General features: G+C 36.4%; 1 protein-coding gene and 1 pseudogene across 1 annotated transcript; one reads left to right on the top strand and one right to left on the bottom strand.

Annotated features, from left to right (window-relative positions):
- Nucleotides 1–27,666: 27,666 nt before the first annotated feature.
- LOC116105901 lies at nt 27,667–35,643 on the bottom strand (annotated as a pseudogene).
- Nucleotides 35,644–54,222: 18,579 nt separating this feature from the next.
- On the top strand, nt 54,223–56,780 carry LOC116106216 (vacuolar-processing enzyme-like). The gene is made up of 9 exons (XM_031392564.1): nt 54,223–54,384; nt 54,470–54,634; nt 54,702–54,858; nt 54,956–55,038; nt 55,131–55,330; nt 55,884–55,932; nt 56,035–56,259; nt 56,344–56,550; nt 56,640–56,780. The coding sequence occupies exons 1-9, from the start codon at nt 54,223–54,225 to the stop codon at nt 56,778–56,780; spliced, it is 1,389 nt and encodes a 462-aa protein (XP_031248424.1).
- The last annotated feature ends 15,309 nt before the right edge of the window (nt 56,781–72,089 follow it).

Raw genomic sequence — 72,089 nt, 5'->3', positions numbered from 1 at the left:
TCTTCAGCAAATTTCAGCTTCTTTTCACATTATCAAATGTGAAAATCTGAGTAGAATAAAGTCTGAATCTGGCAATACAGTAAACACAAGAGTTGTAGCCCTTCGAGTAACCTTTTTGATGGTCCAAGAATCATCCAAATCCAAGGTCTATAGCTCAAGTTATTGTTAAAATATTGAAACCTGTTCTAGATCAGAACTCTCATATTGCGTGGCCAGATCTCTCAGATCGCACACATCAAAGCTCTCAAATCACGTGGCCAGATTGCTCAGATCATACACATTAGATCTCCCAGATCGCGTGACTAGATCGCTTAGATCGTGTGCATCAGATCACTCAGACCGGGCGCATAAGATCTCCTAGATTGCTCAGATCTCACGCATCAGATCTCTCAGATCGTAAAGCCAGATACCTTAGATCACGCGCATCAGATCTCTCAAATCGCGCGCATCAAAGCTCTTAGGTCACACACATCAGATCTCTCAGATTGATTAGATTGCACGATCAGATCTCTCAGATTGGTGGCTAGATCGCTCATATCTCGTGCATCAGAGCTCTTAGATCACGCGCATCAGATCTCTCAGATTGGGTGCTCAGATCTCTCATATCAGATCAAGCTCCTAAGCTCTATAGCTCCTAAGTTATCGAGCTCTCAAGCTCTTTAGCTCCCAAACTATCGAGCTCTCAGATCACACGTTCAAGATCATTCACATCAAGCCTCCGAGCAGCTAATTCGTGCTTCTGAGCACCCAGATCGTGCTTCCAAGCAACCAGATCGCGTGCTTCCAATCTCCTAGATCATGTTTCCGAGCGCTCAGATCGCCAAGGTCGTTCAAACCTTATGTTCTCATATCAAGCTTCACGCTTTTTGATCGAACCCCTTGTGTTCTCAAATCAAGCCCTGTACTTTCTAATCAAACTCTTTGTGTTCTCAAATCAAGTTCCATACTTTCTGATCGAACTCTTTGTGCTATATGCTTTCTGATCGAACTTCTTCTATTCTCAGATCAAGCCAACGCTTTTTGAGCAAACTTCTTCTATTCTCAAATCCAACCCCGCGCTTTCTAATCGAACTCTTTGTGTTCTCAGATCAAGTTCCACCCTTTCTAATCGAACTGCTTATACTCACTAATCAAGCTCCTTATACTCTTTGATCGAGCTCATAAGCTCGCTCATTTGCTTGAGGTCGTGTGTATCAGATCGTTCTGATCGCTTAGATCGTGAGCACATCTCAAGCTCCTTAAGATCTCAAATCACGCGCTCCAGATCAAGCTCCTCATCTTGAGATCGCACGCTTCTGATCGTTCAGATTGCACATTTCAAACTCTCAGATCGAGCCCCTATCAAATCATGATCGGCTCCTAGCTCTCAAATCTCAATCAACTCTTAGTTTTGAGATAGCGAACAACCTCAGATTGTGTTCTCAACTCTCAGTTCTTAGGTCGCGATTAGCTATCAGCGTAAAAAAAAAAAGTGTAGAAAACTTAAAATAGCACCGAAATAGTGAATTTTGGGCCCAAAAATGAACCCAATGGGTTTCTCAATTCCCACGACATAGAGCTAGAAATGAGCTTTCCATTGATATCTTATGGGCTTTAAAACTGCTTCTAAATAAAAAGTTATGGCTATTTTAAGTTGACATGTTCGTTTAGGACCTCTAAACCGTGCGTTTGGGCTTTTGACGTCAACTCTCTCCAGGAATTCATTTACTAGACATTTTATGTCAGTTATCAGATTGTGATTAGCTTCAGATCGCTCCAAGCTTTCAGATCGCAATCCTAGCTCTCAGCACCTGATCACATTAGGCATAATTCGAGCTCTTCAGTTCGAGATTGCAGCCTATAGTGCAACAACCATTCAGATCAGAGACATGAGTTTTTGAAGCGCGATTACGTACTCAAAAAATTGGGGGGCTTCTATTATGGGTAAAATTACATTGACCTCAACACCACCAATCATAATGAGTTGCCAGTCCCATCAATCAAAGTTTAGCAAGAGTTAAAAGAAAAAATAATCTTAACTATCAAGACCAAACTGACTAAAGAGCATTTATAGCAACCATATCTCATTTTAAGATAAGGATTAAGGAGTGATCCCCACTTGTCAAGACAATTTACAAAAATACTCATTATATTGATCTCAAAGGTATAAATGGGCATCTCTTTTCATGAAAAAGAGAGGCTACACATATGAGAGTTGGGCAAACATTCAAGCTTCAACCATTATTTTTTCTCTGCAAACAAAATATTACTCAATTTTTGTATGTCTTACTAGCGATATCAGAAAAATAGCCAGAGAATAATAAAATAACAGTGGATGTAGGATTCGCTTTAAGCATTCAAACCACTATAAAAATCTCTCTTGTCAATCTTTTATTTATGTTTCTTCAAACATATATCACTATTATATCATAATTAACTCCTATAATCAATATACATATAATTTCTAAGATTTTTTTAGTATTTTATTTGTACGGGATCGTTGTTATCAAAATCACACATCAACAGATATTTTAATACATATAAACTCGTTAAGCATATATTTTTAATGTTAAAAACATTTGTAGATAGATAAATAAACAATTAATTTTTTATCTATTTTATTAAGATGATTTTATCTAGTGCAATAAATGAAGGTGCCATACTTAATGTCAGACCTGCACATGTGTCATAAGAGTTTCAGTGGGATATTTGATGGTTTTCTTTCACTTTATTATTTATTATTTAGTCAGAAAACTTCAATCAAACAACCACCAAGCTTTAATTCTAGAGCCTCTTGTTTTACACGTAGCGTTGGACCGCTCCTCCTTTCAAGCATTTGTATGTATTTTCTCAACATCTATTTAATGTTCTGAGTAGAGGAGTGGTAGAAATTTTCTTCTTTTACACATTATTTTTTTTTTTCACTCTTTCACTTATCATTTACAAGAGTCAAGAGACAAAAGAAAAGAACCAATAAATGCTTCCCTTTTTTTTTTTTTTGTCTGGATTTATACGTATCTTCGCATAGCACTAAATGGCTTGACACGTGACACAAATCCATATTTCATGATTTGATGCACAATAATAAGGAAAGAGAAGTTTTTGTATAAGAGGCAGAGTATTGTTAATAAAAAAATAGATTGATTTTCTCTCCCATTTTTACTCATTTTCTAATCTGCCAAAGACGCTCAACTTTCTTTCTTTTTGACAGATATCTCCTATGAAGATCTAATCATCTTCAATTAAGATATTGAAGAGTGGTATGAGATGTTTTATTCTAAATTATCCAATGCAACTAAGCATAAGAAAATATTACGGGAAACTTCAGTTAGGAGTACAGTTACACAAAGAAATTAATAATGGAAACTATTTAATGCAAATTGATTGGACAATATCGCATGTTTACCTTATTACCTGCTTTAATTTGTTTAATTTATCTTTAATTTTAAATCAATCCAATTATATCATGACACATAAATTTGTATAAACGAGGTTGTATAAAAAATTTGTACGTATTCTTCAATTAGTATTGATGTTGTGTGTGATTTTTCCTTCAAGTTCGGAGAATTGTGATGTTATAGCTCAATCCAAAACCAGCTCGACTCAACCGATTGTCTGACCCAGCATAAGCTCGTTGAGTTGTAGCTCGACCTAGCATAAGCTAGTCGTGACCAATCCTTACAGTTGTTCAACCAGCTCACAGATAATTCCAGATCCCGGATATCTCAAAAGGGATCAGATCAACAACAATCTTGGCACAATCTCAAAACTCAATCGTAAAAATATCGGAGTTGCATTTCAAACTTAATTGTAATCCCTTTATTTTCACTCTTTCCTTTGTACAAAATCTGTATATAAACCCCGTTCAACGAGGAGAAAGGGGTTAGCAAATTATTCTAGGATTGTTATTGCAAGCTCTCACAATAAATACAAGAACAGTGGACGTAGACTCAAGAGTGCAACTCGCTAACCAACTTTAAAAACTGTCATGTCATTTTCTTTATTGCATTTATTGTTTATCCATTGTTGGTTACCCGTAATCACGCACACATCAATTTTGATCCCATCAAGGTCGATCAAATCGCTTTGGTTGGTGTATTTTTGCATCAACATTTTGGCGCTACAAGGAGGGCCCTCCACCAAATTTCATAATTTCTGGCAACCAACCCCAGCAAACAAACCACTTCAGGCTCACGATGGTTCGAACCAGATCAAAGACCACTATCGAGAGCCACGACAATGTGGAGGCCATCCACCAAGTGGTGCATCAAGACGTCACCAGGCGTCAACCACAAATGTCGCCGACGTAGCAGGCCACAAACTAATTGGGGGCAGGGACGTCAAATCCCAAGAATGGCCAGTTGGTGGAGATGATCAAAATGATGGTCGCACAAGCTGTGCAATAGAATGTGGTCAAGCTAAGAAATTAGCAACCAACCCCTTAGGACATTGACCGACCGCGCTTTATAGACGTCACTCCGACAGGGTGGCACTCAGTTGGCAACAAATCTGGTTCATCGATGTTGAGGTACGGCTAACGACCTTGGCACCGCTAAGAGCATTCTACACAAGAAAGAGAGTCCTACAGGCAAACTAACTCTAGGAGGTGACCGGGCAAATAACCCATAAGAGAAGACGAAGATAATGGTCTCTAGAGGGATACCCGACCTACTCGACAGTATCCCCAACGGCAGTGTGTTGATTTTAACCCACGCCCAAGATAGGCTTAGTCCTCGCAAGACAAGTCATGTGTGCCAATCTGGCAATGACCGACGTTCTGGTTATAACCAACATCGCAAGCAACGCATTGATGAGCATGATAGCACCTACCAACCCAGTCATCATGACCCAACCTCGCCCATTAATGCGCATAATGGAGGGGGCTTACAAGCAATATATTTGCAAACTCACCTGCTCAAGATAAGGCTGAACAAAGCCAGCCAGGGCAATCCTCACAATGAAGACTTAGATCGGGTGAAGAAAATGCTCGATAATCTAAGAGCCTGCCAGAACAATGCGACGGAGGAGATAATGAGCTCTCCCTTCACAGAGGAGGTCCGCCAAGCCCCACTTCCCCAGGGATTCAAGGCGACAAAAAGTAAGTTCGATGGGAAAGGAGATCCTAGAGACCACCTCGATACTTTCAACGACCTAATGGAGCTGCACTAGGTGTGTGACTTGGCAAAGTGTCGTTGCTTCGCTAGGAGATGCCAAGAGGTGGTACAAAAGACTCAAGGCGTACTCTAATAGTTCTTGATAACAATTCTTCTTCCTGTACCTACAGTAATTCCAAGTAAGGAGACAGTTTGCAATGCCGCTCATCTACTTGAGTAACATTCATCAGGAAAGAGATGAAACACTAACCTCGTATTTAACGAGGTTCTAGAACGAGCAAGCAATGGTCACGAATGCATCTAAAGAGTCAATCTAGACTTTACTAATTGCAAGCATCAGGCCACAAATGGAGTTGTGGAAAGAGCTCCAAAGTGAAGATCATGTGAGCTTGGCAAAGTTTTATCAAATGGATGCTAAGCATCAGTGAGTGGAAAGCTCGCTAGTTGCCCTGGCCAGAAGCTCGCCAAGAAGAGCCCCGGACAGGCAATATGATCGCCCAACAAACAAGCGGAGGGGCCAAGACTGCAATGATAGGGACCGAAATAGGTCCCAAAAAAGACAGGGAACAAATAACTACGGGGACAGGCAACCTTTCCCGTTGTATACAGAATGCACCCTCCTCACGCAAGACATAGCTCAAATATTTGAAGTCTCCCATAAGGCTAAGAGACTATCTGCTCCAAAAAGAATGAAGGGGGCTCCAAGCAGAAGAGTCCGATAGAAATATTGTTGATACCACCAAGACATCGGGCATAACACCAATGAGTGTTGGGCTTTAAAGGACGCCATCAAAAATCTGATTTGAAGGGGTCACTTAAAAGAATTTGTTAAGGAGGCCCCAGCTCGCGAAAGTACTGGCAAGCAAAATAACCAAATCTAGGAAGCCCCAACCAACACCAACAACAACAACAAAATCCTGGTAGGCATGATCTGCGGGGGTCCTAACATTATAGGGAGCTTAAGGCGCTCTCGCGAGCAATATGCTCGAGAGGCTAGAATAGACTCGGTCTCTCCAGTAATGAGTTGTGAACAGAAGCCGTCGGAACAGCCCAAGCAAGAGAGCGAGGTGATAGGATTCACAGTGGAAGAGTGTGAAGAATCTCCTTACCATAATCATGATGCAATTATAATCGTAACTAGGATCGACAATGCTAGAGAACTAAGGATGATGGTCAATAATGGCAGTGCAGCGAACATCATCTTCTTAGGAGCTTTCTGAGAAATGAGGTTCATAGAGAGAGACTTGAGGGCGTGCCCATCGTCGCTCTATGGATTAATCGGGGATAGCCTGGTCCCCAAGGGAACGATCAACCTGCCCATGACCTTGGGGGCAGAACCTAAAATCAGGACAGCGATGGCAAAATTCCTAGTGGTGGACTGCCCAACCACATATAATGTCATTTCGGAAGACCGATCCTAGATGATCTGAGTGCAATCACTTCAGTGCGCTGTCAAGCAATGAGATTCTCGACTTGAGGTGGGGTCGTGACAATCAGAAGCTATAAGAAAGAATCTCGGGAATGTTACAACCGGACCATTAATGCTGCACTAAAATGGTCATTCCCGAGAACCATGGTTATTGTAGAGTCCGAGCCAAACCTCAAACCTCAGGATACCATAGATCCTTGCATCCATAAAGAAGAGCCCGTGGGAGGGCCAACAATAGAGCTACGAGAAATATCTATCAGCAAGAAAGACCCAACTTGCGTGTTAAAAATTGATAGCAATCTAAACAAAGAAATGGCCGATAGTTTGGTGGGGTTTCTAAAGAAAAACCTTGACGTATTCGCATGGGTACACGCAGATATGGTGGAAATCAACCCCGAGGTAATGTGCCATAAATTGAATGTCAACCCAATAGCTCGACCAATCAGGCAAAAGAGAAGGTCTATGGATGCAGAATGCTCTAAAGCACTTAAAGATGAAGTTGACAAACTCCTGAACATTAACTTTATCAGGGAAGTGAAATACCTGGACTGGCTCGCCAACCCAGTCTTGGTAAAAAAGTGGAATAGCAAGTGGCAGACTTGCGTCGACTTTGCAGATTTGAATAAAGCTTGTCCAAAAGACAGTTTTTCGCCGCCTTGGATCGACCACTTAGTAGATATGACAATAGGGAATGCACTACTCAGCTTCACGGATGCATACTTGGGATTCAACCAAATCCAGATGTATCAGCCCGATGAAAAACACACCTCATTTATTACTAACCAAGGTATTTACTATTACAGGGTTATGCCGTTTGTCTTGAAGAATGTTGGGTCGACCTACCAGCGTTTGGTGAATAAGATGTTCATCGAGCAAATCAAAAAAACAATGGAGGTGTATATTGACAACATGCTCGTCAAATCAAAGGTTGTTGAAAGCCACGTTGAACACCTAAGGGAAATGTTCGACATCCTCAGAAAATACAGAATGAGGCTCAACCCTCTAAAGTGCGTTTTTAGAGTAAGCTCAAGAACATTTCTAGGTTTCCTGGTCAATCAGCGAGGTGTTGAAGCCAACCTGGAAAAGATTCAGGCTCTCTTGGACATGAAAAGCCCAACCAACATAAAGTAGGTTTGGAGCTTAACAAGGCGTGTGGCCGCTCTTAGCAAATTTGTTTCCGAGCCACAGACAGGTGTTTACCATTCTTCGAGACCCTAAAGGGAAGAAAAGGTTTCAAGTGGACAGAGGAGTGGGAGAAAGCATTCCAAGAATTGAAGAAGCATTTGGGGCAGCCTTCTTTGCTATCAAAGCCTATCCAAGGCAAGCCGCTACTTTTATACTTATCGGTATCTAAGTTTGCAATCAGCGCAGCTTTGGTATGCAAAGAAGTGGAGTGCAATGGCCGGTGTATTATGTGAGCAAGAGGTCCGTCAATGCTGAGACCAGATACCCTGAGATAGAGAAGCTTGCCTATGCACTTGTCATCACCGCTCGGAAGCTGCAGCCCTATTTTCAGGCGCACTCCATACATGTGTTGACGAACTTTCTGTTAAAAAAATAATGTAGAAGCCCGAGGCTTTGAGTAGATTGATCCAGTGGACGATGGAAATGAATCAGTATGATATCAAGTACATCCCGAGGACAACAATAAAAGGTCAAGCTTTGGCAGACTTCATCTTAGAATTTTCCTATTAGCCTGAGGGAGAATTAAGCTTGCCAATGGCGAGCACCTCAAAGGTAAGCGAGTATCAGAAACCAAAGCTTGACGATCTATGGTAGTGGACTCCGTATGTAGATGGGTTCTCAAATGAGAAGAAGACATGAGCTGGGCTCTTGCTTGAAAGCCCTCAAGGTAACTCGATTAAAGCCGCAGTCAGATTTGGGTTTGCTACCTCCAACAACGAGGCAGAGTACGAGGCATTGGTCATGAGGATATGCCTCGACAAGAAAATGGGGGCAAAGTCCATCAAGATCTACAACGACTCTCAGCTTGTAGTCCATCAAATTTCTACAAAATATCAAGTGAATAAGGATAAGATGGCATCCTATCTCTGGCAGGTGAAATCTGAGCTCGAGTAGTTTAAGTCTTTCATTATTCTTCAAATCCTGAGAGAGAAGAATTTAGTGGTCGACACTCTAGCTCGCCTAGCTTCGACAATGAGCCAAGAGAAGACTGATTCGATACCTGTTAAATTCCTCCCAAGTCCAAGCATCCTCGCCCCACAAAAACCAATCTTAGTAATAGGGCAAAGATACAACTGGATGGATACAATAATTGCCTACCTAAAAGATGGAATAGGGTCTGAAGGAAGAAGTGAAGCCAAAACACTCCGAGTAAAGTCAGCTCAATACACGCTCATCAACGACAAGCTGTATAAGCACGGGTGCAATTCATCGCTCTTGTGGTGCGTTAACCATGAAGATGTATACTATGTTTTGAGAGAGATCCACAAAGGCATCTGTGGGAACCATGCAGGGGGTAGATCACTAGCATACAAGGTGCTTCGCTAGGGCTATTACTGGCCAGTAGTCTTTGACGATGCAACAAATTATGTGCGCTGGTGCGACAAATGCCAAATATTTTTAGATGTTCTGTGAACTCCACCCCAAGAGTTGACTACTTTGATAAGCCCATGGTCATTTGCAATTTGGGGCATCAGCCTGATAGGCCCTATGCCAAAAGGAAAATGGGCAGTTAAGTTCGCGATGGCTGCAGTGGACTACTTCACAAAATGGGTAGAAGTCAAGCTGTTAGTTGCCATCACATCGAACAAGCTAAAAGATTTCATCTACAAAAAAATCATTTGTAGGTTCAGAATTCCCCATACAATAATAACCAATAATGGGAGACAGTTTGACAGTGAAGATTTCAAAGCTTCTTGCGAATGGCTTGGTATCAAGAAGAGTTTCATCGTTGTTTATCAGCCTCAAGCCAATGGTCAAGTAGAGGCTATGAACAATGTGAGCAAGCACACCATTAAGAAGAAGCTCAATGCCCTAAAGGGAAGATGGCTTAAAAATCGCCCGAGGCCATATGGTCTTATAGAACGACAGTCAGAAGCTTGAGAGGAGAAACCCCATTCTCTCTATCATATGGGTGTGAAGTAATGGAATCATTCGAAGAAGGGATTAGTTCATTCTAGAGGGAGGTCTTCAATGAAGAAGTAAACAAAAATTTTCTCTAATTGAGGCTAGACCTGAGCGAGTCTCAGCTAAGGCTCGCCTCGTACCAACAGCGAGCCAGATGATTTTTCAATTCCAAAGTCAAGGATAGGGACTTTGAAGTGGGTGACGTGGTCCTTAGAAAGGTTGTCCAGGGACACAAAACCCAAACTTGGGGGCACTTGGGCCCAAATAGGAAGATCCATTTAGGATCTCTGAAAAGCTCGCACCAGGAACCTTCCACCTAGAACACCTCAATGGTGAAGCCATATTGCGAGCATGGAAAGTCAAGCATTTGTGAAGACATTACCAATAAGCTGCTCGGGTTCCAATAATGATTTGTTTTCTCTCATATATCTGTTGTAGGGTTGTCTGTGGCCAAAATATTATCAATAAAAAGAGGTACTATTTATGAACTTTACTTTGTTCGTCATTTTTGTTTATTTATATGTTGTTCGTCATTTATTATCTTTTGTTTCAAAAATCGCAACCTGCACGATTGCATCCAAAAACTCAGCGTCAAGAGTTCGAAAAAAAGGCAGCTTAGCTCGATAAGCCACACCAAAATCCAACTCATTAAGGGTGAAATTTCTCAAATCGACGAAGTTACACTTGAAAAAATTGAAGTAAAACACGTCGAAGGAAAATTAGTCATAACCCAATAGCTAAAACTTGAGATGGGCAATCAGTCCAAACTCAAAGTTGTCACACAAGATTTTCTTATATGCATTCGAAAAGTTCCTCAAAAAGTGAGCTACGCTTAACTTGGAGCAAATTCAAATTGTTCATGATAACTCCGATTAGGACGATCAAAGCAACTTTGCAAAAATTAAAAATTGCTTGACAGATATATGTAAAAAATGCCTTTCATTAATTGTAAAGTTTAGTTACAAACTAAACTAGAAAAAAAAAGATACACAAAAACAAAAATTTCTAAGTAGTGGGGGCATCGTTGCCAGCATGATCAAGGAGATCGGTGCCAATTTAGGCAGATGGATCGTCGACGACAAGAGTCTTGGTAGCCTCTCAGGGTTGGGAGCCGAGACGTCCTGTTAGAGTAGGTGCCCTAGAGCCAATCAAATATTGTAGAATTGACTCTTTGTAATAATGTTCATTAATCAATAAAAGACATTTTATTCTATATCATGTAAATCATAATGGTATATATTGATATATATCATTAGGATGGTAGAACCATCACGATGGTATCAAGTGTTTCAAATCTTGATAGTGAGAACCTATGATCACATATAGTGACCATTCTAGAAATGTTCGTAGCCCCAATATTATTTTGACCTAGGACACAAATAATACGGTAAGGTTATCATAGTGTTGAACAACCCTGTCAAAAGACAGTAAGTGATCTCGCTTGTCAAGGTTGTTTGCTGACAACCTGGTGAAGCGCATGGGTGCTTGCTATGGAACAAATCCTCTAACGAATGGTTGTGCATGCGTTCCTTAGATTTGAGATCACCAGAGCGCATTATGCACCGATTGGTGTAGTTTAACAATAGCCCAACGTAGGAGTGTATCAAGACTCTATGGTGGATCGACAGAGGATTCATCACTCATAGGTACGGGAGAAGTTATCTCACAGCGCAATTCAATGAGTGGCAATGACACTGAAGCTGTGGCCACGGTGGGATTAAGTTGTTGCTCAATCTAATTTATTATTCTGGTCATTGATCTAGTAGCTGAATACAAATATATCAAGGATAACTGAGGTTGACACTATTTCTGTGCCTCAGCCTCGATGAGATAATAAAAGATGAAAGGATTTGATTGCACGGTAACCAGATCTGATAGGTAGCTATTTCACTTAATCCAAATCTATTGGGTGGCCATGATGCCTTACTAGGGGCCAATCTTGGTCTATGTGTAGTGAGCCGATTGATTGATGTCAATCGCATTACTACTCACTGCCGATTTGATAAGCAGCTTATAGGTCACACACTTAGAAGACAATTTAAGGATGATAAATTTTGGAAGGGTATAGTTGTCTTTTAGAAAAATGGGCATATTGGTAATTTTGATGTATAATTGAATTTACTGAGGTTGTAGCCTATGTCCAACTTTATTATTGGTGTAATTTAGCAAAATTATAAATTTAATTATTAGAGTTAATATTAATATTTAACTAAATAATTAAATAAGGGTTAATAAGCAATTATACCTAAAGTTTGGGTTGTTGCTAAACTTGAGGGGTGGAAGAGATATTTGCTCCATTATTTAAAGAAAGCAAAAATAGGTTTTCACATATAATTTCATTCCAACCGTGGGAGATAAATTTTGAAGAGAAAAATTTCTCTTTTCTTCTCTACACTCAATCTTCCAAAACACAATCCTTAAAGCCAAGAATCAATTTTAGCAAAATTAATTCTTGGTCATTGACGTACTGTCTTTGTGTGGATGACATGAGTTTGATTCCATTCTTGAATCGGTAGCGAATCACATTCAAAGACACTGACGGAGCTTGCTATCGCAAGTATAATCTAATCCTTGCATGGATTTGTGTTATTTCAGTTTAAGCATGTAATATATATATCAGACCCTGATCTTGGCAAAATCAGAGTAATCGATGGGCAAAAATTTTGTTTTTTCCGCTGCCTTTGTTCATCGATTTACTAACAGTGGTATCAGAGCCTAGGGTCTTGATTGTATATATTTTAACTATGTTTTTTTATTGATTATTGCTAGAAAAATGCATGTTTAGGTTTTTCAATCTGTTAAAATTGCTTAAATTGATTAATATATTAACTGGGTTTACTGAGGAATTCGCATTGGATTGTTTTTGTAATACGTGCACATGTACAGTATTCTGGAAACTACGATTTATGCCACGACATAGTTGTTCTGCGTAGCAGCGTAGAGTTTCGTAAGCCTGGAATACATAAATGCATCATGGCAAAATAAAACTTCGTCACGACGTGATTGCGGGATATGTTGAGTGACTGAGAACACGCGCTTGGGCATTAGCGAAATAAAACTTCGCCATGGAGTGATTAAGTAACGTGACCGCGCAATTGTGTAATTTGAGCTGCAGTGAAATGAAACTTTGCCGCAGCTTGAAAGTATCGTAAAATCGCACAACACACATATGCGCCGCAGTGTAATAAAACTACATCATGTTGTCAAAATGATGAAATAGCATGCCAAATCGAAAAATTTTGTGATCGCACCGTGGCGTAATGAAACTACGCCATGACGCAAATACGTCATCAATGCGTGAGTTGCTAGTTTTGCGCCATGGCGAAATAAAATTTTGCCGTGACGCATATTGGTTCCTGTTGCATGCCACGGTATAATAAAACTATGCGCAACGTGAATGTTGTTGTAACATTTTTTTAGTGCTGGATCAATGCGTAATTCTACAAATTCAAGAGGGTAATTTTATAAATCAACCCACCCAATTCAAAATTGATTATTTTGAATGTATGCAATAATTCTTGTTTGAAAAATTGCGTGGTGCCCAATACGTGAATCTTAGACCTATGGTGAATGTTTTAAAGTATATTTTTTGGTAAGTATGATTTTAATTTTTTAAATAGGGTCTACGTGCCCTGTCTTTCTCCTCCCTTCTTGATGTACATTCTCTTCTCATCTTATTCCCCTCGAATGTAAGTTTCTAAATTTATTGATGTAAAATTAGTGTAGCATTAATTTCACTATAAATTTAGTATGATGTATTTTGTAATGTACTTGAAGACTCAAGATATTTATTACAGGATTCCTAGGTGACCCATTGAATCCTCTACGCTCGAGGAAACCAATTTTAGTTAGGCCATGTATTGGCACGTTTCCTTAAATGCTTAAAATGCATGCTAAGGGTGTATGTCATGGCTATAACATGCTAATAAAGATAAAACTGGTGAGACGTAAAATAAAACCCTCAAATAAAGTATATTAAGTCACGTACGCCTTCCATCATCATGACTTTAATCAAACTACTGTTTGTTGGGACCTTGTTTGCCAAAGCAAAGGGTACACTTTTACCAGTTGGAGGTTAAAGCTCATTGGAGTTTTCCTTAATGGTGATGGGTTGACTTAAAATGACGTGTTTTGCTTGTTTGCCAAAGCGAAGGTTGATAAGCACGTCATAGGCATAGTAGAGAAGTGCACTTGTTGTGTGTACGTGGTGACAGGTAATGTCCACTCTACTAATACTGAGAAGTACACTTGTTGTGTGTACATCTAGCCTATTTTGGCTTGTTCACCAAAGCGAAGGCTTGACATGGGCTAGATGGGATCTCAGTCCACTAGGAAAGCCAACAGGCTTTCTCGAGTTAGTAGTAAGAGCTATTGGCTTGAGGTAAATAGTGGGAGCGTTTTTAATAAAAGACCATATTAGATAATAATGAACATTATAATGACTTTTGAGCAATATTAACCTGCAACAAATAATCGAGAAAGAAAACTGGCTGGATGGATCTAATTTCTCAAACTTTTATCAAAATCTTCGGATTGTACTGAAGTCCGAAAAGAAATTGTATATCTTTGACAAGCCTTATATGGATGAGCCTGATCTTGATGCCACTCAGGAAGTAAAGGATACTACCAAAAGTTCCTTGATGATGCTGATGTTGTTCAATGCCTTATGTTAGCATCGATGACACCTAAGCTGCAAAAGCAGCATGAGAATATGGATGCTACTACCATAATTCTGCACCTCAAAGAGTTTTTCAAAGGAAATGCTTGACATGAGAGGTATAAGGTGTCGAGTGCATTATTTAGTAGTCGTATGATTGAGGGAGCCCAAGTTGGTCCTCATGTGCTCAAAATGATTGAGTACATGGAGAGGCTTGAGACTTTGCGGTTTGGGTTGGATGTAGACTTGTAAGTGGATTTAATTTTGCAGTCTCTACCGAATTCTTTTTCACCATTCATAATGAACTTCCATATGAACATGATGGTGAAATCCCTATCAGAGCTTCTAAACATGCTAAGGACTGCAGAACAGGACATGAAAATGTCCAAGCCTGTTTTACTAGTTACTGCCAGTAAAAGAAAAGGTAAGGGCAAAGGAAAGGCGAAGGCCAATCTCAAGCCCAAGCCCAAGCCCAAAAGACAGGATGCTCTCAAGCCTGAGGGTGGCTGGGAAAGGTGGGAAAGTAGTCTGCTTCTATTGTGGCAAGCTTGGCCACTAGAGGACAGCAAGGCTTTCCTCGCTAACAAGAAGAAGTTAGACGCTTCGACTTTAGGTATGTACATGATTGAGATTAACTTCTCCTTCAACATCTTGGTCATTGACATAGGATGTGGTACTCACATTTGTATTGATTTGTAGGGACTAAGGTAGAGTTGATCGCTCGCCAAGGGAGAAGTAGACCTACGAGTTGGAAATTGAGCACATGTGGCTGCATTGGCTGTAGGAACTTATTATTTATCTTTGCCCACAAGCTTGTTTTTAGAACTTCATGACTATTATTTTGTACCTTCTATTTCCAAAAATATTATTTTAGTATCCACTTTGGATAATATAGGATATCATTTTGAGATTTCTAATGGATGGTTGTCCTTTAGTTTGAATGGTATTCTATTTGGAATTTCCTAATAAAATTACCTCTGGCATTATAGATTGGATTATGTTAATCAAACTTACATTGCAAAACTTCAAAGGGATTGAGTTTTGGACCCTTTTGACTTTCAGTCATTTGAAGTATGTGAGTCATGCCTTTTAGGCAAGATGACCAAGTCGCCTTTCATACGACAAAGTGAAAGGGCTACTGAACTATTAGACATCATACATAGTGATGTATGCAGTCTACTAACAGTTGAAGCCAGCGGTGGATATTCATACTTCGTCACATTTACTGATGATTTCAGTAGATATGGTTATGTCTATCTTATGAGACATAAATTTGAAGCCTTTGATAAATTCAAAGAATTCAGGAATGAAGTACAGAATATGTCCGACAAAAGTATTAAAGCTCTTCAATTTGATTGAGGAGGTGAATCCTTCACCTCATGGTTTTCTGAATACCTGAAGGAATGTGGGATAGTATCATAATTCACCCCTCCGTACACACCCCAACACAATAGAGTGTCTGGAGGAGGAATAAGACCTTACTTGATATGGTTAGCCATGATGAGTTTTAGTGATCTACCTACATCATTCTAGGGTTATGCCTATTAGAGTAGGTGCCCTAGAGCCAATCAATTATTGTAAAATTAACTCTTTGTAATAATGTTCATTGATTAATAAAAGACATTTTATTCTATATCGTGTAAATCATATCTGTATATATTGATATATGTCCTTAGGATGGTAGAACCATGACGAAGGTATCAAGTGTTTCAAATCTTGATAGTGAGAACCCTATGATCACATATGGTGGCCATTCTAAAAATGTTCGTAGCCCTAGTATTATTCTGACCAAGGACACAGATAATATGGTAAGGCTATTATAGTGTTGAACGACCCTATCAAAAGATAGTGACTGATCTCGCTTGTCAAAGTTGTTTGCTGTCAACCTGGTGTATCGCATGGGTGCTTGCTGTAAACAAGTTCACCGGACTGACCCACCAAAGGATTCCATATAGATGGTAACCCCAGTATCTATGGAACAAATCCTCTAACGAATGGTGGTGCATATGATCCTTAGACTTGAGATCACCGAATTGTCTTGTGCACCAATTGGTGTAGTTTGACACTAGCCCAACATAGTTCTATTCAAAACTATCAATACGATAGTGATTGGCTGCATCAAGGAGTGTCAAGACTATGGTGGATCGACAGATGATTCATCACTCCCGGGTATGGGAGAAGTTATCTCACGACACAATTTAGTGAATGGCAATAACACTAAAGTTGTGGCTACAGTGGGATTGAGTTGTTGTTCAATCCAATTTATTATTCCGATCATTAGTCCAATGACTGAATACAAAGATATCGTGGATAACTGAGGTTGACACTATTTCTGTACATCAATCTCGATGAGATAATAGATGATGAAAGGATTTGATTGCATGGTAACCATATCGTTGATAGGTAGCTATTTCGTTGAATCCGAATCTATCCGGTGGCCATGATGCCTTGCTATTGGCCAATCTTGGTGTAAGTAATTGATCTACCATACACAGCGGAAAACAAAAATTCAATTAGTAAATTAATTAACTTTCTTTGCCTAGAACCGAGTATAGATTATACCATTTACATGTTTATAAACAAAAATCTATATAAAGTAAATCCATTCAAGGATTAGAATACTTACGTACTTTTGGAGGCTCCTTTGAATATCTCTGATTTTGGATAGGAACACTATTCACCATCTACTGTTCTCATGATTTTTCGCCAATAGATCCAAAGTAGGATCGCACTCACGGAATTCCACACAAAGATAATCTGCAGAATCCTTGATTATTTTGCTAGAACAATCAAGGGCTTCAAGAATCAAGAAATAAGAACAAGAAAGGTTTTCTTCTTGAGAGAGAGAGAGATAGGGTGGGTAGGGTTTTAATTGAATGAATAATTCCCTTATGTTTTAATTTTAAGTTGCACTTATATAGTGCAACAATTAAAACCCTATTCCACTTAGGAATAGCCATGGGCTTCAACCCTAGTTTACCCTTGCAACCAAACATACCCTTTATGATATTTTAATTAATTATTATTACAATTAAATCAATTAATATTTAATTAATAATAATAATTCATTTAAATATATACATAGATATGTTTAAATATAATCTCACTAATTTAATTTTAATATTAAAATTAAATATAGGCAACAACCTCAGCAAATTTAATTGTACAGTGAGATTACCAAAATACCCTTTCGTCCTGAAAACAAAAATACCCTTCTCACAAATTGATTCTTAAATTATCTTCTAAATGTTTGACCCGTAGGCTCCTTATCATATCAACAATGAGTAGTATCGCGATTAACACCAATTAATCGTCTCACTACACACAGACCAAGATTGGCTCCTAGTAAGGCATCATAGCCACCCGATAGATTCAGATTCAATGAAACTGCAGCCTGTCAACGATATGGTTACCGTGCAATCAAATCCTTTCATCAACTGTTATCTCATCGAGACTGAGGTACAGAAATAGTGTCAACCTCAGATATCCTCAACATGTTTGAATTTAGTTACTGGACCAATGACCAAAATATTAAATTGGATTGAGCATCAACTCAATCCCACTGCAGCCACAAATTTAGTGTCATTTCCATTAACTGAATTACCTAGTGAGATAACTTCTCCCGTACCCAGGAGTGATGAATCATTTGTCAATCCACCATAGTCACGATACACTTCTCAATGTAGTCAATCAATAATCACTACCGTATTGATAGCTCTGAATAGAACTACGTTGGGCTAGTGTCAAACTACACCAATTGGTGCACAAAGTGCTCCGATGATCTCAAGTCTAAGGATCACATGCACCACCATCCGTTAGAGGATTTATTCCATAGACATTGGGGTTACCATCCATATGGAATCCTCTGGTGGGTCTATCCATTGAACTTGCCTCTAGTAAGCACCCATGCGTTGCACCAGGTTGTTAGCAAACAACCTTGACAAGTGAGATCAGTCACTGCCTTTTGACAAGGTCGTTCAACACTATGATAGACTTACCGTATTATCTGTGTCCTTGGTCAGAATAATACTGGGGCTACGGACGTTTCTAGAATGACCACCATATGTGATCATAGGGTTCTCACTATCAAGATTTGAAACACTTGATACCCTCGTCACGGTTTTACTATCCTAAGGACATATATCATTACATACACGATATAGAAGAATATGTCTTTTATTAATAAATAAACATTTATTACATAATCAATTTTACAATAATTGATTGGCTCTAGGGCACCTACTCTAACACTTGGTCTGTGTGTAGTGAGACAATTAATTGGTGTTAATTGCAATACTACTCACTACCGATATTATAAGGAGCCTATGGGTCACACACTTAGAAGATAATTTAAGAATCAATTTGTTCAAGGGGTATTTTTGTCGTTTAGGACGAAAGGGTATTTTGGTAATCTCATAGTGCAATTAAATTTGCTGAGGTTATTGCCTATATTTATGAGATTATATTTAGGGATGGGCACGGGTCGGGTCGGGTCGGGTCGGGTCGGGTCCCGAGGACCCCATTCCCCATCCCCGATATCCACTCCCATGACTGTCTCCGGCCCGTCCCCGCTTGTGGGGACAACTCTCATGACCATCCCCGGCCCGTGGGGATGGAATCACTCCTATCCTAGCCCGCCTCGATGAACAAGGCTTCACGGGGAAATTCACCCAGTAGGGATTTTTCCCCAAACATAATTAAATATATCTATATCTAATCTTAACATAATTTATTAGGTAAATTGATTAATTATTCAATTGTATAAAGGCTTAGGCTTAGGTTTAGGCTTAGTTAGCCCTGTTAATTAATTAACTTTTCATAAAATTAATATAACTAAATTCAATCTTAACATAATTTACTAGGTTAGTTGATTACTTATTTAATTGTATGAAGGCTTAGCCGATTAGGCTTAATCAACCTTGTTAATTAATTAATTTTTCACAAAATAAATATATTTATATCTAATCTTAGCATAATTTATTAGGTAAATCGATTAATTATTCAATTGTATGGGGGCTTAGTCGCTTAGATTTAGTTAGTCCTGTTAATTAATTAATTAATTTTTCACAAAATTAATATAACTAAATTCAACCTTAACATAATTTACTAGGTAAGTTGATGAATTAATTCATAAAACACTATCTCTACTACAACTAATAAAATTAGTCAATTTGTGAAAGGGACAAATCCCATTATCCCAAGTTCACAACATTGACTAAGTTTAACATCATATTTAATTGACCCATTAATTAATTATAAGGATAATTGAATTTGTGTAATTTGTAAGTCGTTAAGCAATTGTGAATATTCTTATATTGGTTTGGTAAATTGTAATAATCTAATCAAATTTATTTTTGGGCCATGTATTATTATTTTGTGAAATGCACAAAGTAATAATACATATATTTAATTATTAGACTCCCCCGTTTAAATTATTTTTTCTATAAATTTAATACAAACATTAGAAAGTATTATAAAAGTAAATATCATAAATTTAGATACATTACTTGAAACTATGATTTATACTCTAACTTTATATACAATCTCGCAAAGAAAAAAAATCTCAATAAAAGAAGGCAGGGCTCCACGAGGGCGGGGTTGACTAGTCGTGTCGGGTCGAGCCAGGGATTGCACGATCCCCTCCCCCGACCCATCCTTAGGGGCGCATATTTTTTTTGAGGACCGTCCCCGACCCTATCCCCGACATGTCTAGGGATTCCCCGCCACATTCGGGCTGAATCCCTGTGGGGCTGGGGCAAACATCCATCCCTAATTATATTTAAAAATATGTACGCATATATTTAAATGAATTATTATTATTATTAAATTTTAATATATTTTATATATATTAATTATTTTAATTATAATAATAATTAATTAATATTTTAAAATACCAAAACAAGGGTGTTTGGTTACAAAGGTGGATTAGGGTTGGAGCCCATGTCTATTCCTTATAGGAATAGGGTTTTAACTCTTGCACTATATAAGTGCAACTTGAGTTATAATATATTGATCATTATTCAATTAAAAGGTTGAGCCACCCTTTACCCACTCTCTCCCTCACGTCCTGTGCAAAAAGATTGAAGAGAAATTTTCTCTTCTTGATTCTTTAAAGCTTTTGATTCTTGAAGCCATCCCATTGTTCTAGCAAAACAAGGGTTGATTCTTCGGATTGTCTTCGTGTGGATCACCGTTCGTGCGATTCTGCATTGAATCGGTAGCGAAGTAAATTCAGAGACACTTGAAGGAGCCTTCAAACATGTGTAAGATTTCTAATCCTTGAATGGATTGATATTTTTTTTTTGCAGAATTTTGTTTTAACATGTAAACTATATAATCTATACCCGAATCTTGGCATAAAAGGAATTGATTCATCCTTTTAAATTTTTGTTTTTTTCCATTGCGTTGGGTAGATCGATTCCTAGCAGTGGTATTAGAGCCTTGAGTACCATTATATTTTTTAATCTGTGTTTGATAACATGTATTTAATTGATAACATGTTAAATTTTAAATCTGTAAAAATTCTATGTTAATGGCATGTTTTGATTACTCAATTGACTCATTATACCTAATAATGTTCAATTTGTTGATGATCTGAAAAATTGGTATAATATGATAAGGAGTTTTTTGTTGAGATCAAAAGTTGAGATTTATTGCAAAATCCTTTGGCGTTCTTTGTTGCTGATTAAACTAATTCTACTACAGATCAATTTGCGCTTGCCACGGCTATATAAACCATCGCCGTGGTGATCGCTCTTTAGCGTGCTCGCTGATTGAAAATCAGTGCACGCCGTGGCGATATAACACATTGCCGCAGTGATCACACTCTTGCATATGAGCAGATTGAAAATCAGCGCACGCCGCAGCGATCGCACTCTTGGGCATAAGCTAATTGCAAATCAGCACACACCGTGGTGATATAAAACATCGACGCGGCGATCACACCTATGCATGCATGTGATCGATAATCAATGCATGCTGCAGTGATATAAACCATCACCACAGCGAGCGTACTGTCAAGTGTGCAAGGGCCTAAGTGAAAAGTTTCAATACTTTTGGAACAGCAGATATGCAATTGTCAGAGGATAATTAATAATTTCACCCACCTAATTCAAAAATGTTTATTTTTTAATGTTTGCAATGTACTTCTTTGAATATTGCATGGTGTCCAGTACATGAGCCTTAGACCTATGGTAAATGTTTTAAAGTATATTTTCTGGTATGTATGATTGTAAATTTTAAATAGGACATGCGTGCTCTGCCTTTCTCCCCCTTCTTGATGTACATTCTCTTTGCATCTCATTCCTCTCGAATGTAACTTGAGATTTCTAAATTTATTGATGTAAAATTAGTACAGTATTAATCTCACTGCAAATTTAGTATGATGTATTTTGTAATGTACTTGAAAATAGAGCAAGGACGAAGTGATCATACTTGAAGACTCAAGATATTTTTTACAGGATCCCTAGGTGACCCACCGATTTCCCTAGGCTTGAGAAAATCGGTTTTAGTTAGGCCATGTACCAGCACGTTTATATTCTACTTCGAATGCATGCTAAGGTTAAATGTTTAATAACATGCCAAATGATGTCATTCTAACAATGATAATTAATTGGTAAGACATAAAATAAAAACCTCTCAAATAAAGGATATTAAGTCATTGAAATGTTTGTAATCAAACCACTGTTTGTTGGAACCTTGTTCGCCAAATCGAAGGGTACACTTCTACTAGTGGGAGGTTAAAGCTCATTGGAGTTTTCCTTAATGGTGATGGGTCGACTTAAAATGGCGTGTTTTGCTTGTTCGCCAAAGTGAAGGTTGATAAGCACGTCATAGGCATAGTAGAGAAGTACACTTATTGTGTGTACATGGCAATATGTAGTGTCCACTCTACTGATATTGAGAATCACACTTGAGGATGATGGTTTCGGCCATTGGATTGTGTGATTGGCTTTTTGGCTTGCTTCATATTTGAGGTTGGTAGTGGGAGCTATCAACTAGTGTGGATTAAGTTTGTTGGCCTACCTAATCAACCCATTTTGGCTTTTTCGCCAAAGCGAAGGTTTGAAATGGGCTAGATGGGATCTCAGTCTGCTACGAAAGCCAACTGGCTTTCCCGAGTTAATAGTGAGGGCTATTGGCTTAAAGAAAATAGTGGGAACGTTTTTTATAAAAGAGCATATTAAATAATAATGAACATTATAATGACTTTTACTTTTCTGCATTTGTAGATTCACCAAAATGAACAATATGAACCTGCAATCATCGAGAAAGAAAATAGCTGGATGGATCTAATTTCTCAGATTGGTATTGAAATCTTCAGATTGAACTAAAGTCCGAAAAGAAATTGTATATCCTTGACAAGTCTTATATGGCTGAGCCTGATCCTGATGCCACTCAAGAAGTAAAAGATACTTACCAAAAGTTCCTTGATGATGTTGATGCTATTCAGTGCCTTATGTTAGCATCGATGACACCTGAACTACAAAAGCAACATGAGAATATGGACTCTGTTGCCATAATTCTGCACCTTAAGGAGCTTTTCAAAGGAAATGCTTGACATGAGAGGTATAAGGTGTCGAGTGCACTAGTTAGCAGTCATATGATTGAGGGAGCCCAAGTTGGTCCTCATGTGCTCAAAATGATTGAGTACATGGAGAGGCTTGAGACTTTGGGGTTTGGGTTAGATGCAGACTTACAAGTGGATTTAATTCTGTAGTCTCTACCTGATTCTTTTTCATCGTTCATAATGAACTTCAATATGAACATGATGGTAAAATCCCTATCAGAGCTTTTGAACATGCTAAGGAATGCGGAGCAGGACATGAAAAGGTCCGAGCCTGTTTTACTTGTTGCTACCGGTAAAGGAAAGGGTAAGGTCAAAGGAAAGTCCAAGGCCAATCCCAAACCCAAGCCCAAATGAAAGGATGCTCTGAAGCTTGAGGGTGGTGTTACGAAAGGTGGTAAAGTAGTCTGCTTCTATTGTGGCAAGCTTGGCCACTGGAGGAAACACTGCAAGGCTTTCCTCACAAACCAAAAGAAGTCAGATGCTTCAACTTCAGGTATGTACATGATTGAGATTAACTTCTCTCCTTAAACATCTTGGGTCATTGACACAAGATGTGGTACTCACATTTGCACTGATGTGCAGGGACTAAGGCAGAGTAGATAGCTCGCCAAGGGAGAAGTGAACCTACGAGTTGGAAATGGGGCACATGTGGCTGCATTGGTTGTAGGGACTTATTATTTATCTTTTCCCATGGGCTTGTTTTTCGAACTTCATGACTTTTATTTTGTACCTTCTATTTCCAAAAATATTATTTCAGTATCCACTTTGGATAATATAGGATATCATTTTGAGATTTCTAATGGATTGTTGTCCTTTAGTTTGAATGGTATTCTATTTGGCATTACAAGGTTATATAATGGGTTATATGTTCTTGATTTAAACAATAAAGATATTCTCAATGTTGAAACCAAGAGAGCTAAACATAACGATCAAAACCAAACATACCTCTGGCATTGTAGATTGGGTCATGTTAATCAGACTCGCATTGCAAAACTTCAAAGGGATGGAATTTTGGACTCTTTTGACTTTCAGTCATTTGAGGTATGTGAGTCATGCCTTTTAGGCAAGATGATCAAGTCGCCTTTCACATGACAAAGTGAAAGGGCTACTAAATTATTAGGCACCATCCATAGTGATGTATGTTAGTAAACGGTCCCATATACGCAGCGGAAACAAAACAAATATAATATAGAGATNCTGTAAAATTAGTATGATGCATTTTGTAATGTACTTGAAGATAGAGCAAGGACGAAGTGATCATACTTGAAGACTCAAGATATTTTTACAGGATCCCTAGGTGACCTACTGATCCCTTTAGGCTCGAGAAAATTGGTTTTAGGTAGGCCATGTAATGGCACATTTATATTCTGCTTCGAATGCATCCTAAGGTTAAATGTTTAATAACATGCCAAATGATGTCATTCTAACAAAGATAATTAATTGGTGAGACATAAAATAAAAACCTCTCAAATAAAGGATATCAAGTCATTGAAATGCCTTTCATCACCATGTCTGTAATCAAACCACTCTTTGTTAGAACCTTGTTCGCCAAATCAAATAGTACACTTCTACTAGTGGGAGGTTAAAGCTCATTGGAGTTTTCCTTAATGGTGATAGGTCGACTTAAAATGATGTGTTTTGCTTGTTCGCCAAAGCGAAGGTTGATAAGCATGTCATAGGCATAGTAGAGAAGTACATTTATTGTGTGTACATGGCAACATGTAGTGTCCACTCTACTGATATTGAGAATCACACTTAAGGACGATGGCTTCGGCCATTGGATTGTGTGATTGGCTTGTTGGCTTGCTTCATATTTGAGGTTGGTAGTGGGAGCTATCAACTAGTATGGATTAAGTTTGTTAGCCTACTTAATCAACCCATTTTGGCTTTTTCACCAAAGCAAAGGTTTGAAATGGGCTAGACGGGATCTCGGTCTAGTAGGAAAGCCAACGGGCTTTCCCGAGTTAATAGTGAGGGCTATTGGCTTGAAGAAAATAGTGGAGCATTTTTTTATAAAAGAGCATATTAAATAATAATGAACATTATAATGACTTTTACTTTTCGACATTTGTAGATTCGCCTAAATGAACAATATGAACCTGCAATCAATAATTGAGAGAGAAAATAGGCTAGATGGATCTAATTTCTCATACTGGTATCAAAATCTTCAGATTGTACTAAAGTCCGAAAATAAATTGTATATCCTTGACAAGCCTTATATGGCTAAGTCTGATCTTGATGCCACTCAAGAAGGAAAGGATACTTACAAAAAGTTTATTGATAATGTTGATGCTATTCAGTGCCTTATGTTAGCATCGATGATACCTGAACTGTAAAAATAGAATGAGAATATGCACTCTGTTGCCATAATTCTGCACCTTAAAGGGTTTTTTGAAGGAAATGTTTGACATGAGAGGTATAAGGTGTCAAATGCACTATTTAAGAGTCACATGACTGAGGGAGCCCAAGTTGGTCCTCATGTGCTTAAAATGATTGAGTACATGGAGAGACTGGAGACTTTGGGGTTTAGGTTTGATGCAGACTTACCAGTGGATTTAATTCTGCAATCTCTACCTGATTCTTTTTCATCATTCATAATGAACTTCAATATGAACATGATGGTCAAATCCTTATCAGAGCTTCTAAACATGCTAAGGACTACGAAGCAAGACATGAAAAGGTCCAAGCCTGTTTTACTGATTGCTACTAGTAAAGGAAAGGATAAGGGCAAGGGAAAGGCCAAGGCCAATCCCAAACCCAAGCCCAAATGAAAGGATGCTCTCGAGCTTGAGAGTGGTGTTGGGAAAGGTGGTAAAGTAGTCTACTTCTATTATGGCAAGCTTGGCCACTGGAGGAAACACTGCAAGGCTTTCCTCACAAACAAGAAGGAATCAGATGCTTCAACTGCAAGTATGTACATGATTGAGATTAACTTCTCCCCTTCAACATCTTGGTCATTAACACAGGATGTGGTACTCACATTTGCACTGATGTGCAGAGACAAAGGCAGAGTAGATTGCTTGCCAAGTGAGAAGTGAACCGACGAGTTGAAATGGAGTACATGTGGTTGCATTGGTCGTAAGGACTTATTATTTATCTTTCCCCACGGGCTTGTTTTTCAAACTTTATGACTGTTATTTTTTACCTTCTATTTCCAAAAATATTATTTCAGTATCCATTTTGGATAATATAGGATATCATTTTAAGATTTCTAATGGATTGTTGTCCTTTTGTTTGAATGGTATTCTATTTGGCATTGCAAAGTTATATAACGGGTTATATGTTCCTGATTTAAACAATAAAGATATTCTCAATGTTGAAACCAAGAGAGCTAAATGATTTTAAGTACCTGTTGAGGGAAATCGCCATTTTCAAGTTGAGAATTGATCAAAAGTCTTGCAGCTTGATGAAGAGGAGTTGGATCTCTCTCCATCTATCACAAAATTTATAATGAATTACAAATACTAAAATAATGTGATTCAATTTCGGAAGACAGTTCATGTAAAATTGAAGTGATTCAAGAAACAGTATACGATTAACGCAAGTGCTAACCTGCCCAGCATGAATTAGACCCATCATAGCCCATGCGGTTTGCACCATGTTTGATCGATTTCCTTCAAGAGGTGTGAATTTTTGCATCATCAAGAACAAGAATAATATTATATTATACTTAATTAAGAGTTAAACAAAATATACCCAAGAAAAAGGAAAGACACCAACATTTAAGTGGTTCAATCTACAAATACGTGAACCTACATTAACCAATATTGTTGATGAATTTTCTACTATGAGGAAACACATAACAAGAAATCAGTTTTCTAATCCTAACCGCATAAGAACACCCGAGCAACAAAGCATAACTCACTACCCTAGAGATAAATTATATATATATACAATCTTATAGTCGTATAAGGAACAACAATAAACTATATCACTCAGTACACCAAAAATAGATCGATCATTTATCTTTTTCTTAACACTTAACAAGAAATAAGTTTGCTGAGTATCAATGTAAGAATGCAATGAGTTGCAAATGTAGAAGGGGAAGCACACTAACATAGTACAAGTTTCTAAGTTATATAAAAATTTGAATATATGTAAGCCCAAGTAAAGGCTAATTATCCCTCACCTCCCTTGAGGTTTGCGTTAATTTCCTAGTGACACCTGACATGTTTATAAGTGCATCCCTAACCTCCCCTTAGATTTCAATAATTCTTAGATCTCCCATTTTCACCGTTCGCTAATAGAGTTAGTTAGGTTCCTTATATCAAAAGTACTACGTTTATAACTAAATCTCACAATCTTCTCTTAAAACCCTAACGAGACANCACCCATGTGTTGCACCAGGTTGTCACCAAACAACCTTGACAAGTGAGATCAGTCACTGCCTTTCGACAGGGTCGTTCAACACTATGATAGCCTTACCGTATTATCTGTGCCCTTACTTCAGAATAATACTGGGGCTACAGACGTTTCTAGAATGGCCACCATATGTGCTCATAGGGTTCTCACTATCAAGATTTGAAACACTTGATACCCTCGTCACGGTTCTACCATTCTAAGGACATATATCAATACATATTGCAATAATAATAATTTACGCGATATAGAATGAGATGCCTTTTATTATTGATTAATGAACATTATTACAAAGAGTCAATTCTACAATAATTGATTGGCTCTAGGGCACCTACTCCAACAAAAACTAGCCCAAGTGAAACCCGGCAAAGTGACCGGGTCTTAGGTTGATCGATTGAACTGGTTTGACCCGTGGATCAAAACAGTGACATCAGCATGTAAAAAGGTTTGACATCCAACTAAAACACCCTTAAAAAATACACATAATTCCTTATAGGTTTAAAATCTTGCAAAAACACCCCAAATTACACTATTGGTCTCGACAACCCAGGCCAAATAAGGCATGTTTCTGGCATCGAAAACACAGCCCATCACATTGAACTTTATTGAAGCAACATTACATATTCTTAAAATTTTGTACAGTTATAAAGTTACAACTATTAATAGTGAATATTAATATCATTATTGTTATATGATCTTGGAAAGTAATGGAAGTTTTGAGCGGTATTCAGCCAGCGCCCATAGTGGGAATGTATTTCTATACATGCCATAGTGTAACATGCAGTTCACCATAAATACTCCAGTTTGTTCCTGCCATATTCAATAAACAATCCATGTTTAATTATTTAGTCTTTAGACCTTTTAACATAAGTTTTACGTAAACATTAAAACTTTAAACAAAGTATAGACAACTGTGGTTACTATTTATGCATTATGCTTTAATTCTAAGTACCTGTTGAGGAAAATCACCATTTTCAAGTTGAGAATTGATCAAAAGTCTTGCAGCTCGATGAATAGGAGTTGGATCTCTCTCCATCTATTGCAAAAATAAGAATGCATTAATAAATTCAAAAATAATATATAGTATTCAATTTTTTAAGATAATTCATACAAAATTGAAGTGATTCAGGAAATTGTTAACTATTTGTTTAGTTAAGAGCTAACCTGCCCAGCGCGAATTAAACTGATCATAGCCCATGCAGTTTGCACCAAGTTTGATGTATTTTCTTCGAGAGGTGTAAATTTCTGCATCATTATGAACAAGAACAATATTTCATTATACTACAATTTAATCTTCAAAAATAATTACCCTAATCTTCAAGAACAATATTTCAACAATGTTGTAATATATGCTTATGTCAATTGCTCCAGTTTAGCTAATTTGTATTTGAATTCTTAAAACATTTTATACGATTCCTCTCATAATTTTATCTTTACTTAGAACAAAGCTCCAATCAAAGATTGGAAACAAAAAACTTTACCAAAAAGTTACTTAGCAGAAACAGATTACCTTGGTTGTACAAGAATGGTAATTCTCTCCCCACCCACCATCATCTACCTGTGATTTTAGCAGAAAATCTGTAGCTTTGCGTATAGCTATACAATTTTTGTAAGTCTTCGCTGCAGCCACTAGGCCCTCAATTGCAAACCATGTACCATAAATGAAACAAATTCCCCAATCTCCATACCTGCAATTAAACATAATTGATTTTTAACAAATTCAGGTCTGATGGACTCATTTGAATCAATAGTATCATATATTCATAAAAGATAGAAATTTGTAACTTGTAATGTAATGACGTACGATTCAAGTAAACAAATATTTTTGAACATCCATTAAGATTTTTCAAAATTATTGTAAATACATGTTTGGGAAAATAAAGATGTTTCCAGCTATAGATTAATTAACTTAGGAAGAAACTAGAATGAAGATGTGTCTAAAAGAAAACTTAACAGATTCAAGGGAGCCTTCTATACACGAATTTCTAACTATTAACTCCCTTATATATCAATCAAAATCTACCACATTATTTGTTTATTATTGTTACAAACTTCCTCTTTAAATTATATACAACTTCATTCTTAAATGAGATATTTTTAAATGACTAATCTAGACATAAATAATTCTAGTGAAGCACACAATGCGGGCTAAAGACAAAACCTTTGACATGTAAAATTTAGATTCAATGAATGTAACAAACCCTAAACTTGGTAGGCTCAAATTAAGTTTACATACCATGAACCATTAGGCATTTGCGATTCTTCAATATAATTGACGGCATTTCTGATGGCATTTTCAATCTCTTTCTTTCTATGCTCTGGGTATAACTTTTTAAACAAAGTTAAGGCCTTGATTGCTGATGCAGTGCACTCGTTGTGCCTGTATCAATTTCTAATTAATCAGTTTTTAAGTAATTTAATTAATTATTGACTGCAGAGGAAAAACTGTTTAGAAATCTTACTCATACTCAATCACGACTTTATCTAGGAATTCCATGGGATTAAGCAGCTGCAGAGAAATTTAATTAATAGAAAACATGAACTTTTAGTTGGAAGATTCTTTTATAAAGTTGAAGTTATTAACTTACCTCCAACCACCATTTGGCTCCCGCTGGCTCCCAGGCTGATATACCACCATTTTCACTCTACACATTTGAGATGCTTGTGTTTGTTAATAACAACATGCATTTCACTTATGTAAAAAAATAAATAAATAAAATAACAAACATATCGCATGTATCATTCATTAAACTTAAAATTAGTAGCATTCGACCACCCCAAAAATGAAATCCTAGCTTCGCCCTTGTCTATTATCATATTATTTATTTGTAAAAAGCCTTAGAAAATAGCTCTGTTTCAAAATTTCAGCACCCATTAGACCAGTATACATTTTCTTAACTAAAAACCCAAGGTGCAACCAATAGATCGAATAGATTTTATTTTGTTTTGAGACTCTATCTGTATCGAGTTTATTTTTCTTTACGACTCTATTTATATCATTCCTTTTGGTGATCGATAGAATCGAAATCTATCAGATAGAGTCCTGAAAAAATGTATAAAAGAAACGGTCTATATTGCTAACCGCTAGAATCAATTTCTATCGGATAGAATCCTAAAACAAAAGTGCAAAACAAACGGTTTCTATCAGGTTGAGAGGTGCCTACTGATTTCCATCGGTTGACCGATAGATACCTATAGGTGGATTACCTATCACTTTGGTTTTTAGGTTAAGAAAGATATTTTGATCCAACGGGTGCTAAATTTTAAAATAGGACTATTTTGTAATATACTTTAGGAAACAAGCTATTTTTAAATTGAATCTCAAAAATACATTTATTTAATATAATTTCCCTTAAAAAAATGACATAACATTTAGAATATAAAAGATAGAATAATAATTAGTTTATGCACATGATATTTCTTTGTAATCTTTTTTTATTGCAATAACACAAAATTAAATTAATTAGCAAGGCAACTTTAATTTAATTAACCGAATTCTTAATTAATTCATATATACCTGCATGGAAAGTATCATATTAACAGCATCATATAACCTTTCAGGTTCCATTTTCTCCCCAACAATTTTTGCCGGCATCACTGACAAATATAGGCAACACTGAGAAACACAAGAGATGTGAGTATAACACTACTAATCTTCAATGCATAACTATATATTTAAGCTTCAATAAAAGTTGTTTAATTAATTAATTACCAGCAAGCTTTCTGCGGTACAATCGGAAACTTGCCATCCATGATCTTGATCAGAGAACGTCCATCCTCCTTTAGAAATATGTCGAAACATTTTTTTAAAGTCGCCAGAAGGGTTATTCAAGATCTACCAAATTGTACAAATGGATGGAACACATGAAGATTATTGAACATGGAAAGAAAAAAAAGAAAAAAGATTATTGAACATGAAGATTATAAAATTAATATAGAAAACCTGGGAATTCTTAATGAAGTCATGTGCTTTCATAATTACTGGTCCGGTTTCATCCATGAGATTACTGGCAAGTAAAGCTTGAATGGCGAGAGCACAATCCCATGTTTGACTACCAAAACTCTGCCAATATAATGAATGGAAATTAACTTTCAGAATCTGAAAAAATATTTATATTCTTCTCTAATTCTTACATGAATTTTCAGTCCGTCTTCTCCAATCCAGAAGTAATCGTGGAGTCTAGGAAGATGCTTCTTAAAATATTCCCCATTGGGATCATCCACCCAACAAGCAAGCATAAACAGTGGCTGTTCAAACCGAGTAACATATTAATTAGTCTAAGTCTCAATATATCAATTTAAAAGAAATTTGTTTTAAGACAAAATTTTATTGCAATTAACAGTAGAGAGGTTCAATGAGGTTATTCACCTATACAATTTCTAAATGAGCTCAAAAACATTATTAAAAATCAAAATGATATAGATTTTAAAAACTATGACAGAATGGAATACCGCCCTACTACCGTGACTTTTTTCTGAAAGAAATTTTTTAAAATGTTTCACATTTTTTAAAGAAATTACTAATATTACTTTTAAAAGAAAAATTTAAGGGTTAAATGGTAAATTTTAAATAGATCAATGGGTACATTCGTAATTACTAGTCACCCAAGGTCAACTTCTCAATTTAACAATTAAAGAAACAAAAGTAAGAAGAGGAGGTGTAAGTGACAATAACCCTAACAAAAACTACTTGTTAAAACTGTCCATAAAGAGTGTAACGACTTTTCCCACCTAAACAAAAAGCTTATGATACTTTTTTATCCTCAAACTTTTAAAATACCATTTTAGTACTTAAATAATATGTTTCTCTCCAGTTTGGGTGGGAAATACAGTGATTTTCATCATGAAGACAAAATACTCTATCTCTTTTTTTTTCTCTTCTTAGCCTTTTTATTGCTGACAATTGTCGTCGGCGTTGGGGAGAACAACAAACGGCATGCAATTGGCAAATCAAGCTCCAATTTTGCTTAATTTCATCAATCAAAAACATCCAAGTCACATGCAACTGAAACCTAGGAAGAGGAGACGGCAATTAGTAAGCAAATTGGGTCAAAGTTGTTAGAGTTTTTGGAGAGGAGAGGATGGGGGTTTTGGTGGTGGTTTCAGGGTGGATTTGGACACCAAAAACAACCAGAAATCAGCCTAGAAGTGAGAGGTCGTGCTGTCACGGCCGGCGATCGGCGAGTAAGGGATGAGGATGGAGGTAGGTAAGGTTTGTTTAGAGTGGGTTTGGGAAGTGTGATGGTAGTGTCTAGGGGAATTTTGGCAAAAAAAATCGACCGGAAATCCAGCTGAAAAGTTGGTCGTCCGAATGGAGATGGTGGTGGGAAATGGGGAGTAATGACGCAAATGGGGCTTGGGCTTTGTAAGGAGGTGAGGGATTCTGTGGGTGGTCTCAAAAGTGATTTTGAACGTCGGGATCTGGCCAGAAAACAGCCAAAAATGTCGGCTACAATGCTGCTAACATGCATCATCTCTTGCTAACATGCGCCATCCTTTTCTTTCTTTTTCTCGGTGGCCAAAATGTTTGTTGACCATTTTGCCTACTTATAAAGGAATTTGACCATCTTGTCTTCCTCACAACAAAACTTACTAACAAAATTGTATTTTTTTGTATAAAGTGGTATTTTGAAAATGAGGGTGGGAAAGTATCATTAAACTTTTTTTTGGATGGGAAAAAGTCGTTAACTCATTCCTAATATGATATAATGCATTGTACATGTCAACCTTTCAACACAGCCAATGTCATGTATCGACTGGCTCTCACTTTCATAGGAATGTGGGTCAATGGTTATTTGGAGAGTCTTTTCTCTAAACTTTTTGAAGGGCCAACTGCTAAAAATAGGCTCCACAGTTGTGTGTAAGAATATCCCATAGCAAATTGTTATCAAAGTATGGGGACAGTAGACACCTCCTACAAAAACAATGTTAATCTATTATCATTTTCCTCTTTCGAATTATAATATAATTCGAAGAAAAAAGAATAAAAAAAAACCTTGCACATAAATGCCGCATTTTTCTCCAGTTAATGTTACTGTAAGGTCATTATAGAGCTCTTCTCTCAATTGTAAAATGAGAGGTGTGATTGGACCAACAAATCTTTTCCCATATAAATATGACATTGGCATATAAGTCAACCGACAATAACAAAGAAATTTGCTGAAATATTCAAAATAAATAAATCTGGGAAGAGTTAGAGAGTAATTAATAGTATGCACTCAGTGTTGATGCCAAACTGAAGTGTAATTAATTTGCTGCTGAGACCGTCTAGTGTAAGAAACTAGCACAGCAGCATTGACACATGCTGCGGCATTAAATGAGTAGGTTGGCTCAATAACAGTCAAGACATGGGTATACAAAATTATACGCAAAGCTTTCACTGAATGAATTGATGTGTGATATATAAAAAAAAAAAAAAAAAAAAAAAAAAAAAAAAAAAAAAACGTATGAAGATAAATAAATTTCGTGGATTGTTCTACAAACGGTGGGATGGGAAGAAAGAAGGAAATGACCAAAATTTGGGGGCATAGGGTTGCATCCAGACCATTCATACACACAAAGTATCTGCGATAAGAATTTTGATTAATTATTTGATGAGAAAAATAATAGATTTATCTTATAGCAACTTAATAGGTCATACAGCAAGCCAAGTCTTTCCCCAAGATGAAATTGATGTTGCATTGCCATGATCGAGAATCCATTTTCTTGCTCTTGCACAAGCATTATCTTCACCACCATCAGGTCCTTCCCCAAGTAAACGCATGCATATGTAGTTGAAAACAGTACAAAACATTGTGCTGTGGCCCTCAATGTGTAATCCCCATCCACCATCTTCATTCTGTCACATGCATAATCAATGTTACTTTATAAAATAATTTAATTAATATTTTATATCTGTTGCACAATTAATACTTATTCAACCTAAGATCTATTATTTTAAAAGAGGATTCTTGGTAAAGATTTAAGGTTTGTTATCTTGGCTTTTCAATTTTTAAAATATTTTACTTCTTTCTTTCATTTAATTTTTTTATTAAGCCATTTTTAATTATGTTAAATTCAGTTATAGTTTTATTAAATCTCTTACACTTTTATCCATTATATATTATTCTTTGTGTTGTTAATTTAATGAAGGAGATATTTTCTAGATTTGTAATATATATTGTGGATGTAATTTTTATAATATATGTAAGGTCTCTAATTTTACAGATAAAATTATTTTTTTATCCTTCTCAATTTGTAAAATTCTTCATAATAATAATAATAATATATGTTTAGATTTTTTAATATCTAACATTTAATTTGTAATTGAAAATGAATTTTATTAATTAGGTTTTAATTTAAATTCATTATTTTTCGTAAACGCTATCTTTCAAACACAAAAGATAACTCTTAAAAAAATATCAACTATTGTTACTGATTTTTTTCTAACAGTATTATATATAATGCTTACAAAAACATTATCATTGATCAAATTTTAACGTTATCTTTAACACATTTTACAATAGTTAAAAATAAATAAAGATTGTCCCAATTTTTATTTTAAAATTTGTAAAAGTACAAAAATATGACAAATTTTAATTGAATTTTCAATTCTTTTATGAAAAGAATCAAAATAATTTTCTTTGTTATGAAATTTAAAATCTTATAAAGGATATATTCGTAAATAAAATTAATATGTACCTGATGACAGTATATATAACGTAGCATCTCCTTGCAGTGTTCAGGAGATAATATAACATTAAGATTTCCTGTAATATATAGACACATAACCTGCATAAACAGTAAAATAAAGGTACTGTTAGCAGTTGAATGAATTTATAACTCGCTTTTTATTTTATTTTATTTTTTGGTCAGAATGAAATATTCATGCAGTACTGATAGTGCATTAATTCATGCAGTAGAGAGAGTAAAGAGCAATTACAAATGGAGGATGGTAAAACAATGGGCCCGTATTTTCAGCAGGCCAGTGGCCATCACTAGCTTGCAGAGCTGTAAACAATCTGACTGCCCTCTTCAATGCGGCTGTAGCAATTTCATAAGTGATCTCTTCTCCATCTTCAACCTTCACTTGAGGAATCGTCTGTTTGAATTTCTTCTCTCTAAGAAACTGCAATACATCAAATTAATTAAAACAAAATAAAAGTTGAGCAAGATTTTTTATTTATAAATAAAGATGTACCTGGAATTGCCAAAGGAGGTCTGAAGAGGGCTTGATTTTAAAACGATTCTTGTGGAAATTTTTGCGAGCATCTTCAACCTCACTTCTCTCCTCAGAAGAGCCTGCTTCAGGATCAAACTCCCATGTCTGCCTTCCGGCAAAGTTGTTTGTGCTGAATATGTATGGATCTTTCCCGCCTTCTGAAACATTTAGCCTCCACATTCTTATAGAAAGGATTACGTAAAGAAGCAGAACCACATGTAAAGATAACTTTTGAAACGAAGAGTAGTCTTTTGATGCTTAAAATTTTGNGTAATATATATTGTGGATGTAATTTTTATAAAATATGTAAGGTCTCTAATTTTACAGACTAAATTATTTTTTTATCCTTCTCAAATTGTAAAATTCTTCATAATAATAATATGTGTTTAGATTTTGCAATATCTAACATTTAATTTGTAATTGAAAATGAATTTTATTGATTAGGTTTTAATTTTAATTCATTATTTAAAAAACAATTACAGAAATGATAAAGGATATATTCATGAATAAAATTAATATGTACCTGATGACAATATATATAACGAAGCATCTCTCTGCAGTGTTCAGGCGATAATATAACATTAAGATATCCTGTAATGTATAGACACATAACCTGCATAAACAGTAAAATAAAGGTACTGTTAGCAGTGGAATGAATTTATAATTTGCACAGAAATAATGATGGTCCATTAATTCATGCGCTTGAGAGAGCAAAGAGCAATTACAAATGGAGGATGGTAAAACAATGGGCCCGGACTTGCAGCAGGCCAGTGGCCATCACTTGCTTGCAGAGCTGTTAACAATCTGACTGCCCTCTTCAATGCGGCTGTAGCAATTTCATAAGTGATCTCTTCTCCATCTTCAACCTTCACTCGAGGAATCGTCTGTTTGAATTTCTTCTCTCTAAGAAACTGCAATACATCAAATTAATTAAAACAAAATAAAAGTTGAGCAAATTTTTTTATCTATAAATAAAGATGTACCTGGAATCGCCAAAGGAGATCTGAAGAAGGCTTGATTTTAAAACGATTCTTGTGGAAATTTTTGCGAGCTTCTTCAACCTCACTTTTCTCCTCAGAAGAGCCTGCTTCAGGATCAAACTCCCATGTCTGCCTTCCGGCAAAGTTGTTTGTGCTGAATATGTATGGATCTTTCCCGCCTTCTGAAACCTTTAGCCTCCACATTTTTATAGAAAGGTGTACGTAAAGAAGCAAATCCTGATCTTACGTGTTTCAACGATGAGAATCTATGGGTGCTTTTGGCTTATTATTTATGTCCATATTTTCAATACTATTCTCTAAATAATGTTTGGCATATTATTCTAAAAATATTAGCCTATTTTCTTAATTATGACCCCATAAAGTTATTAATTTCATTAAATACCACCTAAAAAAAGTTTAAAAATTAATAAAAACACCCCCACCACCCATACTTGGCAGATTCCAGCAACCACCGTCGGTGGTAGTCGGAATCTGCCACAACGGTGAATTACCGATCAAAACTGGTCGGTAATTCATCGATCTGGCCTTTTCCAGCCAAATCCACAGTGGGTCTGGCCGGAAAAGGCCAGATCTAGTCGTCAGTGACGGTCATATCTCTTTGACCTTTTTCGGCCATCGACAGCCACATATGGCCATAGATCTGGCCTTTTTTGGCCAAATCCGTGGTGAATCTGGCCTAAAAAGGCCATAGTGATGCCATACCGACCAGATCCGATTGGTATGTGTCGTTACGCAATTTTTCGGCCAGATTCTGACAGTGGTGGCCGGAATCTGGCACTGTGGGTGATGGGGGTCTTTTTGTCATTTTATATATTTTTATATATTGGGGTATTTATTAAATTAGCAAACTTATGGGGTTTTTTTATAAATTTTTAAATTTTACCTCGTAATACTCCCATATTCAATTATCCAATACTATCCCCAAAATCTTATCCAAAATAATAAACTAAACGCACCCTATAGTGTTTTGCCACAACAAACCAAAAAAGTTTGGCCAAACCTTTCTCAACCTGCTGTAGCAAAACGCCGTACGTAGATTCCAACTGATTTGACTGCCCGCTGCATAGATTAACCGGCAATCTACCCAATGGAGTGGGCGGTGTCGTTGAACGCGCCTATAGCAATGGCGTCAGGCCACCGTTGACAACTACCATCCAGCAAACCTGTGGGCCAATTTTTCAATTTTTATATTTATATTGAAAAAAATAACTTTAATAATAGTGATAATATTATTATTTAACACAAATTATAATAGCATCGGGTGCGTTTGGCTCCCTATTTTATCCATATTCCCAATCCTATTCTCCAAATAATGTTTGGCACACTATTCCAGAAATATTACCCTATTTTTTTAATTATTTTTAAACCCCATAAGATTATTAATTTCACTAAATGCCCCCTGAATTTTTTTTTTTTAAAATTAACAAAAACCCCCCCCCATCAACCCAACTTGTCAGATTCCGGCAACCACCGCCGGTGATAGCCGGAATCTGTACAACGGCCTAAATTCCTACCATAAATGGCCGGAATTACACCGATCTGGCCTTTTCCGGCCAGATCCACCACGGATCTGACCGGAAAAGGCCAGATCTGGCCGTCAGCGACGACCAAAGAAATGGCCGTCGTTGACGGTCAACGACGGCCAAATCTTGGCCGTCATTGACGGCCAAAGATGGCCGTCGTTTTGGCCTTTCCGGTCGTCGACGGCCATAACAGGTTGTAGATCTGGCCTTTTTTTACCAGAGTCGTGGTGGATCTGGCCGGAAAAGGCCATAATGATGCGTTACGGCACAGATCCGATTGGTCTGTGCCGTAACAAAATTTTCCGGCCAGATTCCGGCGGTGGCGGCCGGAATCTGACACTGCAGGTGGTGGGGGTGTTTTTGTTATTTTATATAGTAGGGTCTTTAATTAAATTAGTAAACCTAAGGGCTTTTTCATAAATTTTTCAAATTTACCTCGTAATACTCCCCTATCCAACAATCCAATACTATCCTCAAAATCCTATACAAAATACTACACCAAACGCACCCCATTTTCAATATTCTTAAACACATCCCTAACATATGGTAAAACAAACAAAAGAAATCATACTAGCATAAAGAAAACCATAATTTCTTAAAGGTAAACTAAATTAAAGAAATCCAGTAGAATAGGATTTATAAGGAATCAACCCTACATTAAAACCAACTTAATTAGGTTTAGAGAAAAATATAAGCTTTATTATATTTTACATGTAATGACTTTGTAAAAGATGTGTCTTATTTATTTATAATCCAAAATTTTAAATAATCCAAAATTTTCTTTAATATTATTATTATTTTCTTCTTTTGGGCTTCTCTATTGGATTGGATCATTTAAGGGTTACATAAACTATATAGACTTTGAGTTGTTTGTGTTCACAATAATTCTGTATTTACAGAGAAATTTTACAAAAATTTGCATGCAAAGGAAGGTGGTAAAAAATAAATAGAAGAGTAAAACAAAAAGTCAAACTAATTAAATTCACTCTTCTATTCATTTTTTGTTACATCACTTTGTATAGAAATTTTTATAAAATTTCTTTGTAAGAACATTTTCAATAATACTCTTTATTTTGAAGAATATATTTCTTATAAATAAAGAGCATGTTCATTAATTTTCAAATATAAAGAGTATAATTTTTATTCAAATCCAATAAACTCTTTAAATTTAATGAAGACACTCTTTATTTTCAATAAATAGACTTAATGAGAGAGAGAAATAATAAATAAAATGCATAGAAAATTGTAGTTTATTAATTAAAATTAGGATAGAGAGTAAAATTTGACTATTTAAATGTGGAGAGTTAAACTCACTATTTAATTTATATTTTAAAGATAAAAAATTTGTTGGACTTTTGTTTTTATAAATAGACCAGATCTTTATAATAAAGAATTTAAGTCATATAAAAAATCCTTTAGAGATGTTTTAAGTGTAGCATTACTCTTATGTCTAATACTATCTATGATCACGTCCAATATTATACTATATCAAACATTTAGTATAAAATTATATATAATACATTTATATCAAGGAAACTAATTGAATCCAATACGATGCACCAAACGTATCCGTTGTATTCAAAGATGTGCATAGCTACACTTTGGCCAACCACCTAAAGGAATAGGTCAAGTCATTGCGTATCACTATTTGATGCTTAATATGACAGATTTTTTTTCAATGCCCCCATATAAACAATTAAAGATTTTATTCTTTCTTTCTATTTTCATCTTCATAGTTTGTAAAATATTAACAATTACATTTATTTTCTTGCAATAAAAATTGATATATCACTTATTTCATTTGCAAGGTAATTAAAGAAATGCTGCATAGATTAAATACAAACCTTTCAAAGTGAAATGACTAAAACCTTTTGCTATAGTGTGTATAAGATATGGATTTCAAATTTTAAATAAACATTTAAGAGTTTAGTTCGTCAGAGATGGTGTATTAAAAGTGCTTGTAAGGAAAAAGAAACAAAATGTAAGTTAAACGTTGAATATTACACAAGAAGTAAAATTTTGTGTAATTTTGTGCTTTTATGGGTGTAGAATTTTTGAACAATAATTAGATTAAGAAGTGTCATAACAACGTCAGCCATTTAGTAGCATCCTAAATTGATAACGAAGGTAACCTTATAATTGAGGTTGTTTCTTGTTAAAAGTCTAATTTAAAGAATTTAATTCTTGGACCTACATATAGGTTGGCGTTCGTGGAAATTTAGGGATGTTATTAATATACCTTTAATGGTGGAGAATCATAGAGAGCAAGGTAGGTCGTGTTGAGAAGAACACGTAAGCTACTTCCATTAAGGGTCATGGCCCCTACTGGATCCAACTCTTCTCTTTCTTTGTGAGAGTCATCCAAATCTTTAACCTTTCTTCCACATAAAGCAACTTTTGATAACATCTCAACGATTATCCTAACATTTAGATGGATAAGATCATTGGGTATGATTTTAAAGGACAATTTGATAATAACATATTATATACTGTATCAAACCCTAACATTGTTAATTTAAAAGTGGGAATCTGGAATGTAAAAAACCAATGATGCAAACTTTTAGATTCGCCAAACCTTGAGTGGGAACATGTCGTTTACGCTTTGTAAAATGACAAACTTTAAGTCTATTATTACACGTAGAAAATTCTAAAAAAATTATTATACATTTAGATCTCTTTAGATTTTAGACAAAAGCAATTCACTAGTATAGAATAAAGGTGTATTCATTGTTGTTTTCGATGCTTAATTATATATACTGTTGTTGTCTTACATTGGATAGAAATGAGTTGGGTGTTAAACTTATAAATTAATGAATGTTAACAACATCACCTAATAGATTGGTTTTTTAAGTAGTTAACAAGCGCTTTGACTCATAACAATTCATTTATATATATTAGATATGCGATGGGATTTTGAACTTAAATTAATGACTTAATCTATACTTTAAAATCGGGAGAACGACATGTTCCCACCCCAGCTTTGGCGAAATGACATTTTTCCACCCATCAAGTTTCAAAATGACACTTTTTCACCCTTCGTTAGATTCTGTTATATTTTTCGTTAATATTTTATTAAAAAGACAAAAATACCCTTAAATATTTTACTTTATTATTTTTTAATTAGCCAAAAAGTCAAATATTAAAAATTCAAAAAAGAAAAAGTAGTTAATCCCACTTAAAAAGTTAGGAGTAATACTATAAAATTGTTTAAAGTTAAATAATCTTAATATTTATTTATAATATCATCAATATCTCATCATTATCATTTATAATGTTTTTCATTTTTACTATTAACATAAAAAATCAATATTCCTAATTAATTAAACAAACAAAGAAAAAAACGTATCTTTATACTTAGACTGATAAATAATCGAATAAAGACTTTGAATTAATTAAATTTTAATTTATAATAAACTAATTAAGAAATAAAATATTTAAGGGTATTTTAATCTTTTTAATCAATTATTAATAGAAAACACTAACAGAACCTAATGAATGGTGGAAAAGTGTCATTTTGAAACTTGATGAGTGGGAAAGTGTCGTTTCATCAAACCTTGGGTGGGAAAACATGCGTTCTCCTGATTTTAAAGTATAGATTAAGTCATTAATTTAAGTTAAAAATCCCATCACATATCTAATATATAGAAATGAATTGTTATGAGTCAAAGCGCTTGTTAACTATTTAGAAAACCAATCTATTAGGTGATGTTGTTAAGTGTTAACTATTCATTAATTTATAAGTTCAACACCCAACTCATTTCTATCCTAAATTGATAACGAAGGTAACCTCATAATTGAGGTTGTTTCTTGTTAAAAGTCTAATTTAAAGAATTTAATTCTTGGACCTACATTTAGGTTGGCGTTCGTGGAACTTTAGGGATGTAATTAATATACATTTAATGGTGGAGAATCATAGAGAGCAAGGTAGATCGTGTTGAGAAGAACATGTAAGCTACTTCCATTAAGGGTCATGGCTCCTACTGGATCCAACTCTTCTCTTTCTTTGTGAGAGTCATCCAAATCTTTAACCTTCTTGCACATAAAGTAACTTTTGATAACATCTCAACGATTATCCTAACACTTGGATGGATACGATCAGTGGGTATGATTTTAAAGTATAGATTAAGTCATTAATTTAAGTTAAAAATCACATCACATATCTAATATATATAAATGCATTGTTATGAGTCAAAGTGCTTGTTAACTATTTAAATGTATTTCAACACCCAACTCATTTCTATCCGATATAAGACTGCAACAGTATATATAATTAAGCATCGAAAACAACAATGAATATACCTTTATTCTATACTAGTGAATTGCTTTTGTCTAAAATCTAAAGAGATCTAAATGCATAATAATTTTTTTAGAATTTTCTATGTGTAATGATAGACTTAAAGTTTATTATTTTACAAACCGTAAACGATATGTTCCCACTCAAGGTTTGGCGAATCTAAGAGTTTCCACCATTGGTTTTTTACATTCTAGATTTCCACTTTTAAATTAACACTGTTAGGATTTGACACAGTATATAATATGTTATTACCAAACTACCCTTTAACTTTTCCTTTTGATTGTGGCGACTAGATATCAAAAACCTCCCTAAAAGATGGAAGCTTGTCCATGGCACCCTACGAGCTGGGCAAACCCCAACCACCACAATCGGCACCATAGATCGGCCAAAGCCACGGTAGCAGCGGTGCGAAGTAGACTCGGAGCGGCACCCCTAACCCTCGCCTGACTGTCGCCAACTAGGTTGACCAAATTGCGCAATATCTACAACTTTTCCTCTCACCCACCACCGCTCCTAGGCCATTTCTGGCCAATTCCGTCATCAACAAGCTCTCCTGTCACCACCATTAGAACCCCCACGCCACAATCACCAAAACCCCTCACACTTCCACCTCAATGCACCTACAAATCGTCAGCTGATAACCCCTACAACCTCGCGCGATTCTCCAAGTTTATAGCCAGATTCCGACTGGTTTTAACACTAGAAATACCCGCTCTCACAACCATTCGAACCGCTATCCTCTACTGAACAAAACTCACATCTCCACTGGCCTCCCCCACTCGTCGTTTGCCATCCACGAGCTACCAAGTCTCATTTCTATCACATGGGTGTGATCGTCATATTTCAAACTTGAGATATGGAGGGTGCTTGTGTGAGAAATTTGAGATGTAGAGGGTTATTTTGAAATTTTTATTTTTATTTCAAATTCATTATCGTATAAATGACAATTTATCCTTTAACTATTATATTAAACTATTTTCTGTTAATTTAAGGGTGGAAATATGAAATTTGTTAAATCAAGGGTGGAAACCTACAAATTTGCCAATCCTTGGATGAGAACATGTCGTTTACTCTTTTACAAATGAGAATAAACATCACTACAGTATTATTTTGATGCATATAACCTTGTTAAGCATATATTTTTCATGTTTTTACATGATAAAAACATTTGTAGATAGATAAATAAACAATTAACTTTTTTATCCATTTTATTTAGATGATTTTATCTAGTACAATAAATAACGATGCCATAATTAATGTTAGGCCTGTACTTGTATCATAAGAGATTCAATGGGATCTTTGAAGATGATTTTTTTATTATTGTGTCAGAAAAACCTATGGTTAATGTTTTAAGGTATATTTTTTGGTATGTATGATTGTAAATTTTAAATAGAACAGTTGAAGCCCGAGGTAGATATTCATACTTCATCACATTTACTGATGCTTTTAGTAGATATGATTATGTCTTTCTTATAAGACATAAATCTAAAGCCTTTGATAAATTCAAAGAATTCAGGAATGAAGTACAAAATATGTTAGGCAAAAGTGTTAAAGTTCTTCGGTCGGATCGAGGAGGTGAATACTTAAGCTTAGGGTTTTCTGAATACCTGAAGGAATATGGGATAGTATCACAATTAACCCCTCCGTACACACCATAACACAATGGAGTGTCTGAAAGGAGGAATATGACTTTACTTGATATAGTTAGGTCCATGATGAGTTTTAGTGATCTACCTATATCATTTTGGGCTTAGGCCTTAGAGACTACAACTCACATACTGAATTGAGTGTCATCGAAGTTTGAAGATAAGACTCTGTATTTACTATGGAGTGGGCGAAAGCCCAACTTGTCTTATCTAAGGATTTGGGGTTGTGAAGCTTATGTCAAGAAATTGACTTCGAACAAGCTGGGCTCGAAATCTTACAAATATATTTGTAGGGTATCTTAAGGAGACCGAAGGATACTATTTCTACCATCCAGAAGAGCGCAAAATTTTTGTCGCTCGTACTGGTGTCTTTTTAGAAAATGAATTTTTTCTAAGAAGTACTAGTGGGAGAAAAGTAGAACTCGATGAAGTTCTAGAATCACAAGATACATTAGACAAAGGATGGGAAGATGTGCCACAAGAAGTGGTTGAACATCGTGAGGAGGTCACTCCATAATCTGTGGATCTAAGTGAACTACCTCAAGTAGCATAGAAGCTACATAGGTTTGTGAGAGTACGTCATGAGCCCGAGAGATATGGTTTTCTCATGACTCAACATGGTGACGTACTAGTCTATCAAGACAATGAACCCAGAACCTACGAAGACGCTATATCGGATCCAGATTCCATTAAATGGCTTAAAGCCATGAAATCTAAGATGGACTCCATGTACCAGAACCGAGTATGGTCTCTAGTAGATCCACCTGAAGGGGTAAAATCCATAGGGTGTAAATGGGTTTTCAAGAAGAAGATTGACATGGATAGCAAGGTGCATACTTATAAGGCACAATTAGTTACCAAAGGTTTCAAACAAATTCATGGTATTGACTATGAAGAAACTTTTTCGCCGGTTGCCATGATGAAATCCTTCCGGATTATGCTTGCGATTGTTGTATATCATGACTATAAAATTTGGCAAATAGATGTCAAAATATTTTTCCTAAACAAAACCCTTGAAGAAGATGTGTATATGACACAACCCGATGATTTTGTTCTTGATGGACAAGCTGATAAGGTATGCTAGTTGTAGAGGTCCATTTATGGACTCAACCAAGCTTCAAGGAGCTGGAATATTCATTTTGATAAGCCGTAAAAGAATTCAGTTTTATTAAGAACAAAGTAAGTCTTGTGTTTACGAGAAAGTAAGTGGGAGCACAGTGGCATTTCTGGTGTTGTATGTCGATGATATACTTTTGATCGGAAATGATATGTCAAACTTGTAGTCAGTAAAGACTTGGTTATCCAAGTGCTTCTGCATGAAGGACTTAGGAGAATCAACCTACATATTCGGAATCAAGATCTATCGAGATAGATCGCATAGGTTGTTTGGCCTAAGTCAAAGTACATACACTGACAAGGTACTGAAGAAATTCAGTATAGAAGAATCCAAGAAGGGATTTCTTCCAATGTCACACGATGTCTATCTCTCTAAGGATATGTGTCGTAAAACATAAGATAAGAGAGATAGGATGAAGAGGATCCCATATGCGTCAGCAATTGGATCCATCATGTATGCCATGTTGTGTACTCTGATTGATGTCGCATGTTGCGTTAAGCACTTGCAGTAGATATCAATTCGATTCTGGTGAGTGTCATTGGATGGCTGTCAAAAACATCCTTAAATACTTGAAAATGACTAAGGATATGTGCTTGGTTTATGGTGGAGAAGATGAGCTCACTGTAAGAGGATAGAGTGATGCTAGTTTCCAAATGGATAAAGATGATTATTGTTCACAATCTAGGTTTGTATTTTGTCTCAATGGGGGGGCGGTGAGCTAGAAGAGCTACAAGCAAATCACTGTAACGGACTCTACAATAAAGGTTGAGTATATCACATTATCCGATACAGCCAAGGAGGCAGTCTGGATTAAGAAGTTCACCACCGAACTTGGTGGATTGTTGATCCAATAGACGTCTGTTGCGACGACAATGGAGTAATAGCTCAAGCAAAGAAGCCACAATCTCACTAGAAGTCCAGACACATACTCAGACGATTTCATCTCATCAGAGAAATGGTTGAGAAGAAAGATGTGCAGATCAGTAGAGTGCATACTGATGACAATCTCGCCGATCCACTAACAAAGCCTATATCGCAGCAGAAGCATGAAAAACACTTAAGGCCATTTGGTATTAAATACATGAATGATTGGTTATAGTGCAAGTGGGAGATTGTTAGAGTAAGTTCCCTAGAGTCAATCAAATGTTGTAGAATTGACTCTTTGTAATAATGTTCATTAATCAATAAAAGACATTTTATTCTATATCGTGTAAATCATAATGGTATGTATTGATATATGTCCTTAAGACGATTGATTGGTGTCAATCGTGATACTACTCACTGTCGATATGATAAGGAGCTTGCAGGTCACACACTTAGAAGACAGTTTAAAGATGGTAAATTTTGGAAGGGTATATTCGTCTTTTTGACAATGGGCATATTAGTAATTTTGTTGGGTAATTGAATTTACTGAGGTTTTAGCCTATGTCCAATTTTATTATTGGAGTAATTTAGAAAAATTATAAATTTAATTATTAGAGTTAATATTAATATTTAACTAAATAATTAAATAAGGGTTGATAAGCAATTACACCTAAAGTTTGGGTTGTTTCTAAACTTGAGGGGTGGAAAAGATATTTGCTCCATTATTTAAAGAAAGCAAAATAGGTTTTCACATATAATTTCATTCCAGCCATGGGAGATAAATATTGAAGAGAAAAATTTCTCTCTTCTTTTTTACACTCAATCTTCCAAAACACAATCCTTAAAGCGAAGAATTAATTCTAGCTAAATTAAATTTGGTCATTGACGTACTATCTTCGTGTGGATGATGTGAGTTCGATTCCATTCTCGAATTGGTAGCGAATCATATTCAGAGACACTGAAGGAGCTTGCAATCATAGATATAATCTAATCCTTGTATGGATTTGTGTTATTTCAGTTTAAGCATGTAATATATATATATAAGACCCTAATCTTGACAAAATCAGAGTAATCGATGGGCAAAAATTTTGTTTTTTCACTGCCTTTGTTCATCAATTTACTAACACGTCCTTCGGAGCCTCGACCGGAGGAAGGTCGGCAGTAATAGGCCAAAGCGTAGCCATGGGAGGTGGATCCTTAACCTCCTACTTAACACCTACATCTGCTGCACGACTTCCTCCTCACCCTTACCATTGAGCTCGAAGTTGTCTGAGTAAACATAGGTCATCCTTTAAGCTTTGGTCCTCATCCTGTCAACCTACTTCTGATAAGCCCGTGGAAGAAAGGAGAAGTCAATCGAGGGATGAGCTTCCCACAACTTTTGCACAAGGAAGACCAACGTCTCCCAAGCTCAGTTCGTGATGGCCTCATTCAACTCCTCTATTTCGAGCCTATGTTGCTTAGTTTTAGCCTCGGCCTTTTGTCGACCTTCCCGCTTCTTGGGCAAGATCGAGTGAGACCTGTTTAAACTTTGCCTCAATCCAACGTCGTTTTTTGACCCGGGTGAGCTTGGAGTTCAGCTTATTGTTGGCAACTCGTTGCTGTGCAAAACTTTTCTCAGCCTCGATCGTTTTGGCTTCAACTCTTGCTCAGGCAGCCTCACTCACCTTAATTTTGTCAAGGAATTCCCTTTCCTTGACCCCGAAGGTCACCATTTCCACCTTAAGCCATTCAAGCTCAACCTGTTTGGAGTCCTTCTCCTTCGTTGTTACCCCGGTCCTAGCCAAGGCATCCATTTTGAGCGTTTTCGCTTCCTTCTATCCTTAATGAGTGCCCACCAATGTGGGGTAACACTCATCATAGAGAACCCTACTCGCCACACAAGCCTAAAAAACAAAAAATAAAACTTAGCAAGGAATAGAGAAAAAAGTATATTAAAAAAAAAAAAAAAAAAAGAGGGGGGCAAACTACTGATACCTTTTTCATGTAGTTGCATGCCTAAGCCAACAGCTATAGAGTGGACTAATCCCTAATGCCTGTGTAGGTTCGCAGGGTGAAGGCATCTCTGGCCACTGAGGCCTCGATGTTGATGTGCTTAAGGAATTGGTCGATTATTGCGTCGACCATAGCTTGAGCTGCCTCGTCCGTCACTTTGCCTCCCTACAGAGGCAAACTTGATTTACTTTCCACGGGAATGACAGCTTCACTCGTGGGAACAAACTTTTTCTTAGCCAAGTCTTTGGCTTCTTAACTTATCTGCTTTCCTAATCTTTTTAACTTTTGTTTTAGTTAGTCATGATTAAGGAAAAACATAATAAACAATGAGGATTTCTTCGAGGCAAGAATTGTATATTGTCCTAAAATTATCAATAATTTAATAAATAAGAAAACTAGATTAAATGGTAAAGTGGAGGTAACAGGTTTTGAAACAGTTTATTAAAAATTCAAATTCCTAGAAAAACTATGAAACTAATTTAATAAATAAATCGGAAAAAGAAAAAAAAATATAATAACATTAAATAAATAAATGTGATTTTAGAATTACAGTATCTTGAAAGTTTTAAAAACTAGAAAAATATGTTGAAGGTTTTGATATAAATAGTACATTTTGGTAATTTACCCATATAATATATGTTTAAATTAGAAGGTTTAAAAAGAGTTCTAGTGGGGTTTGAATAACAACAGTCATTATTTATTAATTGGCATGCCTTCAGTTGTATCATTTGGGTTCAATTTAGGCCCAATAAAAGTGTAAAATAAAAGCCCATGAATATTCAATTCAACCCAAGTTGCCCACTTTGATTTTTTGAATTCCTTGGCCGTTAAAAGCCGTTTTTATATTTCAATCAAAAATATAATAACTTAAACTAGAATAAGATATTCTAGTTTAACTTAACCCTTGGCTTCTTTATCAGATTTCAGGTTAGAAAACAGAATTCTTCATAGTTTTTATCAATTAATTTCTTCTTTTTTTGTAATGTGTTTCTTTTGTTATATTAATCGTCTCTTCTACATGCTTTTTTATTTATTTTTACCCTGATTTTATATGCTTTAATTGTCTCATTTAGTGTCAAATTAATGCTATCAAATCTGCAATTCGATTAAGAACACATTGTTTTTGTTCCTTTAATTCTTGTGTATGTAAAGTTGGAAACTAAACAGAAAGATTTTGATCAAAACAATTCACAATCAGATTTACTTCCAAGTTTTATATATATATATATATATAAACCATTAGTTAATACAAAATTTTCAGTTACCAAGCGGGATTTTGAGTGTGGAAATGATTATGCAAAATGGGGACTATTATCAGTAAAACTGCTAATGGCGTTGGAGGGGTTCTTGGAAATGCTTTTTCTGCTCCATTTAAGGCAATTTTTGGTCGATCTTGTGAGTAAGTAGTAATTCTTCTCTTGTAATGCTTCATTTTTAAATAATTTTTGTTCCATCTATTTGTAACGATCCTAATTAGGCATGTGGGTTAAAAACCACATGGGCACCCTCCCCATACAATTCTGGTTTTTAAGAGTGAATTATATGTGAATTGGTCATCTTATATATGTATTTCGTTTGACATTTATGTCAAAAGCATTTGATATAATGATGCAAAGAATTGAAGAATTTATCAGTTCTTGATTCTAAAATTGTGATTAAAGAAAAAAAATGTTTATCAGTTATCTGTACCTGCTTTTATGCATAAAATTATCCTCAATTGTATTGGTATATATCATGTACCATAGAAAAATCTTTGGCGCAATGGACACATGTGCGTATGTCCAATGTTTCAAACGTCACATTTGTACACATCGCCTACATGCATCAAGTAATTGGGCGGACATACATGCACATGTCATTTATTTACTTCATCATACACTTATGATAAACAAGATCAATTGTAAGCTTAACTCTATTTGGTTATTGGGAATATAACTTTTCAGCAACCAGTTAACTGCTATGAGCATTTTGGGTTTTACTTGTTCTGTCATCTGTGTTCATTCTAAACGAATAATATTAGTAATCTCTTTATATGTATATACTACCCATGCCCACAAATCTTTGCAGTTTCAATTTCAGTTTCATTTGATTTGCTTGACTCTGCAGGGGTGTTTGTTCAGGACCATGGGACATAGTATGTTTCATCGAGCATTTCTGCGTTGCAAATCTGATCAAACTGCTGATGATTTTTGGCCTTTGCTACATAAGTAATTTCTTCTTTCTTGCTCATATTTTCATTTATTTTTTCTCTTTTCCATTAGCTTTACATGTAATTAGCATTAGAGGTACTTATGTAATATGAGATGGCTTCCTGTTCTACAACTTTCTGTGTTTTTCTTTTTCCCTTTTTTCTCATTCTGTTAACTTGATTGCTGTCTAAACTGTGATTTTTTTCACCCTTGAGTTCGATAAACTGGCCACACTTCTTGCTTTGATTAATTCAATTATAAATACATATATGTGATCTCAACTTAAATTCTTCCATTCTGTTTGTATAATGTTGCTGTTTCAGTCCCATTTTTTTAATATCAAAAGTAACATAGCAACTTATTTATATGCACATGTATATTTACATTGCTCTTTGTCATTTCGTCTTGCAGAAATTAGCAATGATGTGTGCTAGTAATTGTGAGAACATTAGCGCGTTTTAGTAACGGCAAGACAATCTTCTTTCTTATATTATGTTGAGTTATGAATTCCGGATAAAGTATGAGCTAGGCAGCCCTTTTCTTGTCACAATTTTTGATAGTTATGCTGAAAAGTGGTTAGCTGTTGTATTAGGGCCAGAGGAATAAGATTTGTTTCTGGTGAATATAAGGTAATGACTGATAACTATTATATTGTTTTCATCTTTCAGTTTTGTGGTTCTGCTACCTATTGTTCAATCTGGGGATTTGCCAATGCATAATAAGAAGCCTTTGCAAGATGTGTTGTGCTGCATGTGAGACATATTGGTATGCTTTGGAAGATATAACATGTTTCTTGTGGCAGAAGTTGATGAACACCAAGCGAAGAAACAGGCGCCGGCATATTAGAGATGTTGAATTAGGTTATAGTGAAAGTGATGAAAGTGATTTTTCAAGCGAGTGTCATCATTTTAGTTCGAGTAGAAAATGTTACAGAGAAAGAAAACAATGGTACGGAAATGGTAGTCTTCGTCACCACCATCATGTGAAGCTGAAAACAAGAGAAGTGTCGGTTCATGTAAAGAGGGGGTCAAGAAGACTAAGAAATTCAAGGCAGTCTCAAATTTTTAAAGTCAGAAATCCTCGAAAAATTTCCAAAAGGCGACGACATAGATGATCAAGACCATGTAAATTGAATTTCTTGAATATGTTTGTACTTAATGTATATTATTAGAATATGGTAACTATTGAAATTTTTGCCTTAAAATTCAAGTTGTACAAACTTCTGGTACAAACCAACGCATACAAAATCTATTATAATATGAATGGGTGATTTAAAATTAAAATAAATTATAAGCACATTAAAATGAATAATATGACAAACCTTAGACGTTTTAAAGGCAATGGGCAAGTGAAAAATTGAAAAAAATAATTGTGACATTGCAATGTAAATATAATTTTAATTGGCACTTAGCAAACTTATATAAATAATTTAATATAAGCTCATTTCGCTAAGTTCCACTTAATCATATTTATATAGTTGTGTTACTACTTTTTTTTAATTCATTTCTTGGGCCTTTTTTATCTTTTCGACCAAAGCATAAAGAAAAGAACAAATTCTAGTTTAACATGTAGCACTCATCAATTAAACTTTCTACTTTTGCTCAAGTTATTGGAGATTACGATAAGCTTAGTTTAATCTCCAATATAAGTATTTCTCATTTTTCTTTAAAAAAAAATAATATTTATTATGTTATTTGTAATGTGGAAGTCCAATCTTTGAAAACTCGAATTTTCATACCTGAAGGTATGAGTAAAAAATAAAAAAATAAAAAGTTTTATATTTTTTTCTTATGACCATGGGTGCTCGAGCCCGCTCATACATGCTTCAACTAATTCCTCGAGACCCTATAATTATCAGCCGGATAAGAGCTCAAGTGACTATCTCTATTAGCAATCGAGAAGGAACTCGAATTCATGATCTTTTAGGTAAAACACCTAAAAGTCCTCATCAAACCATTCGGCCACCCAGAGGCAATTAAAAAAAAAAATTATATTTGTAATGTGAGGCAATGGACTGAAATTTTGTCTTTTAATATATTTTGACCGTAAAAAAGGGATGTCTCAAAAAAAAAAATTATGGTTTGCATTTTAAGAAAAAAAAAATCTGAAAATTTTCATTATTATCTATCATACCAACTTATTTATTCATTACATATATACACCTAGAAACTAAATAACTTTTTGAAGGCATTTATTTGATAAGTGCATCTGAAAGCCAAGTGTTAGAATGTATATTGTTGAAGGCATCAAATTGAAGGCATTTGTCAGAATATGCGTTAATTTAGGCTATCTCGGCCTATGGTTTTTTTTTATGTAACGCCTCAAACTCTTTCTCTGCTCACTGTCAAAACCATAACCATTTGCATGCCTTAAAACAACAAGCAAAACCCACCTTCTTTAAATAATTGATTCATTTTCAATTTTCTCAACTGAGAATCCATTCATTCGCTTCCATTTATAATAATCTTCTACCCACAAGAGAAGTAGTTAAGATTTACAAGTAAAAGAGATCCTATTTTAAGCCATTGATGTCTTCAAGTCCAAGAAGCTTTTTATCAAAAATTTGAGCAAGTGAAGTGAAGATAGAGAGGTAAAATCTTTTACTTGCTTATTTTATCCTTATATTTGGTATTTTCGTGATTCTGTAGGTTTGTTTTTGGGGTTAATTTAGGGTTATATATGTGTGACTTTATCATGAGTCACTGACCAATATAATTTTTCTTTTTTTGAGAATATACCAACTATTTTTCATTCTAACAAATTTAGAAGTTTGTTTAACCTCCACCATTATATAATTAAATTGTTAAGTATTTTTTTTTTTAATCGATCACTTTTGTCAGAGAGTTTATTTACTGTTAGCAATAGGCTTTCTTAATTAAGTTAAGGATTTACCCTATCTTGATATACTAGTAGAATCATCAATGAGTAATCGAGTGGTTAATTAAGACTCTTAGGTATATTATTCAAGAGGTCTTAAGTTCGATTCACTTTGACCCCAAATAGAGGTGGTCACTGGAGTTTTATCCGATCATTAGCTTCAAAGTTATAGAGAATTAATTAAAATGCACGTAAGCTAAAAAAAAAAAGAAAAAAAAAAAAGGATATATTGAGTCTGAGTGAGTTTTGTAGAGATTAAGAATTTCTCTTATATATATATAACATATTTTGAATATCTTTTTTAAGTTACGATTTATTATGAGACCTAGGGTTTAAGTGCAATACCACAAAGTAGCATGAGTATTAAACATTATAGTATTACCCCTAATAAAGTATTAATTAATTTTCAGATTATTATTAAACTTGTGTCCCTTTCAATGAATTTAAAATAATTTTCAAGAGAAGTCTTTCATAGTATGGAATATTTGTATCAAATTTCAAAATCAATAGGGTTTGTGTGTACTTAATTAATCAAATATTTGATTAAGAAAAATGAAACTTTCAAAGAATAGTAATGACAGATCATTTTCTTGATTTCATATCTTGATCCTATAGTCCATTTTTTAATTTGATGAATTAATGACACATTAATCCAAATTCTCACAAAAATCAAAGCTACATTTCCTCAAAAAACGGCTTTAGAGCCTTTCTATTCTGTCTCATTAGTTTGGCAAATGGCCATGCATGGCTACAAGACAAAACAAAACGAAAAAAAAAAGACTCGAAACAATCAATCTAAACATGGTTTAACGTATCCATCGTTCTAATTATGGTTTAGTACATAATTAATAGAAATAATCTCAATTAATAAACTATGTATCATAATTTTCTCGAGTTAATTGCATTTATCCCCCTCGGATTTAAGTCTAGTCCAAGGTTGGCAGTCAAAAGTACTAGGATTTAACCCCCTGATTTTAATAACGGTCAAGAAGGAATAGACAGTCAAATGGCAGAATCTGGACTTTTAAAATTGAGACAATATCAAAATAAGAGTATTCTGGTTTATAAACAATAAAAATCCTCCAATTAACCAATTATGCGACGTTTGTTAAATTTATGAGGTTAAATTTATTATTTTAAAATATAGGACCTAAATGTGATTGACCAAAACTTCAAGGTAGATGAAGTCTCTCTCATATTTTCTCCCAGTTTGATTTAAACTGCTTAGTTTGTGCTTATGAGCAAAGTTCTATATATATATATATATATATATGTCATTACTTGGTACTTCACTTGCAGGTTTACTTAAAGCTATCACAATGAATTCTTCTATTCTTGCTGGAATTCTTCTCCTTTCTTTATTAAGTTTTGCCGTCGAAAGTCGAAAACTCGACCACGAAGATGATAAATCCAGCATCAATGGCACCCGATGGGCGGTTCTAATTGCCGGTTCGAGTGGTTATGGAAACTATAGGCATCAGGTTAATATTTTTTTTTTTCTAATAATCATATAAATTAGAATAACTAAAAATAATTCATCTGATTAACCTAAATTTAATTTTGCAGGCTGATGTGTGTCACGCATATCAAATTCTGAAGAGTGGAGGATTAAAGGAAGAAAATATAATAGTTTTTATGTATGATGATATTGCTTTTGCTAATGAGAATCCAAGGCCTGGAATTATCATTAATAAACCATATGGCACTGATGTTTACTATGGAGTCCCAAAGGTTTGTTTAATTAATTAATTAATTTTCTTAATTCTGTTTTAATTAATTAATTATCATATATGTACAGGATTACACTGGTGAAAATGTTACTGCCAACAATTTTCTGGCTGTTATTCTTGGCAACAAAACTGCTCTCACTGGGGGAAGTGGCAAAGTTGTAAATAGTGGCCCAAATGACCATATTTTTATATATTACACTGACCATGGTTCCCCTGGCATTATTGGTAAGTTTCCAATTAAACTTAAACGTCTATATTTTAAAACAATGCGAACGTCCACATCGGAGAATGTCTATATTTTTAACGTCTGCATATGTTATAGGAATGCCTTCTGGTTATCTTTACGCAAAAGACTTGATCGATGTATTGCAGAAGAAACACGAGGCTAAAGCATATAAAAAAATGGTAATGCAATTAATTAATTTGGTCATTAAGTAAGTAATTACCTGATAATTAAGAGTTTAATTTGTGTTTTTAATTTTGATAAAATTTAATAGGTAATTTACGTTGAAGCATGTGAATCTGGGATTGTGTTCGAAGGACTTCTTCCAAAAACTTGGAATATTTATGCAATGACAGCAGCAAATTCATCAGAGAGCAGCTGGGCTATTTATTGTCCTGAACATTATCCCTACCCTCCTCCTGAATATGATACTTGTTTGGGTGATTTGTTCAGTATTTCTTGGTTGGAAGACAGGTTAATTTTCTTCATTTTTTTACGATTATATTTTCTGAAATCGGTTATTATCATTCACCTTTCTAAAAGATCGTTTAATTTAACAGGTTTTCAAAACCCTTTATTAGAAAAAAGAAAAAGAAAAGCCAACTAATTAAAGGGTTTCTAGTACGATTCGAAGAATCTTAGATTTTTATAAACTGAAATAAGATTCAAAATATTTAGTTGTATCTTAATATTTTGATTATTTGAAAATATGTTTGATATAATATTCAAAAACAATATTTAAATTAAAAAGTATAGAAAACTATAAAAACGTTTTATTTATTTATTTATTTTACACTAGATTTTAGATTGTATTTGAGCATTGTTTTCTAAAGCATTTTGACTCATTTTCACCAAATGCATTTTCATAAGATTTGTTGTATCAATTATTTTCAAAAACAATAAAATTATATTTAAATTTTATATCAAACGGGGATTATAAATAATTACGATTTTCCACTTATTGAAATGTTGACGCTAATTTGTTCCTTTATTTAGTGTTATTAATTTTACATTAATTTGCATGCAGTGACAAACATGATTTGCAGAAGGAAACCCTGGAGAAACAATATCGAGTGGTATATATAGACTTGAAGTTTACTATTTTAATTTCTTCAACTATTAACTACTTTAATTAACATTTTTTAAAATTGAATTTATAAAATTATTTATAATTACAGGTGAAAAGGAGAACAGGATTTGATTATTTAGACTTCAGTTCTCATGTAATGAGATATGGGTATATTAAGGGGATTCAGAAAGATTCAGTCTCAACTTATATTGGAACAAATCCAATTAATGACAACTTCACTTTCACTACTCAAACCTCTTCTTCTTCTCCTTTACCTTCGAAAATCAAAGGTCTTGACCAACGAGATGCTGATCTCTATTATCTTTTGCACAAGGTTAATTAATTAATTATGCTTTAATTAAATTAATTAGTGAATCAACCTAATTATAGAGTGGTTATTAATCCTTAATTTATGCAGTTCAATAAGGCACCTGAGGGCTCTAAAGAGAAGGTCGAAGCTCAAAAGCAACTAAACGAGGAAATTTCTCAAAGGCAGCGAGAGGATCTCAATATTCAACGTATTACAACAATGTTGTTTGGCCTTAAAAATGGACCTAATATGGTGCAATTTGTCCGACCTGCTGGCCAACCTCTTGTCGACGATTGGGATTGCTTAAAAATGCTCGTACGTTCACTCTTCCTTGTCACGTACATATATAATACAGTATAATACTAGTCGAACTCAAATATAATTTGTGTGTTTTTATTAATTAGGTGGGACTTTATGAGGAGCATTGTGGAACTTTATCAACTTATGGAAAGAAGTATGCAAGAGCAATGGCTAACATGTGCAATGCTGGGGTCAATAACGAGAAGATGATTATGGCATTAACCCAAGTTTGTAAAACAAATTGATGAATATCATTTACATCAATACAATTTCGATAATAAATAAAATTGATTTCTGATTCAATCTCTTTTATCTCCTTTTTTTTTTTTTCCTTCTTTAATTCTAGTATACTCTACTAGAAACTACTGATATTAAGAATGAGTACATTTTCAACAATTAAGTGTTGAATTTTACGATCTAAAGTTTATAATTGATCTAAATTTAAGACAAAAATTAATTATCCGGAAAAAGGAAAATGTTTTTATACATCATGTCACTATACAACCAATTAATAAAAGAATAAGTATGTCACACTATTAATTATTTATATCTAACCACCTCTGTGTGGCTGGAGGTTACATAGACTCTTTTGTTTATTATTCAAGATGTCATAAGTTTAATTCCTCTTTATTGCTAATATGGGTGTCTACTAGATGATTTATCTAGTTGTTAACTTTAAGGCTTTTAAGGATTAGTTGAGGTGTATCCAAATTAGACCAAACACCCCGATTACCAATTACGTACATACGATATGCACAAAAGATTTTATGGTGAAAAAAGTTATTGGTATTTATGATATAAAAGCCATTGTTAATTAAATGTAAAACAAACTAGAAAAGATTCTTGATCACTCTTCTAAAAGAACAAGTAATATTAATTGGATGGCATTATTTATATGATTAGTCACAATCAATCTAGGTATCCATCTCGAAGGAGACATAATATACCTTCAATAAATAAACAAAAAATTAATATGAATACTTATTTTTTAAATTTCATTTAAAATTCAAGTTTTGCTTTCTATAACCTTTCTTTATTTTTAATTATCATTTGTTTAGGGAAAGGTTATAAAATAATGTCCAAAATAATTTAAAATGATCATTATAAAATAAATTAGTGGAATGATTGAAAAGCTTAGTATTGAATTAATGTTTAATTATCATATGAAAAAAACCTATTAATGAGTTGTTGAGTGATCATAATTAAACATTAATTGCCAACTTCCAACTCCTTAAAGGTTGAAAGAATTTGGCTCAAGGATATGTTAGAGAAGGTTGGATGCCATTTTATACCTAGCATTTTTTTTTTTTATAATTTAAAAATGAAAAAAAAAATTCTTGATAACATTTTTTCTACAAAATATTTTTTGAAAAATATTAAAATCATTTTACAGCAATTTAGGAAAAAGAAAATTGAAATGTTTTAAAACTTTACATGCTTGGAGAAAAATTACTTATTTTCTTTGTTTTATTCATTATAAGATGTGTAGTACAAAGTTCTTTTTTTGTTTTGGAGGTTATAAATTATCTAAGAAAAATTTAAATTCTATCATCATTCAATATTCTATATGGTTTTTAATAATTTCTAAGGGTTTTTGATGAATTGTTAAAACAATGCAGATATGAGACTATTTATGTCGTTAGTCATTATTGATGTGTGATTTTGACACCAATGACTATGCACGTACAAACTGCTATGAAGTTGCACGTTAGATGATTATGAAAGTATTTATGGTGTAGTATTGATATTTGTTTGTTAATACATAAATAACAAGTTGACGAGAGAATTTTAGAGTGGTTCGGATACTATGAGCAAGTCCTCCGTCCACTTTGGTTGTATTTATGGTTTCCTTTGTGATCATTACTGAAGAATACAAAGATAGCAATCTCTCAAGGTTATAAGATTTTAAGTGTTCTAAGAGAATGACATGACAATCTCTTTCTAGTAGTGTGTCTTTGCTATTTTTTTTGTAAAATAAGTGTGTAAATCATCCCCGTTTTGAGGAGTAGAGCTGCCTATTTATACTCTTTTCAGTTCAATGTAATGAGTGTTTTTGCAAGTTGTCTTGATTTGGTGAAGGTTCCTTCATTTTGATTTGTTGAGAGCTTTCATTCATATCCTTAAATTTAATGAAATTGCGGTAGTTGTATGCACAAAATATCCTTTTAAGTCGGTTTAAGGATCAAACAGCTATTATGTTTTGTCTTCAAGTGCTTGGTGAATCCTAGTTTGTGAAGATGCATGCTAAAATATGATTGGTGGAGAAGTCTACTTAGTCTTGATTAAGGGTGTAAACGACCCGAGTCGAGCCGAGTATCACCCTTAACGAGCCTGGCTTGGTTAAGCATTAGAAGAGTCCGAGTCAAGTCACAAGTCAACCGAGTCGAAAAAATTCGGCTTATGACTCGGCTCGTTTAACGCGAGCTTGAATTGGCTCGATTACAGCTCGTTTGGCCCTTTTTTAATATAACATGTAGATCTTTGTTTTACACAAATCATATCCAATTTTTGATAAATTTGCATCTAAATCAATATAAATCACATCCAAATCAACATAAACAACGTATTACACAACAAATTATACAATCCAAGACAAAAAAAAAAAAAAAACCACAAATGTCCATCAAAATACATCAGAATTATCATTAAAACAGCATAGAACTCAAACTTCTGGAAGTTGAATCTCTAATGGTTCCTGTGTTTGTGGGTGGCTTGGTGTGATAATCAGGAAATTGTTTCTGGGGTTTCTTGTTTTAAGGTTCTTGATTTGGGGGAGAATGAATTTACGCAATTTGATTTTGGGTTAATTGGGATTATTTGGTTAAGGGTTAATTTGTGATTTTTTAAACCTTTTAGTCTTTTACATGTCAAATTACAAGAAAACCCAAAAACTTGTATTATGCACAGAAAAACCCTAAACGAGCCACTATTGGCTCGCGAGCCAAATCGAGCCGAGTCAAGGTAGACTCAAACTCGGCTTGGTAACTTACTCGAGTCGAATTCGAGCCGAGTTCGAGTATTTAACGACGCGAGTCGGCTCGGCTCGACTCGACTCGACTGACAACCCTAGTCTTGATTGATGGAGATGACATCATCATATTATTTAGGCATAACAGTTATAAACGAGATATTGGTTATCAAACATGGGCTTGCTATCAATTTAATGGAATTTGCAATAATATCTTGATGATGAATGTTCTGTGTGATTTTTTCATCAAGCTCAAAGAATTGCAAGGTTACAGCTCGATCCAGGATCAGTTCAACTCAACCGATTGTCCAACCTAGCATAAGCTTGTTGAGATGTAGCTCGACTAAATAGTTGATCAACCAACTTACAGATAACTTTAGATCCTGGATATCTAGGAAAGGATCAGATCGACAACAATCTTGGTGCAATCTCAGTGCTCAATCGCGAGAATATCGGAGTTGCATTTCAATCTTAATTGTAATCCATTTATTTTCACTCTTTCCTTTGTACGAAATCTGTATATAAACCCCTCCAACGATGGGAAAGGGGTTAGCAAATTGTTATAGGATTATTATTGTAAGCTCTCATAGCAAATACAAAAACAGTGGACGTAGGCTCAAGAGTTTAACTCGCCAAACCACTTTAAAAATCCTTTTATGCCATTTACTTTACTATTTTCAATTCATTACATTGCTGGTTACTCGTAATCATGCACACATCAGCTCCAATTTCGTCAAGGTCAATCGAATCACTCTAGTTGGTGCAAATCTTATATCAACATTTTGGCGCTAAAATGAGGGCCTTTGCTAAAATCTTAGAATTTCCGGCAAACAATCCCAGTGACCCAATCACTCAAGGCCCACAATTGTTCGTACAAGATCGAAAACAACCACCGAAAACTACGACAACGTGGAAACTACCCACTAGGAGGTTCATCAAGACGTCACCAAGCATCAACCACTAGTGTCGCTAGGGCAGCAGGCTGCGAACCAACAGGGGGCAAGAATGTCGAATCTCGGAAATTGTTAACTGGTGGAGATTATCAAAACAATGGTTGCACAAACGGTGTAACAAAATGTGGCTAAATTAAGAAACTATCAGTCGGCCCTCCTAGATCTGGATCGGATGCACTTCACCGATGTTACCCCAATAGGTCAGAATTCAGCCAGTGATCAATCTGGCTCATCAGTATCAAAGAATGGTCAAAAATCTCGGCACCGTTGGGTATATTCTACTCATGAACTAGAATCCCGCGGACAAACTAACCCCGAGAGACGACCAAGCAAAGAGCCCACAAGGGAAGATAAAGGCAATGGTCACTAGAGGGATACTCGACCTACTCAACGATATCCCCAACATCAGTGTGCCGGTTTAACCCACGCCAAGGCAGGCTCAAACCTCGCAAGCTCGCGAGATGAGTCATGCACGCTAATCTGGCAATGACCGATGTTTTGGTTATAACCAACATCGCGAGCAACGCATTGATGAGTATGATAGCTCCTACTAGCCCAGCCATCATGACTCGACCTCGGTCATCAATGCGCACAATGGAGGGGGCTCACAAGCAACAAATTTGCGAAATCACCTACTCGAGGTAAGGTTGAATAAAGCCAGCTAAGGCAATCCCCATGACAAAGACTTAGATCGGGTGCAAAGAATGCTTAACGATCTAAGATCCTGCTAGAATAACGCAGGGAAAGAAATAGTGAGCTCTCCATTTATAGACGAAGTTCGTCAGGCCCCACTTCCCCAAGGATTTAGGGCGCCAGAGAGTAAGTTCGATAGGAAAGGGGATCTTAGAGACCACTTGGATTCTTTCAACGACCTGATGGAGCTACATCAGGTCTGTGACTTGGCAAAATATTGTTGCTTTGCGGTCACTTTGGTAGGGGATGCCAAAAGGTGGTACAAGAGGCTCAAGGCAAACTCGATTAGCTCTTGGCAATAGTTCTCCTCGCTCTACCTACAACAATTCCAAGCAAGAAGACAACTCGTAATGCCGCTCAGCTACCTGAGCAATATTCGTTAGGAGAGAGATGAAACACTAACCTTGTATCTAACGAGGTTCCAGAATGAGCAGGCAAAGGTCGCGGTACACTAGAAGAATCGATATGGACTTTGCTAATTGCAGGCATCAAGCGACAAACGGAGCTGTGGAAAGAGCTCCAAAGTGAAGACCATGTGAGCTTGGCAAAGTTCTATCAAATGGCTGTTAAACACCAGCAATTGGAAAGCTTGCTAGCAGCCCTAGCCATAAGCTCGCCAAAGAGCCCTAGACAGGTGACAAGATCGCCTAGTAGATAAATAGAGGAGCCAAGACCGCAATAACAAGGACAAAAACAAGTTCCAGAAAAGACAAAACATAAAATCATAAGGAATGGCAACCTTTTCGCGATATGCAGAGTACAGCCCCTCACTCAAGACATAGCTCATATATATGAAGTCTCCCATGAGGTTAAGAGATTACTTACTCCAGAAAGGATGAGGGGGGCTTCGGGCAGAAGAGATCGACAAAAATATTATCGATATCATCAATATCACCGGGACGTCAGGCACAACACCAATGAGTGTCGATCTCTAAAGGATGCCATTGAAGATCTGATCCGAAGAGGCCACCTACAAGAATTCGTCAAGGAGGCACCAGCTCACGAAAATACAAGCGAGCAAAATAATCAGATCCAGTAAGCCCCGACCAACAACGAAGTCCTGGTAGGCATGATCTATGGGGGGCCCAACATTGCAAGGAGCTCAAGACGCTCTCACAAGTAATATGTGCTAGAGGCCAGGACAGACTCAGTCCCCTAAGTAATGAGCTGTGAACAGAAGCCGCCAAAGCGGCCTGGGCAAGAGAGCGAGGTGATAGGATTCACCGTGGACAAGTGTGAAGAATCTCCTCGCCACAATCATGATGTGATCGTGATCGTAGCAAGAATTGGCAACGCCCGAGTACTCAGGGTGCTGGTTGATAATGACAGTACAACAAACATTATTTTCTTGGGAGCCTTCTGAGAAATGAGGTTCACAAAGCAAGACCTAAAGGCATGTCCATTGTCGCGCTATGGATTCATCGGGGATAGCCTAGTCCCCAAGGGAACAATCAACTTACTCATGACTCTTGGGGAAGAGCCTAAGATCAGGACGGTGATGGCAAAATTCTTGGTCGTCGATTGTCCGACCACATACAATGTCATCGTTGGGAGACCGATTCTAGATGATCTAAGCACGGTTACCTCGGTACGCTGCCAAGCAATGAGATTCTCAACTCTAAGCGAGGTCGCCACAATCAAGAGTTGCAGGAAAGATTCTTAAGAATGCTATCATCAGGACATTAATGTTGCACAAAAATGGTCACTCCCGAGAACTATGATCATCGCCAAGTCCGAGCCAAAGCCCGGACCTCTGGAAGACACCATAGACCCTCGTATCCACAAAGAAGAGCTTGTAATAGGGCTAACAGAAAAGTTACGAGAGATACATGTCAGCAAGAAAGACGTTGAAAATTGGCAGCAATCTGAGCGACGATTTGGCAAACAATCTCATGGGTTTCCTGAAGAAAAACTTCGATGTGTTCACTTGGGTTCATGCAGACATGGTGGGGATCAGCCCCGAGGTAATGTGCCACTAACTTAATGTCGATCCAATAGCTAGACTAATCCGATAGAAAAGAAGGTCTATGGATGCAGAGCGGTTTAAAGCGCTCAAAGATAAAGTTGACAAACTCTTGGACATCAACTTCATCAGGGAAGTGAAATACCCAGACTGGCTTGCCAACCTAGTCTTAGTCAAAAAGTTGAATGACAAGTGGCAGACTTGCGTCGACTTCACATATTTAAATAAAGCTTGTCCCAAAGATAGTTTTTCGCTGCCCCGGATCGACCAATTAGTAGATGCGATGGTTGGGAACGCACTACCAAGCGTCATGGATGCATACTCTGGATATAACCAAATCCCGATGTATCAGCCTGATGAAGAACACACCTCTTTTATTACTGACCAGGGTATTTACTATTATAAGGTAATGCCATTTAGCTTGAAGAACGCTGGAGCGACCTATCAGCGTTTGGTGAACAAAATGTTCGTCGAGCAAATTGGCAAGACAATAGAGGTGTACATCGACAACATACTTGTCAAATCGAAGGTCGCCAGAAGTCACATTGAGCACTTGGGGGAAATGTTCAACATCCTCATAAAATACAGAATGAGACTCAATCCCTTGAAGTGTGTTTTCAGAGTAAGCTCTGGAAAGTTTTTGGGTTTCCTTGTTACTCAGCGAGATGTTAAAGCCAACCTAGACAAGATTCAAACTCTCCTGAATATGAAAAGCCCAACCATCATAAAACAGGTACAAAGCTTGATAGGGCGTGTGGCTGCACTTAGTAGATTTGTTACTCGAGCCACAAACAGGTGTATACTTTTCGTTGAAACCCTGAAGGGAACAAGGGTTTCAAATGGACAGAGGAGTGCAAGAAAACATTTCAGGAATTGAAGAAGCATTTGAGGCAGCCTCATTTTCTATCAAAGCACATCCAGGGTGAGTCTTTGCCTTTGTATTTATCAATATCTAAGTCTGCGATCATTGGTATGCGAAGAGGGAGGAATGTAATAGCCGGTGTACTATTTGAGCAAGAAGTTGCTCGATATCGAGACAAGATACCCCGAGATGGAGAAGCTTACCTATTCATTGATCATCGCCGCTCGGAGGCTATGGCCCTATTTCCAGGTGCACTCCATACATGTGCTGATGAACTTTCCATTGAAAAAAATAATGCAGAAGCCTAAGGAATCAGGTAGATTGATTCAGTGGACGATGGAGATGAGTCAGCACGATATCAAGTACATCCCGAGAACAACAATGGTCAAGCTTTGGCAGACTTTATCTCAAAATTTTCCCATCAGCCTGAGCGAGAAGTAAGCCTACTAGGGGCAAGCACCTCAAAAGCAAGCAAACCAGAGAAACCAAGGCTTGATAGTCTATGGCAATGGACTCTATATATAGATAGTTCCTCGAATGAGAAAGGGGCAGGAGCTGGGCTCTTACTCAAAAGTCCTAAAGGGAACCCAATCTAAGCTGCAGTCAGATTTGGGTTCACTGCCTCGAACAACAAGGTAGAGTATGAAGCAATGCTTAGGGATTTGCCTCGCCAAAGAAATAGGGGCAGAGTCCATAAAAATCTACAGCAACTCTCAGTGGTCCACTAGATCTTCAGGGAATATCAAGCAAAAGAGGACAGAATGGCGTCCTATCTCTAGCAGGTACAATCTGAGCTCGAGCAGTTCAAGACTTTCACTATTTTACATATTCCTAGGGAAAAGAACTCAATGGCCAATGCTCTAGCTCGCCTTGCCTCAACGATGAGTAAAGAAGCGACTGACTCCATTCCAGTCAAGTTTCTGCCAAGTCCCAACATCTTCGCTCCACAGGAATCAATCTTAGTAACAAGGCAGAGATACAGGTGGATGGATACAATAATTGCCTATCTAAGAGATGGAATAGTGCCTGAAGGAAGAAGTGAAGCCAAGACACTATGAGCAAAGTTAGCTCGATACATGCTCATCAACGACAAACTATATAAGCGTGGGTACAACTCGCCGCTCTTGCAATACATTGATTACGAGGATGCGGACTATGTCTTGAGGGAAATCCATGAAGGCACTTGTGAGAACCATATAAGAGGCAGATCTCTAGCATACAAGATGTTTCACTAGGGTTATTATTGGCCAACAGTTTTTGACGACTCGGCAGGCTATGTGCACAGATGCGACAATTGCCGAAGATTTACAAACGTTCCACAAGCTCTATCCCAAGAGTTAACTACTCTAAAGAGCCCCTGGCCATTTGCGATCTTGGGAATCGATCTGATAGGCCCTTTGTCTCAAGGAAAATGGGGCGTTAAGTTCGCAATGGTCGTAGTGGACTACTTTACCAAATAGGCAGAAGCCAAACCTTTGGCTACCATCACATCAAACAAGTTGAAGGATTTCGTATACAAAAACATCATCTGTAGGTTCGGAATTATCCATACTATAATAACTGATAATAGGAAACAGTTCAATTGTGAGGACTTCAAATCTTTCTATGAAAGGCTCGGTATTAAGAAAAGTTTCACAACTATTTATTGGCCTCAAGCCAACGGCCAAGTAGAGGCTTTGAACAAAGTGATCAAGCACATCATAAAAAAGAAGCTCGATGCCCTTAAGGGAAGATGGGTTGAGGAATTGCCCAAGACCATATGGTCTTATAGAACGACAACTAAAATCTCTACAGGAGAAACCTCATTCTCACTATCATACAGGTGTCAAGCAATGGCTCCAGTTGAAGTAGGGATTAGCTCATTTCAGAGAGAGGTCTTTAATGAAGAAACAAATGAAGATCTTCTCTGCCTAAGGCTTGATTTTGATCGAAGAACATCAAGCCAAGTCTCAGCTAAGACTCGCCTCCTATCAGTAGTGAGCCAAAGAATACTTCAACTTCAAGGTCAAGAACAAGGACTTCGGAGTAGGCGACCTCATTCTCAGAAAGGTCATTCAGGGTACGACGACCTCGTTCTTAGAAAGGTCGTCCAGGGTACACAGAACTCAAACTTGGGGGCATTTGGGCCCAAATGGGAAAGTTCTTTCAGGATTTTCAAAAAGCTCACACCAATTTCCACTTGGAACACCTCAACATTGAAGCTATACAGTGAGCATGGAACGTCGAACATTTGTGAATGTATTACCAATAAGCAGCTCAGGTTCCAACTATGTTTCATTTTTTCATTCATATCCAATGTAAGGTCGTTTATGGCTAAAAAATTTCTTTCAATGAAAAAGAAGTATTATTCATGAACTTTATTTTTCTCGTCACTTCTTATTTATTGTTATTTTGTTTGTCATTTATTATCTATTATTTCAAAATCACCACCTACACGATCACATCCAAAACTCAGAGTCAAGAGTTAAAAAAAAAAAAGCAGTTTAGCTGTATAAGCCACACCAAAATTCAACTTATGAAGGGAGAAGTTACATGAATCGATGAAGTTAAACTTGGAAAAACTCAAGTAAAACACGTCGAAGGAAAATTGGTTATAAACCGGTGACCAAAACTCGACATAGACAACTAGTCTAAACTCAGAGTCGTCACACATAAGATTTTTTCATATGTTTGAAAAGTTCCTTAAGAAGCGAACTACGCATAACTTGGAGCAAATTCGAATTTGTTATGCTAAGTCCAATTAGGATGATCGAAACGACTATACAGAAATAAAAAAAATTGCTCGATAGAAATGGGCAAAATAATTTTTTTCATTAGTTGTGTAAGTTTAGTTACAAACCAAACTAAAAACAAAAAAAACAAAAAAAAAAGATAAAAAAAATCTCTAAGCGGTAGGAGCAAGGGCATCATTGCCAATAGAACTAGGGAGTTCATCACCAATGGGGGTAGAAGGTTTGTCGACTGCGGGAGTCTTGGTAGCCTCGTCAGGGGTAGGAGCCAGAAAATCCTTTGGAGTCTCGACTGAGGGAAGGTCAGCAATAATAGGTGGAAGTGTGGCTAGAGGAGTCGGATTTTCGACCTCCTACTTAACACCAACATCTTTCTCTCCTTCCTCGACCTCCTGCTCACCTTCACCGTTGAGCTTAGAGTCGTCCAAGTAAACATATTCCATGCCTTGGGCCTGGGTCTTCATCTTGTCGACCACCTTCTGATAAGCCCTCGAAAGGATGGAAAAGTCAAGAGAATGATGAGTTTCCCACAATTTCTACACAGGAAAACCGACGTTTCCCAAGAATGGCTCGTGATGGCCAAGTTTAGCTCCCTAATATCGAGCCTGAGCTATTCAGCCTTAGTCTCGACCTTTTGGCGACCTTCCACCTCCTTGACGAGCTCAAGCGAGACCTCCTTATACTTAGCCTCTTAGCCCAAGGCATTCTTCTAAGTCTAGGTAAGCTTAGAATTCAGTTTATTGTGGCACCCCACTATTATGCCAAACTTTTCTCAGCCTCGACCGCTTTTATTTTAGCCTTTTCTTAAGCAGTCTCACTCGCCTTGATTTTATCAAGGAACTCCCTTTCCTTGACCCTAAAGGCCTCGACCTCTTCCTTGAGGCGCTTAAGCTTGGCCTATTTCAAGTCTTTCTCATTCTCTGCCGCCTCGGCCCTAGCCAATGCATCCTCCTTTAGTACCTCCACTTCCTGCCACCCCCAATAACACCTTCCAATGTAAGGTAACTCTCGTCAAAGAGAAGCTTGGTCACCATGCAAACCTGAAAAGAAATGAAAATCAATGAAGAAGAAAGAGAAACATCTAAAATTTAAAAAAAAAGAAAAAAAAAAAAGGGCGATCTATTAATACTTTGGTCACGTAGCTGCACGCCCAAGCCAGCAGTTGGGGAAGAGACAAATCTCTAATACCCGCAAAAGTTCACAGGGTGACAGTGTCCTTGACCACTGAGGTCATGTGCTCAGGGAGCTCGTTGATCATAGCCTCAAGCGTAGCCCAAGCTTCCTCGTCCGCCTTTTGGCCTCCCTGTTAAGGCAAGCTTGATTTACTTCCCATGGGAATGGAAGCCTCACCCATGGGAACAGACTTCTTATTGGCCTTGTCCTTGGCTGGAGGTTTCTTAGGGTCACCAGCTTGCCCTACAATCTCCTTGTTCGAGCCACCTTGTTGCTTGGTGAACTTTCTGCTTTCTTAAGCCCTCTTGCGGCTCGGTCAATTTCTTCTTGCCAGAGCCTTCTTGCTGCTCCGGTACTTTCTTCTTGCTCGAGCCATCATGCTGCTTGGGTGCTTTCTGTTTCCCCAAGCCTCTAGTTGGTTTGAGGGTTTTCTTCGTCAGCGCTTTATAGAGCTTGGGGGTACCCTTTTCCCCGATTGCCTTGGAAGCAGTCATGGGCTTCTTTGCACTTGGGTCTTCCCCAAGCTCGCCACCGCTGCGCTTAAGGATTGGGCTCGAGGCACCCTACCCGAGCTCCCGACAGTATCAGCAGGTTATTTCTTCCCCGAAGCAACCAGCGGTTTCTTGGCAACCCTAGATGTCATCGCTTTCTTCTTCAGGCCCTTGGGTGTTTTGATCCACTTATCTACGAAAAAGAATCAAATGGCCAGTGACCTAATAGAGCGAAAAAGAAAAAGCAAGCAAGCATTTATCTTTCTCAAAAATGGTGTTTTGGCTTCTTCGACGCAAAAGTCGTACGCTCTCAATCGAGGAAGTGAGATAAGCTTGTTAACGTTGCGCTCTCTATCAGAAAGATTGCTGAAACGCTGAAGCCCTTCTAAGCTCACTTCCAAAAGAAAGTTTTGCTCAATATTTACTGCAAAGCAAAGAAATTTTGTTAGTCCGACGGTCGAGCTTAGAAACACTCTTTGTGCATACAAGGGTCGAAGTCTTACTAGATTCCTAAGCAAAAATGTCAGACTCCTCGACCTCATAAAAGAAAAATTGAGAGTCCCAATGTGAAATCTTCTTTGGGACATTGACCAAACCGTTAAAATATACTTTCCTCACCTTGGAGAGGTAGTACGTTTGGTCTTGACTCTTTTTTAACCTATACAATTGGATAAGCTTCTCTACGGATGGCTCGCCCAACTCAGCTATTTGGTATGCTATGTACATGTCTACAATAATTATATATGAGTTCGCTGACAACAGAAGAGTGACGATGTTGAATCGTCTCAAAACACTGTCGATGAAGTGATGAGGAGGAATGGACATCCCACACCTCAAAAGTACAAAGACCGCCATACAACCGATGGAGGGATTTTTTTTGGGAGAAGCCTCCCAAAACCCTCAGGGAAAGTTGAGGTGCATAAACTTCAGTTATGCACCTAAGATCCTTGACCCCAATCGAGGAATATGGTTCCTTCCACGGCCTACGGGCTGGAGATTTCTTTGGTTGACAAATCTCTATGGAAGCGCAGTTAGAAGAGCCTGTCGCATTAGGATCCGAGCTCCGCGCAATTACGTCCTTGAAAATCTCAGGGATTACATTCCCAAGAACCGCAGAGCACATTGAAGAGTTGAACATGCGATCAATGCTGTGGCTACTCAATGAAGAGATGGTTAAAGCTCACCTTTGGGTACTTGAAACAGAAGCGAACATGTGTCAGAGCTCAAAAATTCAGTGACCTATCCATACTTTGCTTTCAGTTCAGGCACCCAAAATAGCTCGCATCAGGCAACAAACACAAACGAGCTACTAGGATTCCGATGGCCACCACCATAAACCCTCCTTAAACCTAGAACCGCTGGAAACACACTAAAAAAACCCTAAAAAACTCAATGTGACCACGACAATGACCACCCTCAACCGCAAAGGGTTATGAAAACAAGTAAAGGAAGGGAAAGAAGCCTTACCGAAGTGAAAAAGTGGAAGAAACTCGTTGGAAAAGTATCGTGAAAATAAAAGAGCAGCGACGGAATTAGCAAATAACTCTGAAAACTTTTGTAAAGTGTGTAGACGCTCTGACGAGGTTGCCCGCTTTTATAGTGGTTTGCATGGGAGATGAAGGGGTGGGATTCGATCATAGTTGTCAATCTATAGTGAATCTCGAGCCTCCATTCGTCGAGCAATCTTAGCCATTGGACGTGGCCACCTGTTAATCATCCACGAGGGTCAATTAACCGTTAGACTGCCACAATCATAACCATCACCGCACATCATTTTGATTTCGAGCGTGGACAACTATAATCGCCCACGCGTGACGAAAAGTAACTGCTAAAGGCTGCTGCATTTAATGCGACATACAGTGTGGAAGTTACACATATGACCTTCATTTCAAATTCTGAGTTTGTCAAAAACATTTTAGCAGAAGGAAAGCCAAGTGTTGAGTACGTTGACTGAAGATGAGTTCGACTCATGAAGCTCAACCAGATTTACAATCATCACACAACCGACGAAGTTCGAGCTTGATATCAAGTTAAGCAATAATTTTCGAAGCTTGAAACGAGTATCAAACACTAGGGGGCAGATGTTGTGTGTGATTTTTTTATCAAGCTCAAAGAATTGCGAGGTTATAGCTCGATCCAAGATCAGTTTGACTTAACCGATTGTCCGACCTAGCATAAGCTCTTCGAGATGTAGCTCGACCTAGCACAAGCTAGTAGTGACCAATCCCTACAGTTGTTCAACCAACTCATAGATAACTTTAGATCCTGGATATCTCAGAAGGGACCAGATCGACAACAATCTTGGTACAATCTCAGCGCTCAATCGCGAAAATATTGGAGTTGCATTTCATTCTTAATTGTAATCCATTTATTTTCACTCTTTCCTTTGTACAAAATCTGTATATAAACCCCCTCCAACAATGAGAAATGAGTTAGCAAATTGTTCTAGGATTATTATTGTAATCTCTCACAGCAAATACAAAAATAGTGGATGTAGGCTCAAGAGTTTAACTCGCCGAACCACTTTAAAAATCATTTGTGCCATTTACTTTACTGTTTTCAATTCATTACATTGTTGGTTACCGATAATCACGCATACATCAATTTCGATTCCGTCAAGGTCAATCAGATCGTTCTAATTGGTGCAAATCTTGTATCAACAATGAATACAGTGGAATTCATTACTTTTATACGCTCGTGGATTACCCATCACTATGCTTGCTAAATGCACTTAGGGTACTCTTCAGAAATGATTTTATGAGCGACAGACCAAATTAGGTAATGTAAACCTAATTGTTTTAAACAACTTACTCCAATATTTTTTATTTTATTTTTTGTGAATTTGATTTGGTTTGTTTATATATTTCAAGAATGGGATAAATATAATAGCAAACATGACAAATTTACGTTGTAAATGGTTTTGTCTTCGAGGTTCGAGAACACAAAGAAGAGAGACTCATCCATCTACTAGAGCAAACATGTGGGCATAGGAAATTCCAATAGTCACAATTACTGTGTGCATATGTTGTCGCAATTGCGAGGTTCTTGCGACTGTCAACAATTACAATAGGTTCATCAATAATACACAAAAGAGAAACTCCATGCATTATACAGTATATCTATTGGGAGATCAAATTGATTGGAAAGGTCCTTAGGATATAAACCACTAATAATCACAAAGTGACGCAATTGATATTTTCTTCATATTTTTTGCTTTAATGTGTATACACACACACACACACACACACACACACACACACACATATATTGATGTCATCAAGTACCAATCAGAATCTAGGAAACGATTCTACTATCGAAAATATAACACGCCTCCAAAGGCAAAAGGAATATAGCTGTCATAGACCCATACCGACTCAAGAATTTGCGCATGAGTGAATTTGGTTCGCACACTTGTCCAAGCCCTATTTAATTTAAGGATATACTTTTTGTTCTCAACAAATGAGAAGGCATGAGGGATATACACGACACCAGGCCACTTGCAAAAATGTAATCATTACTATGAACTAAACGGGTATAAATACGTAACCCCCCCTTATAAAATAGAGGTTAGACATTCACGCATTCAATAAAGCAAATAGGAAAGACACACTACTAGAAAGAGACTAGCTTGACATTCTCTTAAAACACCAAACACAAACACTTGTGATCTCAGATCGCAGCTCGCAATCTCTTGTAAGCTTATCTAGCAATCAAAAAGTAAC

Source organism: Pistacia vera, unplaced genomic scaffold (genome assembly GCF_008641045.1).
Source record: "Pistacia vera cultivar Batoury unplaced genomic scaffold, PisVer_v2 Contig117, whole genome shotgun sequence".
NCBI classification, from domain to species: domain Eukaryota; kingdom Viridiplantae; phylum Streptophyta; class Magnoliopsida; order Sapindales; family Anacardiaceae; genus Pistacia; species Pistacia vera.
Note: the sequence above shows the minus strand (reverse complement) of the source record. Positions and strands in the feature narration are given on the sequence as shown.

What these genes read in the sequence shown, in the direction of transcription:
- LOC116106216 (XM_031392564.1), top strand. Translation starts at nt 54,223, where the DNA reads ATGAATTCTTCTATTCTTGCTGGAATTCTTCTCCTTTCTTTATTAAGT. An exon ending in TGGTTCCCCTGGCATTATTG is followed by an intron (nt 54,859 to 54,955) that starts GTAAGTTTCCAA and finishes CATATGTTATAG; the next exon opens with GAATGCCTTCTGGTTATCTT. An exon ending in CTAAAGCATATAAAAAAATG is followed by an intron (nt 55,039 to 55,130) that starts GTAATGCAATTA and finishes AAAATTTAATAG; the next exon opens with GTAATTTACGTTGAAGCATG.